The sequence below is a fragment of the Triturus cristatus genome, chromosome 6 (genome assembly GCF_964204655.1).
Source record: "Triturus cristatus chromosome 6, aTriCri1.1, whole genome shotgun sequence".
Classification (NCBI taxonomy): domain Eukaryota; kingdom Metazoa; phylum Chordata; class Amphibia; order Caudata; family Salamandridae; genus Triturus; species Triturus cristatus.
In genome coordinates, this window is record NC_140589.1 from 1,213,212,987 (window position 1) to 1,213,285,075 (window position 72,089).

The following is a 72,089-nucleotide window of genomic DNA, read 5'->3' on the forward strand; positions in this document are numbered from 1 at the left end:
TCCTGAGGGCAATTTCTGCCCCGGGATCCCCATCCCCCAGGGCTGGCCCTTTTCTTTTTTGGGGGGGAACGGGAGGGGGGCTATGTGGCCCCTCCTCCCCAGGCCAATTTCAGCCCTGGGGACCCAGGGGCCCGGCCTTTTTAAAATTATTTATTTATGTATAAGTAAGGGGGGCGTGTGCTCCCCCTTTCCCAAGCCTGCACTCTATTTTTTTTTTTTTTTGGAGAGGGGCCGCATTCCCCGGGACATGGCCACATCCTTTAATAAAAATGGGTAGGGGGGGCCTGTGCAGCCCCTTTAACTGGGCTATTTTCAGCCCCAAGGACCCAATCCCCGTGGCCCCCTCTAACAATTCTAAAGCCCTGGGTAGGTGGTGGTCCCTGGGGTTCAAGGGGTGGGGGATAGGCCCCCCAACACATCTTTTCAAATTAGCCCCAGGGAGGTGGCAGTCCCCGGGCTGCTGGGGGACTGCTGCCCCCCTCATATTTATCAAATTTAGCGCCGGGAGGTGGCGGTCCCTGGGTCTGTGGGGGACCCGCGTGGCCGCTTCACTTTTAGTGAACATAGCCCCGGGGAGGTGGTGGTCCCCTGGGCCGTGGGGACCAGGTTTGGCCCCTGGATTTATTTTGATCGTAGGCCTCGGAGCAGGCCCACCCGGTGGCCTAATTAAACAAAGCGCTGGAGCCCGCGCTTAATTTAAAAAATTTGCGAATCCCGTCGAACATTTTAAAAATAATGTTTGTTTGGGCCCTGAGCAGGCCTAGGGGGTCGTCGGTCAGGGTGTTTCTACCCTGCTCCCATTTCTTGATTTTTCACCTTTTTTGACATTTTTCTTGTGACTTGGTTCAACCGAGTCACTTCCTGGTTTGAAGTGTTGGCAGCCAACCAGATCTCAGGCACAAGATTGGGAGGGTTCACGGACCCTGCACAGCTATATTTGTATATCCGAGAAATGTTAAAATTTCTCAGAAACTATTGAACGGATTTACACCATTTAACAGAAAGAGTGCACTCTGGACGAAGAGCTACCTTTCTGCCAAATGTTGATGTAATTCCGTTCAGCAGTTCGGGCTGTGGCTGCATCAACATTTTCGTATGGAAATTCACATGGAGAAAAAGCATTTTGGGAACCCCCCCTTTTTCTCGGCCCCCGCAAGACGGATTACCCCAAAATTTTCAAGACAGCAGCTAAAGTGAATGGGACATTAGTTTTGAAAATTTCGCGAAGATTCGTCAAACGGCGCTAAAGTTATTGGTAAAAAAAAGAACACTTTTTGAATAGAAGCAAGGCCCTAACTATAAGTACCAACTGGCGACCGCTAGTAGGTAATACCTGATTCCACTATGTTATTTTCCCCAAAAAATCATTGGTTATTTCTGAGAAAGATATTTCATCAATATCACTTTACATGAAAATGGAGATTCGTCAGCCTGGTTTCATCAGACTTGTATTCTCCATTTTGGAACATTGTCATAATGAGTGAACGCCATTATTTACAAAGCACTTGTTTCTTCAAAGGTTCAAAGGAATCTGATCATATTATTCCCATTGTACCCCACGAGGAGAGGTTGTCATGTATAGAGTACAAAGCCATATGCTGTGGTTCGAACCACTCACCCAAGGAAAACATCTACACATTAAGAGAAGGATCAAGTGACAATAGGAGTAAATATAGCCGTCTACTTGAAGTTCTGAAAGCTGGAAAAACAATTTTTTTTTAATCAGGCCTCCTCTTGTCGAGCCTCAAGTATCTAGAACTTCATTTCTGAAGAACTTAGACACAATGCTTAAGGACATTAAAACTCCACTTTTCCGACTCTATATAAATAATTAATGCATCACCTCCCACTTACACCCTACCTCTATACTGTTAGTGATGTTTACTCTGATATTTTTATTTTCAAGTTATAAATGAAGTTCTATGCTGCCCAAATGGCAAGGTCAGTGCTAAACAAAAGACGTTTTTTAATAATATTTTTTATATTTGCTTGTCTGATCCAGCAGAACTCTCACTCTGGCTCCCACACGTGGCCCACAGGGTACTCATCAGCTTTGCTACCGACTAAACCCTATATGAAAAAGAGGAACTTGGATTTAGGCTTTAGAGTGATGGAGAACACCTTTGTACCAATCTCTAGCTGGTAAGGCTCAAATACTGAATCCCACAGAATCTCAAATGATATAGGACAAATGAAGGATAATGCATGTTAAACATACCCAGAGACATGGTATGCTTTCTACAGGTCTTTGACCCTCAGGTCACAAAGATACCTTCCAGATCAGCCGGACTTCAAGGTTCTTGTGACTCCTTTGTGATTCAGTTCCTGAAGACAATCTGCATATAGGCTCTAATCAACAGGTCTTTGCTCTTTGTCCTTCTGGTCGGGCAGCTGTTCTCTGCATTCTTCCAGAGCAGATCTCAACAGCACTGTCCTCCTGATCATAGGTTTGGTTGTGGCCTTGATAGGAACACACAAGTCGCCCTGGTAACATTTTCTTGACTGGTGAAGATCCTACCATTCAACGTTTTTTCCTACTGACTTAACCTTTTTTATGGAACTGGAAGTCCTCTAATGTGACAAAGCAAGAAGTTGTGAGGGTCCCACAAAGTTGGATACATTATGGTCGAAGTCCCACAGTAGCCTTCAGTTTTGGCACCAAAATCTGAGAGATAGACAAAGCAGAATTCTGTAGCTGCAGAAGTCGCTTCGTAACTAGTTTTGCTGGCTCATTCAGGTCCAAGATTTTTATCTTTAGACTCAGTCCCCTTTTTGGTTCTTGCAATCCAACAGTGGTACATGTTTGGAAGATGTAGGCGGAAGGGTTCAACAAAGCCAGGTACTTGCTGAAGCCTTTTGTCTTTGCTGCAACAAGCTCTGACTGGGAGGAACCGGGATTTCTTGCCCACCAAGCGAACTTCCACCCACAGCTGGACTGGGAACAGAAACCGGCCTTGGCAATTTGTCTCGACCGGCTCCGGGGAGGGGGGGGCGGGGCTACAGAGAAGTGCTGGCCCATGGTGGGGAGTGGGGGGTGCTAGTGTCAAGCACCCCTGCCGCTTTTGTCACAGGGGACCAATATTGCAGTCCCAAATTTCTCTAAACTGCTGGGAAAGATCTATCATGTCACTCCACTTGCCCTCAGGGCAGGACTAAAGGTACTAGGTCTCACTCCAGCCAGGGCTCTTATATGGTCTAGTCCCCAGTGGGACCAATTGAAGTCAGGTACCCTTCTGCTTTTTTGTCCCCGTAGTAGGTAACCAGAAGCCAAAAACTTCACGGTTGGACAGAAGTTCCAGTCCACTGAGTGCCAGCAGAAGTCAGTAGTCCTTGGATTGTCTTTCTAACAGCAGCCCAGCTGAGTCTTCTTTTTTCAAGACTTGTATTGCCATGATCAGAAATATTCTGAGAAATTGGTGCTGAGGTGCTCTCACCCAGTCACCAGTGACCGGATAGTTCCCTACACCAACTCCTGCTTACTTTCTTGCAGAATTCTCACTGCTTTTTTCAGCAGTTTCTTTCTCAGTTTACTTCAAACTTCCTCAAACCTGCTCAATCAAAATTACATTAACTTTTTTTCAGATACAGGAGACTAGTCTTACCTCTAGTCACTCCGATTGGTCTCTTTCCCTCTGTTGGAGCTAGAACAAATTCTCTTTCCTACTGGATAAAGAGACAAAGGTCTACAGTGACTCAGGGAATCAATGGTTGCAGGTTTTGACTGTGTTAAACAAAGTGGAGAGGGGAGATTGATGTGGTCCATCACACGTCCTCCCTAACCTTAATCCTACATCAAATGGTGTGACTTTCCAGATAGTTCCACGCCTACATTAAAGGGTTGAGAACATAATCATGCATTTTATTTCTTAATCCTATGGGACTGACAATACTTAATTCAGGATGCAAGGGTCTTTCCCAAACAAGGTGGCATGCTTCATCATTGAGCCCTGCTCCACACTAGGCAATTTGTGCCATGCCCAGCTGGGGGCATATGTATCAACATCACCATTTGCGATTCTCAAATAGCGATTGTTAAGGAATCGCTATTTGAGAATTGCAAAACGGGATGTATTTAAAAATTCGCAAACTTTTTGCGATTTCTTAAAATTCCTTAATTGCGATTAGCAAATTGCGAAATCGCAATTAAGGAATACCTGCCCATTCATTTCTATGGGCCAGGAGACCCATAGGAATGAATGGGAAGTAATTCTCAAATAGCGAATTCGCAATTTGCTAATCGCTATTTGAGAATAATTTCAAAGGTGCAAGGGTGTCATGATGACACCCTGATGCACCCCTGAAATGAGCATGTGTGTGCATATGGCGCGCATACATGCCCTAAGGGCATGTATGAGCGTCACGTGGCACTTTGCAAAATTAAAAATAGTGCATTTTGAAAGGAAATCGCAAATTACCACCAACTGGAAGTTGGTGGTAATTTGCGATTTCTTAAGGATAATTCGCACAACTTGGGTGCTTTTTACATATCATTTAAGAAATCGCAATGTGCGATTTCTTAAATGGTTAGGCAAAATTAAGAAATCGCTAAATTAGCAATTCCTTAATTTTGCGATGGGATTTTGCCTAATACATCCCGTTTTGCGAATTTTTACTCGCAAACGCTGTATTTTGCGATTCGCAGCGTTTGCGAGTAAAAATTAGCTTGATACATATGCCCCCTGGTCCCTTATAAGGGGAACTTTGGGGGAGATCATTTTTCTGCCCCTTTTGTGTGAAATTGAGATGGAGGTGATAGTTGGTGTGATAATAAATATAATTGCCAGTAGAAACAAGGTGACCCACACTTTTACTTACAGTATGGGGAACACTGGCAAGATTAAAGGCAAAGGGACCAATTGAACGTAGTTGTCCCTTGATCCTATACCCTGATCTACATGTTTCATGGCTATCTGCCTCTCCAGGTCAAGTAGTGTTTCTTCAGAACCAAAACTCGAGCACCCTACTATTTAGGCGAGTAACCTCAAATTAAGTTGTCCTCAATCTAATTATGAAAACATGGGTGCAAAAATCTCACTGAGTATCCTGCTCATAAGGGAACTCATGCAATTCAGCATCTGTGTACTTCTTGTATGACCTTACAGAGCCCCCATGGAATACGGGAACTCAGCATGCGTCCAGCCTAATAGCAGTATAGTGACAGTGTGACTCTGGTCCGAACCTGCCCCTGGTTCCCACTCCCTGTTCCTGTCTTCCTGATTTCATATCTCCAAATCAAATGAAGAGCTGTGAATACTGGCCTTTATTGCCAATTGTTCCTGGACCCATCCCAGCTAACTAAGCCCTGCCAGGTCGCCACTGTTAACATCACTATTCCTGACAGATGCCAGGATATTGTCTTCCATGAAGAGGGTTATTAACAGCCAAAAAGGGTTGTGCATTACGTCTCTAGAGCGGAACTGGGAGGTAAACCAGTTTTTAACTAATTTACTATCAAGCAGCTTAAAGTTTACTTTTCAAAAATTACTTTTCCACTAAAATGATTAAAAATCTATTTTAGCATTGAATTATGTTTGGAAAATAACTTTTAGTGACTGTTTTATCATTTCCCCAGGATGAAATAGGAAAAGGTTGCTCTGTTTATAACTAGGCCTGTTCATGGAACATGCAACCATGCCAACAAAGTGACAAGCAGTTTTTCCTAACTGTTCAATATGGGGGCTTATTTTCTTTCAAAATCTAGCATGCCCCACTTTTATATTAAGCAAACAGCCCTGTGGGCTTTTAAGTCATGCATAAGTGATGACTTAGCGAATAGATATGTTGTATGGAAACCTAAATAAAGAAAAAGAGACAAGTCTCCTCTTTGGCAAGGCAAGCACAGCTTTATACTGTCACGACAGGGAGAGTAGCTATCTTCACCCAGTTAACCAGCTGGCCTCAATCTGCTGCTTCACAGGCAGGCACTTTTATTCTTAGTCAGACAATGCTTGTTACAAATGATGAAACAATTAAACAATTAGCTATTTAATAATTACATGTAGGATACAGAAAAACATCATCACCTGTGTCCCTAAACATTAACCTAATTCTCCACAAATGCTTTATTGTAATTCCAACAATACTTGACAAACTATCAATTCTCTACCCTTTAATGGATGTATTTTCATGTGTGCTTCATCTCTCTGGCATCAGCATGGATGTTGGGCCTACACTGCTTTTTCACCACATTTACCTTTATATTGTTTTCCACTGGTGTCTGCTGTAGCGAACATTCTTCATATTTAATTTCCTCTATAACATTCACCCCTAAACCTTGGTCTGTACTTGGCAGTAGGTGATATGTGTTGCCCTGAGCATCTACTACTTGTGTTGGTGTCCTAACTGGTAAATTCCCTCCCACCTTTGTACTAATCCTCCTCCAACATGGTAAAATCGATTGAATATCAATATATATTAACAATAATGCCACAAGAGTTGGCAACAAGGATCCCAACTGTCCTGACATTCAGGATGGTAATAACGAAAACCACCTATTTAGCAAATTATCTGGTGAACCTCCTTCATCTACCATTTTTTTCTGTATGTTATACAAAGTTTGTATAGCCTCTGACCAAATATCATTGTCCACGTCATTTGCTGGGACATACGCACAACAAGCAGCTCCTTATTTGGCACATACCCCTCCTTCCATTGCTGTCATAAGGTCAAGCACATAATTGTGCTGCATTATCTTCATTCTCATGGAACGCAGCATGAATATATCCTTTGTAGTAGTGATGCATTTCAGCCGTTCCCATCGACTTATCTGTAGCCATCAAGCTGTTGTCTTAGCCTGAACAAACGGCAGAATGCTTCCAAAGAACAACTGTGCATCATTAAACAACCGGTACTCTCGGGGAATGTCATTCCAAGTGGTAGTACCATAATATTCTGCAGTTCTTTTCCTTCGATGATGATGTAACAAAGTCGTTGAACGGCTCATGGGGTGCTCATGAAGTATTGAAAAATTGACTCCAGGAATTATCAAAAAAGGGGCATACAAGGTGACCAATGTGCAGAGGACTTCCTAGTTTGGTGGTAACTGAGCAACCAGTAGCTCTCCACACTGCCAATAAGAATAGTATTAAAGAGCCTAGAGATGATCCTGGACAATCAGCTAACCATGGCCTCCCAAGCAAAGAAGGATCCACGTAGTTGTTTTGGCTTCTTGAGATCACTGAGAAAGGTCTTGAAATGCCTCCTGACAGAGTCACGTAGAATCGCGATTCTAGGTCTGATCCTGTTGCGCCTTGATTATGACAATTTGCTTTATTTAGGCAGTCCAAAGTGAGTGGCTAAAAAACTTCAGATTATTTAGAATGCTGCTGTCCTGATACTGTTAGACATTCCGGAAATACAATCAGCAGGTGCTGCACTCAAAACTCTTCACAGGCTGTCCATAAGTTGCAGGGTACAATTCAAGGCATTATGCATCACACATCGGGCAAAGCACAACTCAGGTCCATTTGTTCTTCAGCAATTGGTCACTCCCTACTATTCCAAAAGGGACCTGAGGTCAAACAACCATGAGCTGCTTCCTGTCCCTCGAATCAAGAGAGCTAGGAGTGGAGGTTGATCTTTAACTTACCTTGCACCCAGGCTCTGGAATGCTCTGCCTACCAACTTCAGAATGGAGGACAATTTCAAAACTTTCAGAAAAAAACTAAAGATGTGTATCCTCCCTTAATCCTTTTAGCTATTTTATTCACTTACTCCAACCACTCCGATTGCGCTGGGAAGCCAGATGTCCAGGTAGCCATGCGCTTTACAAAATCGTGAATAGAATAGAATAATCCATAAGGATGTCTGTGCCGGCATGCATGTCGGCGTTATCTATTGTGGCACTACAGTTGATATTTCTCCCTACATTCATGAGGCTGTTTTCTCTGAAACATAAAGAAACAGCAGTTAATCTCATGACTGAGGACTTACTGTACTATCTATCAGGTGTAAGGGTCAACATAATCATATCATATATATGCACACATTTTTACAACATTCTGACTAATATCAGTACCATTCCATAAAGATATAACCCTACAGGAAAATTCAATGTCATAATGCCATTGATTATGGACATAAACTGACCTTGCCAGGTAGGTCACTCCCCCCCCGCTGCAGCTCCACCTGCGTTCCTGCTGTCACCGCCGAAGTCAAGGCCCTCCTCCACCCGCAGGCTACCACCTGCGCCTCATCCCTGGTGGCCAGTGGTGGCCTTAGGTTTGTATGTTTCTCTGAGTGCCCTTGTTGCCCCATTGCTGTTTTCTTCTGCTCTGTGTGCCCTTTTGTTCCTTCTGTGCCCCGCTGCCCATCTTTGACTTCTGTTCCCCGTGCTTTTGTATGCCATTTTGTTCCTTCTGTGCCCCGCTGCCCGTTTTTGCCTTCTGTTCCCCGTGCTCTTGTGTGCCCTTTTGCTCCTTCTGTGCCCCGCTGCCTGTTTTTGCCTTCTGTACCCTGTGCCCCCTGTTGTGCCTGCTCGCCCCCTCACCGCTTCCGTTCCCGCCGCTGCATCCCCTGCGGCCCCGCCCCCCTCCGTGCCCATTCGCTGCCCCCGCCACCTGCCTCCCGCCTCCCAGCTGCTCCTCCCTCCCACCTCCCCTTAAATGGCGGCCGCTGTGCGGTGAGGAGAGCGACCCTTGACCTTGCCAGGTAGGTCGCTGCCCCCCCACTGCAGCTCCACCTGCATACCTGCTGTCACCGCCGAAGTCGAGGCCCTCCTCCACCAACAGGCTACCACCTGCGCCTCATCCCTGGTGGCCAGTGGTGGCCTTAGGTTTGTATGTTTCTCTGAGTGCCCTTGTTTCCCCATTGCCATTTTGCTCTGCTCTGTGTGCCCTTTTGTTCCTTCTGTGCCCCGCTGCCCATCTTTGGCTTCTGTTCCCCGTGCTCTTGTGTGCCCTTTTGTTCCTTCTGTGCACCGCTGCCCGTTTTTGCCTTCTGTTTCCCGTGCTCTTGTGTGCCCTGTTGCTCCTTCTGTGCCTCGCTCCCCATTTTTGCCTTCTGTACCCCGTGCACCCTGTTGTGCCTGCTCGCCCCCCTCGCCTCTCCCATACCCGCCGCTGCATACCCAGCGGCCCGCCCCCCTCCGTGCACATTTGCTGCCCCCTGCCACCCGTCTCCCGCCTTCCAGCTGCTCCTCCCTCCCACCTCCCCTTAAAGGTGGCCGCTGTGCGACAGCACGCAGAGGGCGCGCCGCTGGCACGCCAAAGACGCACCTAAGGCAAGCCCGTCTGTGCCCGTCCGTGCCTGGATTGCGCCCGGCTCGCGCCCAGCGCCAGAACCCCTGGCCCCCGCACCAGCCATGAAGAACGCCTCCGATACGACGCCAGCACCCTCAATGCTCTCAACTCAGGAGAGACCCTCACCTGCTGCAGGGCCACCCCGAAGCGCACCCACGGTCCCTTCGCCTGCAAGAACTGCAGCTTCTCCTGCATCGAAGACGCCGAGACACCCACCACGACAGAACACAACCAGCTCCGATGCATCCTGATCAACACCCTCTGCGCACGCAAACACGCCGTCAAGCTCTGGGACCTACTCGACACCGCATCACCAGATGTCGCCTTCCTGACTGAGACCTGGATGAACGAAGCCTCCTCTCCAGACATCGCCATAGCCATCCCCGACGGATACAAGATCACCCGCAGAGACAGCACCAACGGAGTCGGAGGAGGAATTGCCATCGTCCACAAGTAGACCATCAGGGTCTCAACAAACACCGACGACACTCTTAGCACCGCCGAACACATGCACTTCCTGATCCACACAGACCCCAAGACCACCCTAAGAGGCACCCTCGTCTACAGACCAACCGGACCCCGACCACAATTCTGCAACGCCATCGCCGACTTCATCAGCATGCACGCACTGACCTCCATCCTCCTCGGAGACCTGAACTTCTATCTGGAGAACAACAACGACAGCAACTCCTCCACCCTGATAGACAACCTCGCCAACCTCGGACTGGAACAGCTCGTCACGACGCCGACCCACATCGCCGGACACATGCTCAACGCCATCTTCTTCTCAAGCCCCCACATCTCCTTCAGCCACGTCTCCGAACCCACCTGGACCGACCACCACTGCATCCACTTCACCTTCCGGAAACCCGTCGCACATCACAGCACCCTACAGATCCCCCATCGCTGCTGGGGCAAAATCACCGAAGTACAACTACAGACAAACCTCGTACTCAACCCACCGACCAACCCCTCCAACCCCGACAATGGTGCGCGCACCCTCAGACGATGGATGGACGACTGCGCCAACACCTTAGCCCCCCTGAAAAAACAAACCCTCAAAGACACCAGCAAGAGAGCCAACTGGCGCACCCCGGAACTCCTAGCATCAAAGCGCACCTGCCGGAAGTTGGAGAACATATGGCACAGCGAGAAGTCGCTGGGCAGCCGCGCAGTCCACAAAGACGCCATCCGCAACCACCACCAGCTCATCAGGACCGCCAAGAGGACCTCCTTCAAAGACCGCCTCGACAACAATGCACACAACAGCAAGGAGCTCTTCAACATCGTGAAGGAACTCTCCAACCCCAGCTCCAATGTCAACGACATCACGCCATCGCAAGCCCTGTGCGACTCCCTCGCCACCTTCTTCCACCCCAAGATCGCCGACATCCATGACAGCTTCAACCCCCGGATGACCCTAACAGGCCCCAACACGCCGGACCCACCACACCCTACCGACCACGACCCCCTGACAACCTGGGCCAACGTGAGCATCAAAGACACAATCAAGACCATGGGCACAATCCACTCCGGCTCGCTGTCTGACCCTTTTCCACACCACATCTTCAACAAAGCTGGCAGCTCCATCGCAACCTCATCAATCTCTCCTTCGAGACCGCGACCTTCCATGAGAGCTGGAAACACGCCGAGATCAACGCCCTACTGAAGAAACCCAAGGCGGACCTGAGCGAACTCAAAAACTTCCGTCCGGCCCATCTCCCTGCTTCCGTTCCCAGCTAAGGTCATCAAGAAGATAGTCAACATCCAGCTCACCCGCTACCTCGAAGACAACAGCATCCTGGACCCCTCCCAGTCAGGATTCCGCAGCAACCACAACACTGAGACCGCCCTCATCGCCGCCACAGATTACATCAGGATCCTACTGGACAACGGCGAGACGGCGACCCTCATCCTTCTGGACCTCTCCGCCGCCTTCAACACCGTCTGCCACCGCACACTACGCACACGACTCCACGACGCAGGGATCAGAGACAAGGCCCTGCACTGGACCTCCTCCTTCCTCTCCGGCAGAACCCAGAGAGTCCGCCTCCCCCCATTCAGATCCGAAGCCTCCGAGATCATCTGAGGCGTCCCGCAGGGATCCCCCCTCAGCCCGACGCTGTTCAAAGTCTACATGGCGCCTCTCGCACGCATCGCCCGACATCACGACCACAACTTAATCTCCTATGCCGACGACACGCAACTGATTCTCTCCCTCACCAAGGACCCCCTCACCGCCAAATCCAACTTCCACCAGGGAATGAAGGCCGTCGCCGACTGGATGGAGGATAGCCACCTTAAGCTGAACACAGACAAGACGGAGATCCTCATCCTCGGGCCCAACCCCTCAGCATGGGACGACTCCTGGTGGCCCGCATCGCTGGGGACATCCCCCGCACCTACCAACCACGCACGCAACCTGGGAGTCATCCTCGACTCGAAACTCACCATGACCAAACAAGTCAACGCTGTCTCCTCCACCTGCTTCAACACCCTCCGTATGCTCCGCAAGATCTACAGATGGATCCCGACAGACACAAGGAAAACAGTCACTCAGGCCCTAGTCAGCAGCAGACTCGACTACGGAAACGCCCTCTACGCTGGAGCCCCGACCAAGCTCATCAACAGACTGCAAAGAATCCAGAATGCCTCTGCACGCCTGATCCTCAACGTCCCGCGCCGCGACCACATCACCCCCCACCTGAGGAACCTGCACTGGCTCCCCGTCGACAAAAGAATCTCCTTCAAGCTCCTGATCCACGCACACAAGGCACTCCACAAGACCGGCCCAGCCTATCTCAACAGTCGACTCTCCTTCTCCTTCTACGTACCCAACAGGAATCTCCGCTCCACAGACCTCTCCCTGGCTACCATCCCACGCATCCGTAGAACCACAGCTGGAGGCAGATCCTTCTGCCACCGCACCGCCAAGACCTGGAACACCTTCCCCCTCAACCTACGACAAACCGAAGACCTTCTAACCTTCAGGAGACGACTCAAGACCTGGCTGTTCGACCGGTAGCAACAGCACCCCCCCTCTCCCCACCCTCAGCGCCTTGAAACCCTTGCGGGTAAGTAGTGCGCTTTACAAATTATTTGATTGATTGATTGATTGATTGATTGATTGATTGATTGATCCAGTACCTCTGAAACCTGGCTGTGGTCAGGAGGAGGGCTTCCAGCCCCAATGCATTAGCCCTTCCATTCTGACCCTGAATCAAAAGACGTGTTTTTTGTCCATTCACAGAGTAATCCAGAGACCTGTGCCTTTAACCCGTACGCCACAGAACAGGAGCAGGCAGGACTTGACCATTGGCCCTGGAGGGAGGATTCTTACTTGAGTCTGTAGTCCACTTTGAGAGATGTGCATACACTGCGAGAGGGACACTGAGAACACCTAGACCACGATGGAGCCTCAGAGAACGTCACACCACAGCATCAAGGAGTGAAGCCGCCTGACGTGCAGAGACCAGAGCTGGAGGACGCCAGACTTCTCCAACAAGGACAAGACACCAATATAGATCACTGCTAGTCTGCCAACAGTTCCAGCCACGCACCTGGAGGTGTGTGGCTAATGCAGGTGCGTGCCTGAATCCGGGTGTGGGGTTGGTGGGAGGGTACAGCACGGGGCCTCAAGAGTACTGCTAAGGAGGGTACCCTGACCTTACCACATCATCCATAATCACCCTGGGTATCTATTCACTGGACTAAAGACCTCGCTATAAGAGAATCATTTTCTTGTGAGCATTACCAAGTGCCTGTTCACTAGGGAGAAGACGGTGGAGGTGTATTAAAGTACTTAATAGGATAGGTGACTTACCTGCATTGTTTTCTTGTCTCAAGGATAATGGTGGGAGGATTCCTGCTTTCTGACCTGGGAACAAAGAAAAAAGGAAGACGGTTATTACTTGAAAAGGACTGTATAACTGTACTTAGACAATAAAAACGTACACCCTTGCAATCTCGCCCTGTCTTGCCCCAAATCTATTATATCTACAAATGACACTGGCCTACAAACACAATCTGGGGATACAAGATTCACTAAATAACTATTACAATTGGTGGATGGGTTTTTTACTACTAAAAGCCCTAAACCTAAGACCATGCGCATCTATTCTGGAGCAGTAGGATGACCTGTTCTTTTCATTCGTGCAATCTCATCCTTAATATCCTGTCTATCTGTAAGAAAGCACTTTCTAGAAAATGTGCTACTTTAACATGTGTAAGTTGCATTTGGGCCTTAATCCTAAACAAGTAGAGATGCAGAAGGCATAGATCTGTGCTTGGAGGTACTCCTTTGGTTGAATGTAGCCTATCTGATCCTGTGACATAGGGAATTAAAGAGCAGACAAAACATGATTCATTGGTACTTTCTTAATCTATATCTGACATATGTTGGTACCACACTTTATTTAATAGTCTGGTATGAATACTATTGGACACATTAGCATGAATAAAGAGTTCTCTTCGCAGGTGTGTGATATTAAAGCTAGAAAATACATTGCTATAGAAGAGCAACAATAGAAAAGATAGAGACAAAAAAGGGAAAAGAAAGCAAAAATATATAACTTTCATTCTGTTGACACAAAAAATTGTCTGAAGGCAGAGGTGTAAGGGGGTATTTTTATGATGACAATCTTCTTCCCCCCTATTGTTCCATTTACATTGTTGGCAATGCTTGGCTTGGTGCTGGGTTCAGATGACTATTTTCAAGGCGAATCCAAGGTTTTCTGCTGTCTACCTTGAGTGCAGTGGGGGTTACCTTTGTCACAGTGAACAGCCCGTCAAACCTGGGCTGTCTCCATTTCCAGACAAAATGTTGGACAAAAACTTTTTCGCCTATGTGCACAACTGAAAGGTCAACCTCAGGGGTGGCATGCTTCTCCAGCGCTTTGGTTACCTGTTCAAAGATTAACTTTGCAACTTTGGGTTAATTAAGAAAGATAAGAGGAGATCTATTCTTTGAATGAGACCCTAAAACTGACTGTTCAATGGCTCCCCTGCAACCAGCTCAAACTAAATGCACAAAAATTGGAGTTCCTTCTTATCTCCCCCCCCCCCCCCTAAAAGTAACACTGACATCTGGGAATGGACCAAGTCGATCACATCACTAAACTGCACACCAACCATAGTGGAATCTGCCAAATCTCTCTGAATAATCCTAACAGCAACCTGAATATGCGAGACCACATCAACTCGATGGCTAAAACTGCCAGGTTTCACCTGAGCTACCTGAGGAAACTAAAACCTTTCCTTGATGCCTAGGACCTAAAAATGGCAGTCCAGGCATTAGTTATCTCCAGAATTGAATACGGATCCTCAACCCTTTCAGGCCTGCCCAAGATCTCCACGGCCCCCTTAAATGCTTGCCTCAATGCCGCCGCCAGACTCTTAACAGGCTCCAAAAAATTCAACCACATCTCACTGTATCTGAAGGCGCTTCACTGGCGTCCTCTTGAAGCCAGAATCCAACTCAAACTGGCCTGTATCACCCACAAAACACTACACACGAAATCCCCTGCATATCTCGCCCGGAAAATCATGGTTTCTGGAGGAGCCAGAAACTTCAGGTCTGCCAGAGACTTTGGGCTCCAGCCACCCGCTTCCGAAAGGAAAAAACGTACAATTGTGCTTTCTCTGGGGCCGCACCAAAATTCTGGAACGCGCTGTAGTCTGTCATAGGAAAAATTCCCTCTCTGTCAATATTTAAAAAGGAAGCCAAAACCTTCCTAATGGGCAAGTTTCTCCCATAAATCATGCATTGCAAACTCCACTCAATGGCTTTGCTTTCTTTTCTTGCCGCTAGAGTTTGGACTGACTGGCTGCTATCCATCTTGTACTGGCCTTGTACTCCCACAAGTATATTTGCTGGATTTCTCTGCATTATGATCTGAACATTGTATACACCCTGTTATTCCCAAAATGTTTCACTTCCTTCTACTCCTACTTATGTTTTTCTTTATTTGACTATTTCATACTTGTATACAAAGTGTTATCCCTGTAAAGCGCTATGATGCCCTGACGGGTCACGTTTGCGCTCTATCAAACACTAAATAAATAAATAATCATGCATTTCATCGTTCAAAATTTCTGCTCTACTTTATCTCTGTACATTGCTTTTAGTGGCAGGTACTTGTACATTTATAGGTGATGGTAAACAGAAGATAGTTTATGTTTTATCCCTAATATTTTCGTAAGATGTGTGAAGATTCCGTTAGCAAAGTGTTTGCTGTTGTCACATCTTACCCCTTCTGGAACTCCCAAGCATGGAATCACCTCACAAATCAGAAATGGAGCAGCTGACTCAGCATCACAATAGATTCACGGTCCTGCCTAAATCCATTGAGAAAAAGGAACAAACTACAACTATAAGATGCCGACAGTTGTTGCACCTGTCTAATATATCCACCAAGTCAGTATGGAGAGCTTTAAAAGGAACTTGTGGTTGTGGAATGGTAGAATTTATCACTTTCAATGTGGGGCTGGGAGAGAAATTGTTGTCAGACTGTAACGTTACGAAGGTACATGGTAAGCATATCATGCAAATTGCAAATGAACCATTGCATAGACAAATTGGTCTCTTAAAATGTGGGCTGGCAAATGCAACTGATCAAGAGCTATAATAAGTAAGGTCCGAGGCATCACTGGTTCACCTGTAAACATTTGTCTATATATTAGGTCAATCCCTGACCGGGAGCATCCTCCAGCCTCCCATAACTGTTTCTCGTGGGGTGGAGCAGCTTCCTGCAACTCTCGAAGATGTAAACATACTGCTTCAGTGTAATGAGGCATGACATTATCTATGGTAGTGTCAAATTCAGATTCAGATGGCGAGGCAGTCTGGGACACCAAAACAGAGAAATGTGAATCTGATGGCTCAGGCAGGGGTATGCGACTAGCTGCATCTTTAGTTGGGCAATCTGCTAGTGCATTTCACCGTGACCCAAAATCCTGTCCTTTTGTATGTGCTGCACATTTCACAACTGCCACTGCCTGTGGTAGTGCAAGCGCCTCTATTAAAGCCTCAAGGATATTCCTATGCATAACAGGGCTTCTGCCTGACCCGAGGAAACTTCTTGTGCCCCATCTCATAATGCTGGAATGTGCAGTGGAAGTCACATAAGCTGAATCAGAATTTATTGTGATGGCTTTTCCTGCTCCTTGCTTAAGAGCTGATACCAAGGCTATCAGTTTTGCTGCTTGTGCAGAATATTGTGCTAGTGGTGTTTACTGCTGTACTATGTGGAGTGTGTGTGATGAATCATGCTGCTGTGCTCTAACTACTGCTGCTCCCTTGTGTCCTACTCCTGTATCCTGGTCAATAGTAGAAGAACCGTCAACAAAATAGGCAATGCTACCTAGAATGGGATCCTCTGTTGCTTGACTAGATTCATTGGGAATGTAGGTTCCACAGTCATGCGATTCATCCTCAGAGTCTAATATAGGATGAGCAAAGAAAGTCACAGGATTTACCATATGACACTTCACTACCCCAAAGATGGTAGTAACAGTAACAACTCATATACTGACATTCTCTGTGTAGTTAGAGTAGTCTAAGCCTTCTGAATGATAGCAAACACTACATCCTCTGCATAGAGTGTCAAAGGTGCCCCCATAACAATGTGGGTGCTCGTCTGTAATGCAAATGCTGCAGTGGGAAGAGCTTGCTCTCTCATCACTGAATCCAACTGTCCACTAAAATATGCAATGGATTTGTGTCTGAAATTATATTTTTTAGTAAGAACATCTGTCATCCCTTGACCATTCCAATGACACAAGAGATAAAACTCCTTGATATCATCAGGAGTTCCCAAAACTGGAACATTTGTTATCCCAGTCTTCAAATTCTGGAGAGTTTCAATAATTTCTGGTGTCCACATTATCATTTCTGTTTGCTTGTTTAATAGAAAACAACAAAAGCGCTATTAAAGTTCTGTAATCAACTACCCATTATATCAAATAATTTCTGAGACCAAGAAACTTCTGCATTCCTTTAACGATTTCTGGCTTAGTTATTTGACTTATGGCCGCTGCTCTGTGAGGGTTACTCTTCGATCAGAAGCTGACAGTAATTGTCCTAAATAATGGACTTCCTCTTGACAATAATGAACTTTGTCTATCTCTCTACTTTGAAACGTCTCTCTGCAAAAGTAACTAGAAGAGATATGGTATCTTTCCTATACTGCTGAACTGTAGGACTGTAAACTATGATGTCGTCAACATACTGTAATAAGGTTCACTGACAGAATATCGACCTAAAAAATACAGATGAAAAAAATATTGAGGTAAAAATATAGAATGCAAAAATATCGACTCCCTATACTAAACAGGTAAGTAAAAAAATATTAATGTCAGAAATATAGTTGTACAAAATATCGATTTTTATATATAAAATATAATATTAAATATAAAATATGTTAAATAATAAAATTAATATAAATAAATAAAGTAGATTTAATATACATTTACAAATATAACAAATACACCTTATTAAAAAAGTTCAACACACATACATGAAAATAAAGATATATATTTACTTCAAAATAATGAATAAACTATTAATTTTAATGTATTTAATAATTTTAAAATTACACAAACATTTACAAATATATATACATCCAAGAAAGTGCCATAGCCCAAATCCAGAAATAGTACCATTTATTATAATTGCGCACAGACTGCAGTAGCTCGTTGTTACCCTGATGCGTTTAGGGGAAAATGCCTTGTTTTCAGGAACATTACAACTCAGCCAAGTCCCAGGTGTTTAAATACTAGTCATGTCACGTGCCTGAGTACTCTGGTACTACATTTCTCAACATGCATTTCATTGTAGCAATGTAATGTTGTTTATGCTCCAATAGCGTTATGCGCTGCTTTGATGATCTCAATAACGAAATTCGTACCCAGGCAAAATCTGTGGAATGTTAAAAGGTACTTCTGCATATATTTTAATTACTGCTGCTGCCACAATTTTAAAATGAACACAGTCCAGATCTTACCAAGCAGAGGAGATCACCTCGCTTGTCACCCTTCCTCGTCTCCGAAGTGGCGATAACTGGTGATCCTTAGGTTCCCTCAAAGGCAAGTGGGTCATGCCCCCCTATTCAAATTATGGGAATCTCTGTCTTCGGCAGCCACGGCCACCCTGTACTTCCATAATTAATCTAGTTAATTACCATTTAAAGTAATGTTATTAATTAATAAACAAATTAAAGCTTCCCACAACCCACTACTAAAAGTAAACTGAAAAAAATGAATTACACAGTTAAAACGTATTTACAGTTGAAAACTAATAGTATTTAACAACTAATTATAAAGTAAGTAAAATGAATTTACCCCAACCCTTTACCCCAGGAAAAGGAAAACCCACACACAAAAAATATAAACAATTACCCTAATTAAATATCAACTAATTAATTAATTAATTATTAGGAATGATCAACTAATTAAGTAATTAAACATAAATTACTTCCCACCCTTTACCCCTATAAACTCCACAACCCACACCTAAAATTAATTACACAATTTCCATAATTACCACTCAATCAATTAAATATAAATTAACAACTAATTATTGATTGATCAAACAGTAATGACTTCCCAACCATTACTCCTATAAACCTCACAACCTGCACCCACAAAAAAACCAACAATTACCATAACTAATTACCAATTAATTAATTAATATTAATTAACAACAAATTAATAATTAGTGACAAATAAATTACATCCCACACTTTACCCCTATAAACCCCACAACCTGCACCTAAAAGAAAATGACACAATTACCATAATTAATTACCAATTAATTTACTAACACCAATTAATATTTAATTACAAATAAATTACTTCCCACAATTAACACTATAAAATCTCAAATAAATATCAATAAATAAAAAATACTACTTCATTTATTACAATTATATTACTTCCCACTCTATTCCGCTATAAAACCACAACCCGCTAAGGAACTAAAAAATGCAAAATGAAATTAAAATTAAAATGATAACTACTAAGAATTTAACATATATATTAAAAGACATAAACAATAATTATGCAAAAAACATATTTCACATACATTTAAAATACAAACTAAAATACATAACACTAATTAAAAAATCGATATTTTAAACAACTATATGTTTGCAAATGATATAATAGTTTTGAAAAAGATATTTCATACCTAAATTCGATTTGCTTGACCACGATATTCTTGCTGTGGACATTTCTGTGTTACAATATTTCCAACTCTATGTTTGTGTAAGTCGACATTTCCAAATCGATATTCTGTCTGAATGCCCAGATGTGGGTCCCACGCACACCGTTTCACTGGAACCAACTATACCTGGCTGATGAGCTTTAAATAGGGCAAAACTGGTCCTGGGTTGCCTGTGTTCGGCAGTGGATTGGAAGTTCGGGCTGGACTGTTCCCATTGGAGCAGGGCCAAGATTGATCTGCATATGGCTGGTTCCAAACTGAGATGTCATGGTGTGCAAAATAATGGTGGACTGGGATGCGGGCCTGAGTAATTGCCAATGCCTGACATTAAGTCAAGCTATTCATCTATCACTTTTTTGTATACTTTAATGTGTCATCCTAAGTGGAACGGTTATGCCCAGATGTGCCCGGGCAATCTGTGTCAATAGAACTAAGCTATACCTGGCTGATGAGCTCTAGCTAGGGTGAAACAGCCCTGGGTTGTTTGTGTTCTCGTTCAGGGAAGACCTGGCTTGGCAGTTTGGGCTGGGCCATTCCCATTGGAGCAGGGTCTAGAGACTGATCTGAATATAGCTGGGTTCAAACTGAGGTGGCATGGTGTGCAACATACCAATGGATTGGGATGCAGCCCGGGTAATTACCAGTGGTTCAGATCAATTCAAACATTTCATCAATCATTTTTTGGCATACTTTAGTATAAATTGGCATCTCACAATACCATGGAAAATTCATCTTATTCTATTAAACTCCACAGAATCTTTACAGGCAATACCCAGTGATATACTGGTCGTGTTAATCCTAATATTAGTTTGGCAAGTAGTTTTAGGAGTGTATTGGAGTGGATCTTTTCTGGAGCGAAGTCATGGGGGGATTGTAGGGAATGTCTCTAAGAGTCTGATCATTTGAGGTTATGACAATGAGGATACATTCAATGATCCACAGAGGCAATTCATTTTGAAAGGATTACTGACTGCTAAACGTGGTATTTTAAAAAGCTGGAAAAGCAGCAAAGTCCCAAACACGGATGATTAGACCTTGAATATGTACTCTCAACCTGCACTTGTGAAAAATGTGTATAAAGAGAGAGGCATTGATTACGTTTATGAGTATGTGTGGAATGACTTTCTTGTACTGTATATAGAATAATTGTGTTCTGTGCAAACTGTGTGTCTTGAATAAAATGTGCACTAATGTTATCACCCTTTCCCTTATGTACTTACGTTACCTACCCATAAAATAGGGATTTGTTAACTGTGACATACATATTGGAGTTTTGTGAAAGCTTGTGTAGTCTTTGTATGCGTATTACCACTTCACATCCAGCTTTCTATGGGGTGAACTTTGTCCAGTTTGCATTACACTTAATTTTCCAAGAACCACAGGATGTTGAGCCACTAGGATTCAAAGCGGGTTCCCCAAATTTCCAAGGTGGCAGCAGTAGACATTAGGCCACATCTCTTCACCATTACAGTAAGTAATCATTTTTGTAATTTGCTTATTCCTAGATTTCAGCAATTATAGAGCTATGTCTAGTTTCCTTCTTCTATGTTTGCTTCCTCTGATGGCCTGATAGAGTAGGGTCCATCGGAGGAAGGACTTTACACCGCCCGTCTCTTTAGAATGGACGATGTAAAGGAAAAACCTTAAGGTATGGGACAGTAACAAAACAATTACCTACACACCCTGGGAGTAAAGGTCCATGGTGTGGGGGTCATTTTTTTTTTTTTTCAGAAAAAACTCCTACTTTTGGGTTTTGAAAAACAAAAAACTATTGAAATGCTTGAAGAATGTCTGCCAAGGCTGACTATACTATCTAGTAAATGTTTTATACATTGAAAAGAACCGCCATGATGGTAGTTCCTTTCAAAGTAGAAAGTAGTCTGCATGGCTGGCGAACATCTCTAAATTTGGCAGGAACACCTCCTCAGGATGGTGGTGGTACTGTCCCCCAAACTCCATCTGCCAAACTCTATCAGGCTCCTAATTTTTACCTGGCAGGAATGAATGTATCTTCTCTTGTTCACCCAGATACCCTTGAGGTCTATGAGACTAGTCAGCAGACGCAGCAGCGTGGAAGATGCCCAATCCACAGAAAGCCCAAACGGAACCTGAAGGGTTGCTTTGGACACAATTCATGGTCTTAAGGTCACACAATACACCTATAACATGCCACACTCTCTGCTCACACACTTATTGGGGACTGATCAGATTTTGCTGGAAGTGTTGACATATTCCTGTTCTTCTATGCTAGAAGGACGTCCTAAAGGGCCTGTACCTCTGCGCGCATACATGCTGCAATTAGCCAACTGTTTGGAAGTCTTGGTATGTGGAAGTACCTATTTTAACGTGCCTAAAAGCACGTTTGCACCGCTATATGTAATTTCATTGCCCAGATTTAGGGCCATATTATCAAGGATGGCGTTAAAAATTATCGCCGCTAATGCGGCGAGAATGGGCTTGATAATATGCCCTTGAGAGTTCCAATAGAAGCCCATGTTCTGGTGTGAACCTGGGCTTCTATTGGAATTCTCCATAATTTTAACGCCGTCCTTGATAATATGCCCCCAAATTCCTTCTGCTCAGGTTTTGCTACGTAAAGATCCCTGAGCATCAACGTGAAACTAAAATCAAAACCTTGTTTCAATATCTTTAAACTGCATTGCATATTACATTAAATGCTTGTTAATTTATTGTATGTAGGTTGCTTTATTGTCCATCAAATTTAAAAGCAAATTTAAAACCAAATGGCATTTGAACCTCCTTGAATGTCACCCAAAGGATGACATAAAACAGTGAAGCACGTGGCAGTCATTTCCAGACCAGTTCAGCAAGAAAATTCATAAACGGTGTCATTTTTCTGCAGAACTGCACTTGGAGTGGCATCTGCTGACCTTGCAAGCTTGTTGCCATTGCTTATGCCAGCGCCGTGTGAATATGATTCATTGAGAAAGGACCACCGCAAACCACTTTTTGTCGAGGACTAAAATGCAGTGGCCTATGAACGACTGCCTCGCGGCCGTGCACCAGTTCCGCGGCACAAAAAGCCCATTGAAATCCGGCCTCAGGTAGAAAATGCCAACCTTTCTTCAGATTTACATCTCAGACTCGCCTCCGAGTTTACCGAACATGATTGATCGTCTCCTAGAGGCCCTGTCTACTCTGTGGTCGGGGCCCAGCTCAAGAAATCGATCCCAGGGCACAGCATCGTTTCATTTGACTTGCTTTTACCGCGTGCAGACGGGAAAGCCCAGCAAACCGTACTATAGAGAAGAAGGGACGCCAGTCTTGGCTGAAGCCTGGCCCAGGCAGACTTCCTGGTTCCTGCTCTCCTCTCACCGTCATGGTACAGGCGAGCCACAATGGAGGAAGGTCAAGCATGCCAGACACTGACCCTTGCAGTTCTTAACAGATACAAAATGCTAATTGCTTGCCTGTTTCAGATGACCTTTATCTCTGCGTTTGCATTCCCAAAGGGCAAACATTTTCTTAAAGTAACCCATGTCCATTAAGGGCATAGGTACTGCTTACAAATTGCAGTTTTTAAAAGATACAAACTGTTAATTGCTTGCCTGCTTCAGCTTTTTTAAATGAATGGTACTCCATGAACTGAAATGATCTCATGTACTAAACTGAAACACGAAGGTTAAAGAAACCACTTTTTAAAAAAAAATCTGAAAGGTTCTTATCATATTTTTAGATGGCATTTATTACACGATTTATTCATGTTTTAATGGTTTGGCTTGATCTGTGGCTAACATCTAAACCCAATTTCTGACCTGGCTCTGGCTCGCACTTTGAATTTGGTTGCTTGAAAACCTCTACCATGTGAATTAAAAAGGCCTTTATTCAGGGGCGGCACCTCTGCAATGGCGAAGGAGCATCGCCACACTGGCTTAGAGCTACCAGCAAAAAAAATTAAACGATATTTCAGTAACGTTTTATTTTTAAACCGCTGGGTCAGCCACCAAGTGCAGAGAGGGCGGGCTGAGGTATGGGACGGGGGAGGAGGAGTGCTAGTGCACTCCCTAAGGGGGAACAGCCACTACAACGTGGGCATCACATAGCGATGCCCTTACAACGCGGGTGTTACAAAGACCGCGTTGTTACCACGCACTGCCATTACTACGCAAGTCATTACATCGACTTGCAGTAGATGGCGTGCTAACATTAGAAATAGTACAGTTTACTATTCCAACACCTTCCCTACTGTTACGTAGGCTGGAGTTGGAATAGTAAATTATACATTTCTAATGTCAGCACGCCATCTACTGCAAGTCGATGTAATGACTTGCGTAGTAATGGCTTTGCGTGGTAACAACGTGGTCGTTGTAATGACCACGTTGTTATGACATGCGTTGTGATAACTCACATTGTAACGAGTAATATTCTCCCTAAGTGCTCAAGTGTGTTTGGCCAGCCGTCTCAGGCCGATTAAACCTCACATGCGCACTTAGGTTTCTCTAACCTGGCTGTAGCCGGGTAGCCAGGTTAGTGACACCCCACAGACTCCCTGACCTGAGCATAGCGTCTTTCTAGCCCACTCAGGGGAAACCCTGCACAGCTCTGCAACGTGGGGATTGGACAGGGAGTCTCTGACGTAGTCACAGTGTCTGCTGGGACAAGGAAGTCCCAGCACCAAGGTGCGATGCGGGAGACGGCCAGCAGCAAGTTAAGTTTAACATTTTTAAAAATGTTTTATTATTATTATGGTTCCCCGTCCCCGCATCCCCTCCTGCGCTCCGTCTTGCTCTCCCTCCCTGCACTCCCGCCGCACCACTTTTTGTATGTGGCGGCCGCCACTGCCTTATTATAAGTTACCCTGGAAATGGGATGGTACTTCCGCACCCAGGGAGTTTCAAGATTTCCAGCAACTCATTGAGTGAGGAAAAACGGACCCATCAAGAGTTGGTACGCGAAGGTTCACTAAGAAATTAGGATTACAAGGAGAATCAGTAATTTGATTTGATATTACCAGTATTTCCTCATGTTGGCCCAAGCTTTCATCTTGAGGTTTAGTCTGCTAATAGTAGACAACACCTCTGGGTGACTGTAAACAGATTTGTGGTGTTTCCGTGGGTTTTTTAATTCCAATGGGGCCAGCAACCGCTGTTACTGGCCCCATTGTGAGCTACAATCTCTCTATCTGCCTGCATTCATCTCCTCATTCTGTGCAGTAGTCAAACTCCCTCAGGCAACTAATATAACTGCACGGCCTGGTGTGCAGTTCCCTTTCACAAGCTAAGGATGTGTAATTGGACACCATCTGGTTTGTGAAAGAGAATCTAATTTGCAATGCCACTTATATATTAATAGGTTGCATCACAAACTGTACGTTTACAGTGGGTAGCAAAATGAATACATATTTTTATTAGGTATGTCACAATTTGTTACCCTCTGTGAATGGCTTCAAATACAGGAATGATGGGCTGCAAGGGACAGTAGACCTTTAGCACTGCATTTGGATTTCCAAACGGCAAACATTTTTAGGTCAGGCCTGGGCAGCGCATGCACTGCAAGGCATGCTGTATTCAGGTAGGGACTTGAAGCCCCGCCCACTCTGCGCCTATATTTTCCATTGGCCTATGTCATTGTCCACTGTAAACTGTGGCTGTTCATTGGTCAATTGGCTTAGTAGTCCCTCCTTAGTACCACCCTGTTACCTGTGTTGTTACTCGGAAGGCTTTAATTATAGCCTCCGAGCACTATTTTCTCAAATAGCAGGCAGGACACGGTCTCACCTAACGCTTTAAAAAAAACATTTATGGCACAAACACATTTTCAATGCAATAGGTCTCGTAATTGTGAGAGTTTAAGCTATTGGCATTGTAAATGACAATGCCTTTTATTTATCTGTTTTAAAAACAGCACATAAACAAAAGGCATTGTCCTCTACAATGCCAATAGGTCAAACTCTCGTAAATTCGAGACCTATTGCATTACAAATACTTGTTTTTAAGGCAGCCTATGTCATTAAGGGGCAAGGTACTGCTTACAAAAATACTCCCATTTTGGAAGCCATCTGAAGGAGCAGATAGTTGCCCATAGGACCACTGCCTGTACCCACCCCACCCAAATGCCCACGGCCACCTGACATAATTCCCAAAAGGGAATCTGTTGCATGGCGACAGCTTGCCCTTTGCGGGTCAGTTACCATCCCAAATCATAAGCTGGTAAATGATAAATGATTTCCAACCACAACATTCGTCATAAACCCCTGCTACATCCCACTGTGAATCCCAAATAGCAGATGGACACCTCTTTCAAGTCCCCTTCTGTTTGCAATTCGTAATGCATTGCAACAAATCTCTTATGACTAGTAAAAGGGATTTGGTAAATTTTAAAAGGTTGTTTTGCCATTGGAATGCTGTTCCTATGAATCACAGACTTTTGCAACAGCAAAACAGGTTTGTACACGAGACACTAGTTACCATAAATATATCTCTCCTTCTTCATGCATCCTTTGCACAGAGCCTAAAACTCCAACTTTCTGACAGAGACATTCCCACAGCACAGCATGCGGACCCCTTCTGACAGATCAGTTCTGCCCATTTAAGAATCTTGTGGTTCGTCGTTTGTGTCGACACCACGTATGAACATTATGTCATAAGCACGTGTCTCAACAGGATCTTAAATAAACAAGCATACAACTGTCCAGAAGCAAAATATATTCTCAAAGGCTGAAAATGATCTGTGTTTTGGGTGAATGGTTGCCATATGTTTTCTACTTCAGGCTCCTGCCCTGGAACAGAGATCAGTTCCGAAATGGAGCTCAGACTTCCCGATGGGCCATTATCTAATGCTGGCAGGGTGGTCAGGAATGGCGGGTGATTCATAATTTGACCAGAGCGGCTGGAAGATGCTCACAATTTTGTGCATGAAGGCAGGGTGATGCTGTACCTCCCTTATTTACTCTCCATTACATTTCGAAAGCTCAGACAAATTATCCAGCGATGATTGAGTTTTATCGAGGGACTTTTTAAGGGTTGAGCAATGTGTGGACAGACTGTGTGGACCAGAGGCCACCGCCTTTCAGGGGTCCCCATATTCAGAGTGCCCAGACACCGCTTCTATCTTTGCTGTGAATGATCTAAGTGCAGGGCTTTAAGTGGGATGGAAACATTTGGGGGTCTCTCAAAGGGGCGTGGCCGATGTATTTGAGGGGGGTGGCTTAAAAACACGTAGGCTAAAAATCTGTGCTTAGTAGAGTGTCCCGCCAACTGGAATTTTGCTGCTTCTGTCATTGCACCCTAATATACAATATAAGTAACATCACACATACAACAAGCCAGAACTATTTGCTTTGTCAATGGTTGTTAGTTCAGTAAGATAAATAGCAATACGTGTGGCTTCGTTGTATATAATATTGAAAAGGCTTCAGTTCTGGAATGATGAGACTGTGAAAGAACTATGATGAGCCTCTTTGAAGTTCCTTCAATGACAGAGAAGGGTGGCACTGCTGCAGAGTTAAGATTAATTTTCACCCTGATGGCGAGGGCAAAAATGGAGAGCCCGGTAGCGGCCCGTCTCAGCACCTGCTTTTTAGGTCTCGGCTAGCGAAGGCTGCGCTTGCGCAGTCTCGCTCGCGAGATTTAATGACTTGGAGAAGAGGGGCTTGAGCCCGCCCCTCTTCTCTCCTCTTCTCCATTGGCTGGCCTCTTAAATGCTGGCCAGCCATTGGAGAAGAGGTTTGTCTCGCAAAACAAGCCCCGTCCTTTTCGGATTCGGGGGCGTGTTTTTTCCGATGTTTTCTCTGGGCATGTTTTTCTCTCCTCCAGCCAATGGCAAGAGGAGAGAAAAAGAAAAACACGCCCCCGAACCCGAAAACGCCACTGCGTTTCTCCGAGGCATTTCTGCTTGACCTCGGAGAAAGGCGGTGGTTTTCATGGCGACTCCCTTGAATGATTGTTGCGCCCCCGACGACTATATGTGGATATGCATAGAAGTACGTGCATTATTCCCCTGTATGGGGAACCAGGTTGGAGTCTTTGCTCAACATCGTGTGATTCTGCGCAAATTACTTAATCTCCCCGCGCCTACCAATACCATAGGGTCGAGTTCGCATAACAAATGCAGAAAGAAAAAAACGCCCATTTCAGCCAGTCACTCAATTTAGGTCAGCTTCCCATATTTGGATGAAAAAAATCTTCGTAATTTGCATAAGCTGCGTCACGAACGCGGAGCCGTTGATGTCATTTATTTTGACCCGCAAAGTCGCTCATTCGGTGTCACCCACTGGAGCCGGTTACGTAACTCACTTAATAGCGATGTCGTAATGTAGGCCGCTGATGACAGATTCCTCTGGACAGACGTCACTCATTAAAAACGGAAAAACATTTATTTTGTTTATAGCTACTCATCTAGACATTAGTGTAATACCACTCGTTTGGATCAGTGATGTCACTCACCTGGACGTCGACGCCACTCATTTCAAACAGTGATGTCACCAGGCCCTTGGACCAGAGGTGCCTGTTACTTCTATGGACAATAAACGACACTTATGTGGACAAGTGATGCGCACTCATTTTAATTAGTTGCACGAGGCGTTTCAGTCATTTTGCAAGTGGCATTACGCTCAATCGCACATTTCGCCATGCATACCTCAGTGAGTTAATGTTCCTGCTGCATAAATCAGCTTGCGGAAGGAAAGCAGGACGTGGAGACCTCAACATTGAGGAAGCAGAGATCACACATGGCGTGGCGTCCAAGGTGACTAGGAGGCGTGGTGGCAAAAAAACAGCGCCTCAGGCCACGCCTCTCGATGGATTGCAGAAGCGGTGTGTGTCAGCTCCGTATCACTCTTCTATGCAGGGTTAAACCTTGGCTGAGCCACGTTACCTGCCGTCTCACGCCGACACGAGCCCACGTAGCTGGAGGAGGACTCGCTTTTCATTTGGTAATTGCTTATTCGTTCGTGCATTTGTGCTTTTCAGTCACGCTATCTCCTTATTCTGTGCGTGTTTAACTACGGCTCATTTTACCACCCAAAACGGGGGTGAGGGGTCTCATGCCCCTGCTTGTTCCAGGGTCCATGGCACCGCTTCCACCCAGTGCACGTCTTCATCATGTGGCAGGCGAGGCCCAGTGGCGGGGTTATGCGTCTGCCACCAGGGCTCTGCGTTCTGGTTCTCGGTTGACACTCGCAATGTGTGATCGTCTGCTGCCTTCGCTTCCTTTCCTGCCAATTTTTGAGCGTTTAGAAACAAGCTGCCTTCATTGACCCCAGAGACCTGAAACCCTAATTTCTTAGGAATTGACAATGTTCAGAGAAGAAGCAGAAACGACGCCCAAGATGTGTCCAAAGGAACATTTTCAGGGATTATCCCGACTTTAATCATATATGCGATGCGTTAACACACAACAAAGGGTCATTTTCTCAAAGCGATTTTTTGGGGGGTTATATTGATTTTTCAATAATTTTGGTTATTTAGTTACCATGTTTGTAATATTTGAATGGACACAATACCATCTACACATGCCTGCACGAGTAGAATCGATTGTTTATTTAATTTGATGAGCTTTCAAATCCTATGGGGTTCTTAATTTGTGACCGCATAGGAAGTATCATAAAACGGTATTATCTTTATTTTAAATGTTTTTCCTTTTTTCCACCACATCCTACCGATCAAAATACAATTTCAAGATTGCGCATACGAATAGTAAAATATTTATATTCTATTTTTACCTTTTAATGTTGGCGCTTTTATTTTTTGGGAACAGAAGAAAACACAACAAAGTTACAAGAAAAAAATGTTTTAAAACCGTTTACTATGTATGTGTGTGTGTGTGTGTGGCTGTGTGTGTGTATGTGTATGTGGCTCTGTGTATGTATGTGTGGCTCTGTGTGTGTGGCTTTGTGTGTGTGGCTCTGTGTAAGTGTGGGTGGCTCTGTTGTGTGTGTGGGAGGCTCTATATGTGTGTGCCTCTGTGTGTGGCTCTGTGTGGGTGGCTTTTTTTGTAGGTGGCTCTATGCGTGGGTGGCTGTCTGTGTGTGGGTTGCTCTGTGTAGGTGGCTCTGTGTAGGTGGCTCTGTGTAGGTGGCTCTGTGTGGGTGGCTTGCTCTGTGTGTGTGGGTGGCTCGCTCTGTGTGTGTGGGTGGCTCTGGGTGTGTAGGTGGCTCTGTGTGTGTGGGTGGCTCTATTTCTGTGTGGGTGGCTCTGTGTGTGGGTGCAAATGCAATAGGTCTCGCATTTGAGAGTGATTAAGCTATTGACATTGTAAATAACAATGCCGCTTCTTTAAATGCTTTAAAAACAAAAACATAAACAAAAATAATGTAATGAGCAATGCCAATAGCTCTAACTTTAATAATGCCGAGACCGTTGCATTGCAAATGCTTGTTAGAATTGCCGGCGCTGACAACTGGCAGGACCCGGCCCACTCAAAGCCCTGTCTAAGTGTGAATTAAGTTTCATTAGCTGCTTTCTGTGCTCATCCTTTTCACAGTAAGAGAAATGTGCACTCTTGGGCCTGAACCTATAGACACTTGATCTTATTACTAGGTCCCCGAAGTGGGGATGCTAATTCTGCACCCCATAGTTAATGATGCCAATCCAGGGGGGCAGAATTAATATGCATACCATGTTGATCCCTGAGAATCCCGTGAGAAATTTTTGGCTGACAGTAATTTGAGGTCTGATAACTCCTCATTCTCCCCTGCATTTTCCCCCGGATACTACACTTGCCTTCATCAGGTGAAATTGCTTGGGGTAAAATTTGAGGCATGCTGTAACTCAGCCAATTTCACAGTTAATGATGGGGCTGCTAACAGGGTTACTGACTCCATCTGGAATTATGAGCAGTTTGCAATGAGTGCCAATGTGTTTGTTGAGAAGGGATTGTCCACTGCATGAATTGCAGCTGTGGCCCTCTGCCCAGAATGAACCCTCCAATTTTGCATTTTGGTTTTGGATCTCAACACACACAACAATCATGCTTGGGTGTTGAGAGCCACTGTACTTAGGTTCTGTGAAGTCATGTAGCCCGCTATGGAGCTCTGTGATCTTTCAAGACAAAACTGGCAGTGTCCTTCTTAGTTGTAGGGCATACCTTTTTTTCTGATACCTGCAGAGGGGATTGGGGCTTGGCAAGTATATTGTCTATTTAGTTTTGTACAAATAGGACCTAAACTACATCCCGGTGTTCATGGGTGATGTGCATGAGTGGTGTAAGTGTGTATGTATATGAGTGTGTGTGTGTGTGTGTGTGCGTGTGTGTGTGTGTGTGTGTGTGTGTGTGTGTGCTTGCATGCATGCTTGTGATGGAGCGTGGATAGCTGAACCTCAAACTCTTAGTGAAATCTTAAAAAATGTCCCCATTGATCATACGGACCTTTGATAGTTGACTTGAAGCATTGTAGGGGAGCTAACATCAAAAATGCATTTCCAATTCCGTGAAGCCAATAGGACTCCATGAAGAACCCCAAGAACCAGTTATTTCAACCATAAAGGTTTAGTTTAAAACATTAATCCAACCAGAATATATGCAAAGCAGGAATAGATTAAAAAGATATAACAGTACTGTCTGGAGACTAAAGTGTGCTAATAAGTTACACTGCAATAAAATGAGATACACAATAGTAACAGCCACAATGCAGAGGAAACAGATTGATGCAATCAGGTGTTCCATAAATAAACTTTCCTTTTCAAATCTAAGCATGTGTTGGGATGAAACTCTCTAAAGGGGATTTCCAAAGAGATGCATAGAAGGTGTCAGCATGAGTTTGAACTTCAGTAGAAGTCCGAAAGGAATTGGAAAGAGTGTTCAGCATAAAGCTTTACACTCAGAGGAGCCCAGCAGAGAAAGAGATCTGTTTCCTCTCGAAGACAGGATGAAGTTTGTCTAACTAACTATGAAACACCAATTAAAAGTGAAACTCACAGTTGCCAGAGCAACCATACCTCCTTCCCACCACTGAGAGCCAATCACGAAACCACATTTGAGGGGAGTCGACATACTCCTTAAGTTCCCATCTTCACGCAGTCCGGTGCACATCTGTTGGCCTTGGAAGTTGCATCCTCCTGGTACACCGTGAATAGGAGGCTTTCTCTCACCATCAATGCTCCACGTTCACTGCCACCTTTCTTCTCCCAGGCCTCACTATCTGTAGTCTAATACATAACAATAAGCCTTTCTCTAACTAACAAGAAACAGAATATCACACCTGCAGAGTAAAGAAAACAGCATCCTGGCATCGATTAAGCAAACATTTACCAGCTAAGCCCTAAGGTCTAGCTAAGTTAACTCGAAAATCAAAATGAATACACATTACAGTATTATAAATCAGTGGAAAGCAAATAATCATTATTAAACATGAATATGCAATGAATATGATTACATCAGTCCATTGATAAACCTAATACACTTATATGTAAATTCTTAGTAATTGCAAAGATTGCATACTATTCATTTAATAATACATTAATATTAATAAAGTTAAACCACACATTGAGTATGTGTCGTATATAAGTATATAAATGACGTATACAGGGTGGAGCCTAAATTACGCTGCTTCACATGCATGCCTTCAGTTTTTGGCAGAAGTGTGCAAGAAATATGTGTAGCCTAGGAACCCTCTGGATTTCATTTTGTGGTCTCCGAGTGGGTACCGTATGCAAAATGGAGGACGGAGGTCATCTTCCAGACTGATTATGTGAATTGCAGAACCGTGGCTCAGACCTAGCCTTTCGGTAGTAAATGAAATCACTGAATGTGAGAGGACAAAAGACAACAAATGTTTTTTAAGTGCAATGTTGTTTCCTGGGCATGTCCAAACGTTTTTCCACACAGGTGCTACAGAAAAAAACTTCCTGATTGGCAAGTGTGAAGGTTCAACCCTCCTTTGTTTACCAATGTGTTTTGGGAAGTCCTGAGAGAGAGCTTCCCAGAGCCACTCTCTTCTCTGCTATCATCTGAAAAATAAAGTCTGTGTGGTTGAACTCTCTAGATATCTTTTGTAGGCAGAGACCAGGAATTATCAAAGGATGTCTGGAAGTGATGTATTGAGAGTGGCTAGATCTTCCACTCATTCTTGGATGACTTCTCATGATGAAGGGGTGCTGTACCCACAAGGGTGTAGGAGAAGGTCAGTGATCTAGGGCTTGAGTTTATGACTTCCAGCCACCCAGTGGGGTGAGGAAGAACAATACCTCCTGGAAAGTACTGCTATGGAAATGGGACTGCTAGGCTGAGAGAGGGGAACTGGAGATCGCTAAGCAAAGCAGTAGAGAACCCCAAAGAGGTCTGATTTATGTGGGCCCTGTCTATGAGCTGTGTGATGGAGTCATGAAGTCACCACCCCATAGGGAGACTGCCCAGCGTAGATGAGCACCGGTTGCGAGTTTGTCAGCTGCTGAATAACTTTGCCAGTGAAGTTGTGCCCCATGACGTTGTGTACCATGTAAGAACAGAGTCTTAAATAAGTGTGACCACGTTTAGCATTAGTGTGCTACTGACATCATTGTGCCTCAGTGTGACTGTGCTGTTTCATCATTTTACCTACCCATGCTGTTGACAGTGTTGTGTCCCAGTGCAGCTGTGCTGCTTCATGGTGTGCTTTCCTGTGCAAATGACATTTTTGAGATCCAGCACGGCGGGCCATTTCATCGTGTGAGTGCTCATGGGGGAAGCCTGATCTCACTGTGACCTAGTGCTGAGAGCCAACACTGAGAAGAACATGCACGGAGGTGCACAATTCTGCGTACCCATGCCAACATGCTCACCGACCCAGCCAGTGACATCCACTGCTAGCATGGACTGACCAATCTACTATCAGCTCTGTCAAGGGCACCTAGCAGAAGGGCCCATGCCGGGAATGATGCCTGTGTAGATCAGCAGACTAAAATGCATCTGTAGCCTAGGTAAAGCTGTAACTGCTCGCCCGGTAGAGACGATTATTTACATAATGGAAGACAAGGAAAGAACTTTTTGAATATTGGAAGTAGAGATGTACCTAATGGTGACAAACCTGGGGGGGGGGCAGAGAAATAGCCTTTTGTACTGTTAAATCACTATAAGCCATACAAATCCTGTGTAGTATTGAGGTATTGTAGGAGCAAAATACGTATCCTAACTAAAATCAAGTATTGTCTGGACATTGTCATTATTGTTGGTTATTGTGTGCATTGTTCAGTTCTGAGTCTCTAACCCCAGGAAGGTGTCCTGCACATAAACAATCACAAATGGTGATTTGTAACTTCTATGTGTGCTGCAATGTGCAGCACAAATCTAAGTTGCAAATCGTTATCTTTTTTAATGATTGTTTATTTGCAGGAAGGACACCTTTCTTCACATAAACAATCATTCATGGTGTTTTGTTGTTTCTATGTGTGTTGCCCAATGCAAAAACAAGAAGAAATAAGGCGTTTTTTCTCATTTCACCATGTTAAGGCTAGGTTTTCCCTGGTCTTAATTTTAGCGCTGCCTCCTTTTTACGCTGAAGAAGCCAGGTTCCACGTTCTAGATCATATCTGGAACCCCCAGGTCGACTTCACTTTTTGTTTGCAGAGAGTGTAAGGAGGAGAAAACATACCCAATCAAAGAGTTCCAATTGCCATGGCTCCTAAGAATCATAGATTCCAAATAAGATTAGTGAATTTATTACAAAGCCAAAAATATTTGGACATACAAACACCTCAAGATGAGGGTGTAAAGATACATTGGAACTAATACAAAGCCAAATCTACTGGTAAAGTTGATTCGGTGCAACAAGCGCAAGATGATCAATTCAAGCATCAAAATACAGAAAATAACTCCACAGGCGCTTAGATCTCCCTTCATTGTAGGTTCGTCAGTGTAAAGCATTTGTCTATTCCTACGCTACTCCTAACATGACATCCCTACTTTGCATTTCCCAAGGAAAGGTTCTTCAATGTGTCAGTGTGTTAAGTCTTTCTAGGAAGCCTCTTCATCTTCAATGGGTCAAGTAGCATAAAGCTACGGAGCACGTTCTAAGATGCTCCCTCTCTCAAGGCAAGGTAAGAAGACGTTCCTGGGGCACTGTCCCTACTACAACACATAATTTCACAAAAAGATCCAGAATGCAATTCGGCATCATGCCACTCGTCCTAGACACCTCCTTGTAGGTAGGTTTCCACTGGGTATGATAATTCCAAGTCTCGGCAAGATGACCTTGATTCCCAGGCTTGCTCCGCTGAGAAAGCACAGCTGTACATGTTATCAGCTCAATGTATCCTCTCCTCCCTAAACCTAACTCCTAAAACAAAGACATCATTCTAGTTAATGAGGACAAATTCTCCACCTGCAATAGCAATGTGAGAAAGAGCAACTTTAACATGCACACAAAATCTAAGCTTTATTTATTATGCAAGAGCCTCCAGGGGAAGATACAATCTAGGCCTACAAAAATTGGCCAACATAAGAAACGGCACCAGGGCCTCATTGGATTACATACAATGAACACTTTACAAGCATTTTCATGTTAATACATCACATGGGCATTTTGAATATACTAATGATTATTGGCAACTCGTACAACTCTAGGCATTATTATTTTAGCTAATCACATGTTATCCAGCAATGTTTTTCTCTTGTTTACCCTAAATCTCTATCACACCACTTTTCACGTTATTACAGTCATGTCTACTGTCCTAAAATAACACAATAAATGGTTATATATGTAGGAGCTGTCTAACCTTAATTATAATGCACCCCTACAATTTTAGGAAATAAAACTAAGCTCTATCAACGCCACCCTTGTAAATAGGGGGCAGCGTTAAAATCAATGGGTGTTGTGGCAGAACACTCACCGCAATACAAATTGCCCACCCCTTTCAAGCTAAGTATAGTGTGAAAGGTTGCCTTACGTTAAGTGGCTTAACGCCACCTTGTAAAAAAGGCAAAGCCCCTATTGCCACAGAAATGTAATTAATAGTGATGTTCCTGTGGTGATAATGGCTTGTAAATATGCCACAGAGTTTGTAAAGTCTTTATAGTCAAATGGATAGTTATTATATCTGAGACAATAACCTGTTAGATCTCGCAAACTAACACATAACAAAGCTGTCAGAAACCGATGCCTGACAGTTTTCTCTGCCATGAGAGATATCTCTGCTATCTGAACCCGAACCTACAGAATCCCTATAGTTCAGCTGTTAGGGGCCAGAGCCTGCCAAATCTATGTAAATTGAGGGATGACTGTGCTGCCAGATGCCTCAACCTGTAAGATCTGTGTCCCTGATGTCATAAATCAGAGGCTGTAATATCAGTATAAAATGAAGGACTGCTCTGCTGTCCGATAGGGCTGACTAGGGCACATGTAGGGCGGTGGATTTTCCTGATGGCTGCTACAACATGGACCTGTTTTACTGCTTCACAAAAAAAAATGTTAAGCAGGTAAGTCCTTCAGTAAACATGCAGTGTTTGGCCCAATTTTTCAAAGTATGCATGTGGATAAAAGCTCATTTCCCGGCCACCCAGAAGGTCAGACCTGCTCACTTTTCTGTGATATGGAGCGGGTATTACAAAATGTCAGTGTCCTGCTCAGTCTCATCCTAACAGTCCTTAAATTGCCTCATCTTGCCTGATATTATATTTGATTTGGCAGCTTTGCAACCCAAAGTCAGAACATGTAATTTCACTGATAATTATCTTGCATGAGACCTTAGTTTGTGAGAAGTTTTCACACTGGCAGGTTTGATGTTCATAGTTCTGCCTGTAAGAACTGAGTAAACTGAAGGGTAGTTGTCTCCAACCAGTCCATCGTGACTACCAATATCTCCCAGACACCTTCAGAGTAGCTGACAGCCTTGAGTTAATGTTTAAATAAGCACAAGTTCATATTTTCCTTTTGAAGTTAAAATAAGTCTGTATTCAGTTCACATTATCATCATCAGCCTGCAGGTAGCAGGGCCTGATAATGAGCAGTGCTCAGTCATATTTTTGACCCAAGCTGGGGCTTGGGCACATTGGTGAACAGCTGAAGTACTGAGGTATTTAACTCTTAAATAATAGTCCTTGTTAACTCAATGTGGAGCTGTGAACAAGATTATGTTTCTGAATGCTTTTAAATGGAAGAAAATTGAAATGGAAAGTTACCTTAATGATTACCTTAACTCGTCCTTTCAATTGTCCCCCATTTCAAAGTGTCTCATTTACAAACAGCAGGCCCTTACTACCATTGGTCAGTAGACACTGTGCCATTAGTATAACAGAAAAATACAGCCCTTTGTTTTAAATGAGAGAAATTTAAAGTGCAGACAAATGTTCCATAGTATGAGAAGTGTAGCTCACTGGTTAGAGGAGGCATACCCTGAAGCAGAGATCAGACCCGGGACCTGGGTTTGATTCCCAACGCGGCAGGGTCCAGAGCCCAATCGTCCACGGACTCGATAATTCTCGCTTCGTTGCCCATTCTAAGCACGAGTTCACACTATGCAGCTCTGGGCAACAAGCCTGCTTAATCTCCACAACGGCCCCCCGCGGCGGGATGCCTGGCTTTCACCTTGGGGATGCCCAGTACGGGTTATCTTACAGGGAAAAACCAGGACGGGTTCCCAATGCAAGCGCCAAGATGCCCGTAGGGTGATAGCTGCGCTCTATAAGTACATCAATCAATCAATCAATGAACCTTTTTTCAGATTATTTTTTCGCACTTTATATTTCTCCCACTTATAAAAAGAAAGATTGCATATTTGTACAATGCATGTAACTGTGCCACATGTGGCTAAAGGTATGTCCTGTGCTGCAAGTACATACGACGCAGGCCCTCAGTCATCCATACCAATATATCCCATTCATACGCACACATGTTCATACATCCCCACAGGCAACATTCTCATTGACGCACATGGCAGTCCTTTCATAGTGCACTTAGTCATAATATTTAATTCAAACCATAGAGTATGGATCCATGGACATTAGACTTGAAGTCAATGAAGCTGGGCATGGGGGTGTCTGGTAACAATGTGTAAGTTGTGTAGCCTTCAGTAGCTCACAATGATTTTCACTGATCAGAAGTAGCTCTCACTACAGAAAATGTTGGAGACCCCTGAGGGATAGCTATTGTCATAAGGCCGTACTCGTAAGTTCTGTGTAACTTGATTTAGTTACAGGTGCCTGAGTCTGTAAGATCTGTGTAACCAGAATGTTTACTTTGATCTTAGATGACTTTTCCCTTTAAGAGTTCTAGAAAATGAGGGAGAGCTCTGCAATCCAGTATGTTTACTTGTGAGATAGATGTTAAATTTGCTGTTTGATAGCTGAGTCTTAAGAGATCCGTGGTACAAGGAAAATCCCTGCTCTAAGAGGTATTAACTAGGGTAAACTATGTAACCTGACAGATAGGTTTTCCCTCTCAGACTTTAGCTTGTATTTTTAATTGCCTTTAGAGCTGCTTTCCAAACCCCTAGAAATCTGTGTAACATGTGGACAAGCACTCCTGCTTGAATTTGAATGCATAACATTCTCTGTAACCCGAGCACCAATTCTGATGGCTAAGCATACATTATCCAGATGGATAGTTTCCTGAGCAACTGAGATAGATGAGTGTAACCACAGAGCTATATTTTTTGTAGTAAACTAGAGCCTGTATTAGGGTCTATGCAACCTTAGGAGTTTTTTTGCTGTCTAAAAATTAATGGTTTGATTCCAAAAAACACAGCAATGCGACTAATTTGAACTGAATGAAAAAATGCCTTGATTCAAAGTGCAAATTCACATGATTTCGTAAGACATGATATTAACCCAGAATGGTGTTACATTTTTATAAATCTCCTCACAGAGGCAGAGAGTGGGTGTTTTTGGGTGTGGTATTATGCAAATTAGGTGACCACTCACAAATTCACAAGTGTGTCTGTATTCACATGTGTCTGCAGGCAGTTTCCCCTGCCAAACACAGTCCTACATTTACAATTATAAAGGTGCATTTGGTTTATCGAAGTGCAGGGAGCACTCCCAGATTGGTGAGGTCTAGAGAAATGGATTTCTCCGCTCAGAAAAACATTTTACAGTGGAGACAAAAAAAGGTTTCAAGGTGCAAGTTGATTTGGTATTACCTTTCCTTATGTAATTGTACACTATAGGCATATATACATGCATAAATGATAACATATGTTTGGTATGGCATTTCCACATGCATAAATGTACACCATACACATTTACACATATGTAAATGATCCCATATGCCTAACAGTGTTTTAAAGACAATCCATGTGCATACCAAATGAAGTATGAGAAAGTTTATAAACAAAAAGAAAAGGTCAATATCTGTGAACCATAGATTCATTCAGATAGAGCCTCCATCTAAACAATATAACAGAATCTGTGCTAAGTAAGGGCTAGACACATATTCATAATATTTTACAAACATGCTTTCAATGAGGCTCACATGACCTTGAAAAATTTGGGGGCATATTTACTAGGACGGTGATAAATAAACGCAAAGCGCGCTTAGTGCTTGTTTATTTATCGCCGTCTATCGCAGGAATTTATCGCCTTGATAATGCGTTATTAACAACGCGTTACTCCAGGGCAATAATATTCCAGGGAAATGGGACAACATTGCTGGAAAACCAGCGATGTTGCACCCAAAACGGAGATAGCCTTGGTGATACGATCCTGTGGTCGTATCACCATAATCCACCTCCCATGTTAGCTATGCCTTAGTCAGGAATTTAACAGACGTTAAATTCCTGCGTTAAGGCATAGTTAACGGGATTTAAAATATCGCTACCCCTCGTTGATGATATCACGAAGCTGGGGTAGCGATATTTTCCCATGGTGTTTTGTTAGGCACACCTCCTTTGCATCTCATTAGAGATGCAAAGCGAGGCGTGAACAAAACGGGAGATGAAACAAGGAAACACTCGCTAGCATGTCCTTGCAAATTATGCGATATAATTATCGCCGCTTTTCGGCAGTTTTTTGGCCGAAAATGGCCGCAAAAGCGGCGATAATTATGTCACCAGCCCTTGATGATATGCCCCAAAGGGAGTACTGCAGCTGCAGAAGTCTAAGATCATGAGAAAAGGAGAGGGAGATGTCCTTCAAATGTAATAAGACCATAACTTTTTGGACCAGTAAGGTAATTACCAATTTGTCATCTCGAAAGCAAGTATATGATAAGAGCTCTAAATCATCAGCATATCCGCTTAGACACACCGTGAGCAAGACAATATGGCTAGAGTGGCAACAGCTAGACTAGTATGCAATTTTCATTTACAAAGGAATTAAGTAAGAACTTCCACAACTACTCCTGGGAATCTACAACTGTTGCAAATTCCTGGGAGCAAATATGGAGTCCTTTGTAAATCTCGTGAAAGTCAGAAATTTACATGACCAATAGGCATTAGCCTATAAGTGCAAAGTTCAGCCTCTCTTTTGTTAATTGTGCCCTAACCCCTTCTGTCTTGCATAACCTAGGCAATAAATCTGTTCTCAGAGCCATCATCATCAGTCTTTATTCGATTTAAAATGAATCATAAAAGACACAAACATAAAAGCAAGAGCACAATTATTGTGCCCACAATGATACCGAACACCAATAAATACATTAAAAAGACTATTAAGAAAAACATTAAATAAGTAATATGCTGATGAATAGATCAGGAAAAAGTAAGAAAAACACACTATCAGTTACACATTCTAAATCACTAGGCTGGAAGACCAGGCTCAACACACATTGTTAACCCAGTTCCCATGTTCCCTGACAGAGCTCCTGGGGTATTCCTGATCGCTTTTCTCCGTAAAGACCATGCCCAACCCAGATATTTAGCTAGAGCCACTGAGACAATTGTTAGAGAGCTAGTGCGCAGAATTCGAAATGCCACAGCACTGCTCCTGGTACCAAGTGACTTACACAAAGGAGAAAGCCAGACTCGTCTTGGGGTAATAAGTGTCGGACAAGCAAACAGGAAATGGGCAATTGATTCTGATTTAGCCCCACATGCAGGGCACGATTCCTCCAGTTTCCTATCCCATCTCCCTGTCAGGGATCTAAGGGGTAAAGACCCAGCTCTAAACTGAAAATAGAGTTTCCTGTCCCCCGTATTGGTGACCAGGTCCCAGTATGACTCTAGAGCAGGGACAATTTGGGCCTCTAGGAAGTTAGCAGACATCCCTGAGGCTCTATTCAATACCTGGAGGTCTACCTTATCCCAGTATGCCTTTTTGAGGGAGTTCTTTGATGGAAACAGGGCTGTCGACGGGTCATGCCATAACACCTCCATACCCATTCCTTTCAGTGTCTCTTGTAAACTCTTTAACCATACAATTTTATGGAAAACATCAGTTTTTATAATGTCCATAAGACCATTGGTGTAGTGGGAGAGCTCGGGAGTAGTCCAGAGCCTCCGCCAGTATAGAACCGGCCGAAGCTTTGCAATGTCCAAGATGGACCTCCTGCCTAAATCGTGTCTAAGTGGAATCAGTGGAGTACTCTGGGGGAGACCAGTTATACTCCGAAGAAATTTATTTTCAACACTAGATAAAGGGGATAACTGGTCAAAGCCCCAAAGCTCCGCCCCATATAGCGCAGAACTTAAAGCCTTGGCTTCATAAACTTGTAGTACTGGGCTTATTGGTTTTGTAAATGACTTGCTGAATTCCCTACTTAGAGCACCGGTCAGTTGTTTAAATCGCAGGGTGGCAAGTTCAATATGTTTACGCCATTTGTTATCATTTGATATTTGGATACCAAGGTACGTGAAATTAGTTACCATCTCCAAAGGTTGCCCATTCATAAATACCTTTTTTCCTCGAAAACTCGCGTGGGGGTTAAAGGCCATAAATTTTGTTTTTGTCACGTTAACCTCCAAACCGTAGTCAAGGCAAAAGTTGTCAAACAAGCACAGGGCTTTTTGCAGACCACTTGACGTTTTGGATACGATAAGCGTATCGTCTGCAAACATTAGTATAGGGATGGGGACTCCAGCCAACCTTGGGGCGTCAATATTTGCAGAAAGCATGAGATCGACTATTCCATTGATATATAATGAGAAGAGCGTGGGTGCCATAGTGCAACCTTGGCGCACACCACGCTCAACCGGGAACTCAGGGGTAACCTGACCTGGCCCGCCCCATTGGATCCTAGCGTAGTTGGACTCATGCAATCGCATAACCAAAGTCAGGATTTCCCTAGGGAGACCAAGCTCTTCCAGAACTGCCCACAACCGAATACGAGGCACGAGGTCAAAGGCAGCTCTCAGATCCACAAAAGCTGCGTAGAGGCTGCCTTTGCCCAGCGTCACCACCCGCCAGTGGAGTTGGACAAAGCGGGAGACCTGGTCCACTGTGCTGATTGATTTTCGAAAACCTGCTTGGAAGGGTGACAAAATATTGTTGTCATCAATCCACTCCTGGATCTGGTTCAGAACCATCCTCCCAATCACCTTCTGTATAGAGTCTATCAAGCTGATCGGCCTGTAGTTGCATGGAAGGGCCTTCTCGCCCTTCTTGAATACAGGAATTATGACAGCCCCCCTCCAAGATTTTGGGACAGGCGCGCCCTTGGCCACAGCATTGGCCAAGAAAGTAACATACTTGCTCCAACTGTCTTTATCATGTAGGAAGACGTCGGGAGGAACCCTATCTGGCCCAGAGGCACGGCCACTGGTGACAGAGCCCAGAGCCTTCAAGGCATCTTGGATACAAAAGGGATCTAGGGAGAAGGGAACGTAAATTGGGACCCAAGCAAAATTAAACAGGGGATTACAGGCGTATTGGGGTTTGAAGTATTTGACCCACTCCTCCTGGGAAACATAGTTCGAGGGGCTATCAGGCCGCGCACCACTACCCCACTTGATGATGTTCCAAAATGTCCGGGAGTTTTTGATGCTGCATGCGCCTTTTAGATCAAGCCAGTGTTGTTTGTCCCAGTTCCTTTTGGCCGTTCTTACAGCTTTTTTATATAGTGATCTAGCTAGGCGAACAGAATCATTAGATCCACTAGAGAGAGCGGTAGCCAAATTGGCCCTAGATAGCCTGCAAGCATCGTCGTACCACCCAAGGCTCTTGGGTGGGATCTTGTTAGGTTTCCTCCTAGGCTTCGTAAAATACGAGCCTATGACATCAAACAGCTTGTCATGGAGTTCTATGATTGCTATGTAATATGGCTCATGGGGCGACATACCCTCAAGCACCAGTATAGCATCAGCTAATTTGTTGTCTATGTCGGCAGTGGCCAAGTGGTTTAGCTTAAGCTTGCGCCACTTGAGTCTGTGCATATCGTTTGTAAGGACAACTTCCGGCGTCCATAGGTCCGTATCCTCAACTACTGGGCGATTACGAGTCCACCATTGATGGGTGACACAAATAGGGTTGTGGTCACTCTCAACTCTACCCTCGACCATCATATCTAGGACAAAACGCCATAGTTTCAGGCTGCATAGAACATAGTCTATCCTACTGGACTGGACTCTATAATTGGAGAGTCTGATGTCTGTGTTCACCCTCAACTAACTAAACCCCACCGACTCAGAGGTGGGAACAATGAACTTAACGGTCTGCAGTCTAGAACACTAACTTCTGGTGATAAAGACCTTCAAACTCAATGATATTTGTATGCTCCAAAACCACCACTTTGTACATTACATTTCAAGGACTGTGTAATCATAGGTAATCTATCCAATTGTCTGCATTAACAAACTGATTGCTGAAACAGTGGACCAACACACTGCCTCGTACCATCTCAATCAACAGTATTCCTCTGTTGTGGTATAAAGAAGAAATCAATCTCTTACCTGAACAGTACTCTGTATGTTTATATGTATGGATAAAATAAAATCAGTGGTAGTTTTAGATATTTAAGAGTTGAGGTGTAAATGAGTTAATTTAGCGATTCTTAGTGGATAGCTAGCACACTTCTCCAATTCTCAGTCCAATCCTCTTTGATCAGATGATTCCAATATCTGTTGCATCTCTCCTTCCATTCTTGCTGGAGCAGACAAAGAGGCAAAAAGCAAACCACGATCAGGGTAGTCAGTGAAGTTTCATCAGGGCACAGGAGAGGCAAGACAGAAGAACTGCACAGAGTCAAAGGAAGGCAGGCAGAGAGAATGCTCCAAGACACATGGAGAGCAGGCGTAAGACCTGCATAAAGACTCAATTAGAGCATGCAGAAAGGTTGCAACAAGATGGCACCACTGAGCCGATACAAACCACAGACCACCTTCAACACCACCGCTCACAGTAATTCTATGTCAGGACCGGAGGCTCCGATTATGCTTCTCATTTCTTTACTAGAAGCTCACAGCAGCCAATGAAAACACTGATAGAAAAACCATGTGATGAACCATCGAGTCCCAGGGTATATAATGTCCCTGCATGAACATAGAGTCCTCTTTCTTTGCTGCTCCGCAGCCAGTTAAGTGCCCTTTACTTTACTTGTACTGTGAAAGAGTTGTATGATACTGTGAAGAGTCGTTTTGATATATGGCTATTATTTAGCTGTTAAACGCTTGCGTGGGCGATCTCTGTGTTGAATCTTTAATGCCTATTGTGTCTGCCGACTACTTTTGCCCTGCGTACTCCATGAATGTTAAATTTGCCTTGGAGGTCTTTGAGTCGCTTCTTTGCGCTCACCTTGCTTGTGCAGCGCGCTTGGTAGCTCCGTTTGCTGTTTCATAACTCTGGGTGTCTTCTGGCGCTGGAGTTCGCAGCTTTGTTGTGGAGCGGGAGGTCCCGGGGAGCGAGGACGCGCATCTGAAGGATGCGCGGTCCTCTTTCTATTTCCACGAGCCTCTGCCAGCGCGCATGCGCGGAAGCCATTTTTATGCCCTTTGATTCATTATCGGGCATTTAGTGAACGCCGAAGCAGCATTCTGTCCTTCAGACCCTTGTGTTTTAATAATTTAGGCGTAAAAAAGGCTTGGTTTGCTTCCCTGACGCCCTATATGTTTTCACAAACTGTGGGGCTGCACAATAACGCATAGGCTTTGCCTATAGTGGACATTCAGCAAGCTCTTCCTCCCTACACGTCCTAATTTGAGATTTTGCTCACCCTTGGTGAATTGTCTGGGCTTGCTTGGGGTTACCACTCCCCTGACCTCTTCTGCATACCTTCTACCAACCTGGTTTGACTTCTTACAATCGCCAACAGTTCTCCAGGGTCGGTGACTCCACACTTGGTGTGTTACGATGGCTGAATACTACGAGGAGGACTACTATTACTATGAAGAGGAACCCTCAGGGTTTATAGAACAAGACCTCGTAGAGGCACTAGACGCGGGTGTCCAACACTCCGTAAATTCGGCACTGGTAAGGGCAATTGCACTCTTGAAACATCACCTTTGCTCCTATGCCAAGCAACAGGGCTGGCTTCCCCCTTCGGGATCTCGAGCTAGATCTGGGGGTCAAGGAAGGGCGAATCCCCATACTGCAGACTTTGCTAGATTGGCTAAATCATTGGCGACCAGGAACGCACTGCTTCTAGCACAGAAGCCACGATCACTGAAATATCTCAGGACGATGATCAGGGGACCTCCTCGGACCCTTCCACTGACCAGGAGGAGGCTCCTCGCCTTTCCAAAAAGGCATGAAAGGAGAAACATTCGCAACCAACCCCGTCTCCTAGAGTCCTCAATTTTGAGCCTGCAGACATCATCCATCCTAATTCTACTGCTTGGCTCCCACCCCAAGAGGTGGCAGATTATATCCAGTCCCAACAGCGCCAACCGTTCGATAAAGAGGTGCGGGCAAGACTTCGGTCTGAGTGCCCTAGGCTTGATCTGGCAGATAAAGTGGCAGAGACGCCAGAGGTGGACCCCTCCATGTTAACCTACCTAAAGAAATATTCTAAGGACCCCAAGAAGGGCCTTGACAGATCTTGGAGGTCCTGTCAGGACAAACTATTGGATATAGCTGGTCCCCTGACCAAAATTCTTGAGCTTTGCTTTGGGGCCAAAGAGTCGTCTCTCGCCATTGATCCCGACGAGCTAATTGGCTGGGCCCAGAGGGCGGTGTGCCAACTTGGCAATGCCAACTGTGCACTTTCAACGGAGCCCCGCCGTTCCATTCTCCTGAAATTGGATCCCAAATTGGCCAAACTATCCACATCTGAATCGGGGCCTCTGGCCCAAGGTCTTTTGTTTGGGCAACCTTTCTTAAAAGAATTGACCAAATTTGTGGCCACATTCAGCGGGCTAGATAAGGGCCAAGGCTCGCTCAGACGGGTGTTCCGCCCGGTTTTTGGCAGGGCCGGACGCTTTCGTGGGCGCTCGTTCGACCGAGGGTACAATTAAGGCACCCAGCGTGGCCAGCAAAGAGGAGGATATCAAGACAATTCCAATACCTCCTCCTTCTACCCCAGTGAAGGCCCGTGTAGGGTGTTTTACCGGGGCCGTGACGTGGCGCAGAGGAGGGGTAGGGTGGGGGGGTTGCAAAATGTGGGATACGGCCGAGTGCAGGTAAGTTATGAAAAAAATTAATAAAACGAATTTCGTTGCGCGCGCTGCATCGCCAAATGCGATGCAGCGCGCGCAACGAAATTAGTTTTATTAATTTTTTTTGTAACTTACCTGAAATCGGCCGTTTGCCGCATTTTGCAACCCCCCACCCTGCCCCTCCTCTGCGCCACGTCACCGCCCCAGTAAAACGCCCTACACGGACCGTCACTGTTCTACCCTACTCGACAATCCCAGAACAGGTTCCGCAAAGGTGGCAGATTTGGTGACAACTCCAATAATCAACAAGATGCCAGAAGCTCAGGTGAGCCTGATCCCTTGTTCCGAGGTGATATTGGGGGGCAGAGTAGCTTGTTTTCTCGACAACTGGCGCGAGATCTCTCAGGATGCTTTGGTGTTGGAAACAGTAAAGGGGTAAAAGCTAGTACTGTACGATTCCCCATCACAGAATGTTCACCCTCATCCCCTGTCTTTTTCCCACCGAGATCAGACCTTTATCTCAACAGAAATCGAGTCCTTACTACGGAAAGGCGCAATAGTGGTTTCCACTCTTCTCCCTCATGGTTTTCTAAGCCATGTCTTCCTAGTGGAGAAGAAAGGGGGTGGGTCCAGACTGGTGTTAAATTTCAGAGACTTCAATTCATGGATTATTTACAGACACTTCAAGATGGAGGGTATCCATCTATTACGCGACCTCCTCCAAGAAGGAGAGTGGATGGTCCGGCTGGACCTGAAAGATGCGTATTTGTCCATTCCCCCCATTTGTTCTTTCCCCCTAATCGCCAGTTTCTTCAGTTTTTGTGGAAAGGGGTTTGCTACGAGTACAAAGTTCTCCCGTTCGGCCTGTCGTCGGGACCATGGTGCTTCACAATGCTTCTGAGACCAGTGGTAGAGTCACTCAGGGCCCTGGGAGTCCGTCTCATAATATATCATAATATATCTAGACGACATTATCATTTTGGCAACATCCCCCCAACTTGTTCAAATACACCTCAATTGGGCAATTAGTCTGTTGCAAAATTTGGGGTTCATTGTGAATCCACAAAAATCGGTACTGACCCCGACTCAATCAATCGAATTTCTGGGTTTCCTAGTCAACTCCTTGACTTACCAGCTCCTGCTTCCGATGCCAAAGATCAGGGCTATCAAACGGGAACTGAAGACTACACTTCACAAGCAGACGATCTCCCTGAGATCATTAGCCCGAATAGTGGGTTTATTGGCCTCTTCCATTCAGGCGATCTTCCCGGGTCCCCTTCACTACCGGGCCCTTCAGCGGCTCAAGGTCCGCCATCTCCAAAAAGGCCTCAATTACTCAGAACAGATTCCTCTCTCAGAGGAGGCGAGGCTGGAGATGAACTGGTGGTTAAACCACATGGAGGCCTGGAACGGCCGAGCGCTATTCTGATCAGCCCCGGATGTGATAATCGAATCCGATGCCAGCCGGTGGGGTTGGGGAGCCCGTTGCGGCCAATTGTCCACGGGTGGTCGTTGGTCGTCGGAAGAATTACATTTACATATCAACTGCCTGGAACTGTTAGCTGGTTCCTTTGCGATCCGATGTCTATCTCCCCAGAAGACAGATTGTTGTAACCTTCTTAGGATGGACAACATATCGGCGGTTCGGTATGTCAACAAACTGGGCGGGACCAAGTCCTGGATGTTAGCAGAGATTGCCAAAGACTTTTGGCACTGCTGTCTTCAGAACGAAATCTCCGTAGTAGCGGAATATCTTCCGGGCTACAACAAGGTGGCAGATTGGCACTCCCGCCACCTGCAGGACTTCAGCGACTGGATGCTGTCTCCCCGAGTATTTAAGAACCTGATCCATCTATTGGGTCCCTGTCAGATAGACTTGTTTGCATCCCGCCTCAACAGACAGGTTCCCCAGTTTTTCAGTTGGAGGCCGGACCCAGAAGCTCTGGCCACGGATGTATTCCTGCAGGAATGGCCAACCTCCCTGTGTTATGCATTTACCCCGTTTATGATGGTCCCCAAGGTTCTAGCGCGAACCAGGGCTTATCAGGCAGAACTCATCTTGATCACTCCGTTATGGAGGGCACAGGCATGGTTCCCGGTCATCTTGGGAATGTGTTGTGTAGTCCCAGTTCTTCTCCCTCGGATAGAGAACCTACTGCTTAACCCTCTTCAGAATCCTCATCCATTGGTGATATCGGGCTAACTTCCTCTAGTGGCCTGGCGGGTTTCAGGGACAGATGGAAAGTCCGGGCCTTTCACGCGAGGCTGACAGATTTATCAACGAGGCCTGGTCGGCCGACACCCATAAGAGATATGCTTCCTCTTGGAAGAGATAGTGTGATTGGTGCTCTCAACGGGACGTGGATCCCTCTACAGCACATGTCTCTTTAGTTGTCAATTTTCTGGCCTCTATTGCATCCTCAGGTTTGGCATACAGAACAGTCAACAACTTTCGGTCCGCCATATCAGCAGGTCATTTACCTTTAGATGGCAAACCCATAGGTGAACACCCGTTAGTGTGTAAGCTGCTTACAGGCGTACGGATGGTTAAACCTCCATGTCCTAAATATTCTCAGTTGTGGGATGTTTCCATTGTCCTTAAATTTCTGGAAGCATGGCCTTCCAATAAGTATCTATCCCGTAAACAACTCTCAGCGATGCTACTATGTCTAGTTTCTTGCAAACGAGTCTCTGACGTACGTGCATTGGACTTAGCGGGGCGTAGGTTTTCCCCAGAAGGAGTGACCTTTTTCTTATCTAGAAGAACTAAGTGTAACACTGCATCTGTCACCTATCCAGCTTTTCCAAAATAATCCCAAGTTGTGTGTGGTACAATGCGTTAAAGATTACAAGGTGAGTACTGCAGAATTTCGAACTGATATGCAAGGTCAATTGTTGTTTGCTCTGCAGAAACCCTTTCGTCCGGTGGCTCCGGCTGCCTTGTCTCGATGGATGCGTTGGCTCATGGGCGAAGCAGGAATTGATATTTCCAAGTTTGGGGCTCATTCAGCCCGTGGAGCGATGGCTTCCAAAGCATATTCATCAGGTGTCAGCCTGTCAGAAATCATGAACGCAGCTGACTGGTCAAATGAACATACCTTTATAGCATGTTATTACAAACCTATTATGGATGTAGCTTCTGTTGTGGTGGCTAAGCTTTGAACAAGCATAATCGGAGCCTCCGGTCCTGACATAGAATAAAACATTTGCGAACATTAGTGACAAGAATTTTCAATTCTATTAAGGACAAAGGAGGCGAGGATTATACCACCCAGAGGACATTGTGTATTATATCACATATTATCTGCTTGATCATGCTAATTTATTGCATACGTTTGAATGTTTTCCCACCCTTCTCTTGTACTGGTTATGTACTGTTGACATTTACCAAACGGTTTTGAATGGCTTTTACGGGGTATTCTTCTTTTATTTCAGGTGCTGATAGCAAATAAAGCCTGAATATGGTTCAGCTGTGGCCAGCTGGTATGCAGTTCTTTGTTCGACACAAGAGTGAGCTATCTGGACCGGGATCCAGTTCGAGCATGCAGCCCCGTTGGGCCTTCAGTTCTTGGTTGGAGAAGTCCTAGTCTGCCGGTGATCCTTCAGGAGCAGGTTGTGAATGGAGGTAACTGTTATGTTTATAAAGAAAGAGGACTCTATGTTCATGTAGGGACCTTATATGCCCTGGGACTCTAGGGTTCATCACATGGTGTTTCTATCTGTGTTTTCATTGGCTGCTGTGAGCTTCTAGTGAAGAAATGAGAAGCATAATCCCCGCCTCCGTTGTCCTTAATAGAATTGAAAATTCTTGTCACGAATGTTCGCACATTTTTAATTCTATTTTACTCCACAGCAGTACAAACACTGATGTGAGTAGGAAGATAAACCTGAACTTCCAGGTGAAGGAGCCAGATGGAAGCCCTCATGTTATCTTGAATCTGCATAGAAAGTCTGAACTTATATAAAACAAATAATTTCTGCAACCCACCTCGGAACTTTATTAAATGGAATACTTTTCTGGCTACAGTTATTGTTATCGTGTTCCTCCATAATTTCGAAATGCAAATATCATGAGATTCAAATATTGTGTCAAACAAATGATTATATAAAAAATAATGTGAGGCAGGAGTTAGAAGGAAAGAGTATATTTTTTAGGTTCTCTATGTCATTTTTTAATATACTTGTATGTAATATCATTTTTTAAATCATTTTCTTGTATTGTATTCGTTTTCCCTTCATAAATTAATATTTTAGTGTTGTGTGCAATTTAATGTACATATATAGTGCATTTTATTTTTGAGACAGTAATATATATAAAGAAAATTGTATTTGTATCCATTTGTCGGCAGGTTGTTGGACTTGTAGTGTATTTTGGTTGGGAGGTTTCTTAATATTTATTTTTTTAATTGTTTATACTTTTTGTATTTCTAATTTGCTAATCTGATCTTTAATTATGCATATTATTTTATTTGTATATTTTTTAATAGATACATTCAAATAAAGTGATATTTCGTGTTATTTTTAATTATTTAACCAGATTATTGATTTTGTGAATGACTTGAGTTTAATCATTTCTATATTATTGAATTGTTTGGATTTCTATAATAATGATATTTTAGCATTATGTATTTGCTTCATATGTGTTGTTAATTAGTATTATTTTATTTTGTTTTTGTGGGTATTGGATTGTTGGGGTTGTAGTTGGGGAAATATAAATATTTTGTAATGTTTTTAATTAGCAAAATAATGTTAAGATTTGTGTTTTTTTATTGTTAGTGCATTAACTTTAACTGTAATTGGTTTCAAAATTGTATAATGTAAAGCATAATTCTTTTTTATATAAGGGTAAAGTATTCCTGCCGTACATTATAAGGACATTGCAAGTCACCGAGGAGTTCCATAACCATATAGAGGAACAAGGCCGAATGCCGAGTTCCTTTATAAGGTTATGGAATTCCGAGGTGACTTGCAATATGTGTATTATGTACGCCAGAGGTACTTTATCCCATATAACACATGGTCCCACTGTCATCTTTCCCACAAACCACTTAAAGCCATGGTGTGTAGCTCTTTCATATGGAACAACGAGCATGTGTGCAAACATGAAGAATAAAACCTCTAGTGCAAAATTAAACACATCAAAACCTTGTGAATTATAATGGAAAGGAGCGGAGTAATATTACATAATATAAACAAATAAATGTTGTAGTACAACAAGTGAATTTATATTATTTGTTTTTATTTCTCATTCTTTATATTTCTTAATATTGTTCTTTCCTGATTTTTTCAATTATTCAATCATTAAATAGTACTCCAATCAGCTAATACATTGGTTTTCATCTAAACCTATACATGTACAACTGTTACATTAATTCCAACTAACAATATTCAAAATTTCAAACAATATAATAAATCCGTTGAGTGAATATTGCTCAATGTACATAGCCATAAATGAATGTAACTATACTGATTTGGAGATAGACCTATTCAAATTTTCACGATTATTGAAATTGAAAAGTTTTTTTTCTATACTTGAAAGGAATGTTATTGTCAAATCAGACATTAAAGGATCAGAAATGACTACTGCAGAGCTGTGTAATGTTCAATTGCTTTTGTCACTGACTGAGGGTGAGAGTTTTGGAATAGATGATGTCGCCTCAATGTTGAATATACAAACGGATTACAGTTGTACCAGTGGACTGAAAACGAAATCTAAATTAATTCCACAGGGTACCCAATTTGCTGCTATTGATATGTATGTTAAACTAACAAAAGAAGAATTTCATAAATTGGAGGATCAGAAACAAAGGGATGGTTGGCATTTTCAAATTAAGGACAACTTAACATGGGAACAACGAGTAGCACTTAAAAGTTTGAAAAGTGATAAGAATATTGTTATTCGGGAGGCCGATAAGGGCGGAAACATTGTGGTGATGGATAGAATGGATTACTGTGCGGAAATCAATAGGCAATTAAATGATTCCAGCTGTTATGTGAAATTACAAATGAATCCCTTGGCATTAGCAAATAAACATATTTTAGAGAGACTATCTGTGTGGAAAGAGGAGGGATTAATAGATGATGCAGAATTTAGATATTTATATGTAGAACGTCCAACACACCCCTTTATTTACACTTTGCCTAAAGTGCATAAGTCTAGACTCAACCCACCTGGGAGACCAATAGTCTCTGGTATAGGCAGTATGACAGAACATATGTCAGAATTTGTTGATATATTTCTGAAACCCTTAGTCACTAATTTGCCTTCTTACATAAGAGACACCATGGATGTACTCAATAAACTACAATACTTGAAATGGGAATCAAATATGAGTTTAGTAACACTAGATGTGGTAGGCTTATATACATGTATTGAACATGATAAGGGTGAGCAGGCATTGAATCATTTTTTGAGTAGTCGCAGTGCAAGTTTGAGAGAACATGCTAAGATGTTAGTAGAAATGAGTCAATTGATTTTGAAGAACAATTTTTTTCTTTTTGAGGATACGTGGTTCCATCAGATCAGGGGGACCGCGATGGGCTCCAGGTTTGCTCCCTCTTATGCCAATCTATTTATGGGATGGTATGAGAGGAAGCATGCCTGGGGTAGGAATGCGGCACAATGGACAGATCATATTTTATTCTGGGTTCGTTTTATTGATGACGTTTTAATGATTTGGAGAGGTAATTCAGGTGAATTGAATGAATACTTGCAGTATTTGAACTCAAACAATTTCAATATTAATTTCACTATGAAACATGATTTTGAAAAATTAGAGTTCTTGGATGTGGAACTGTTTGTTGATGGGGACACCATTAACAGCAGATTATTTAGAAAAAATACAGCTACTAATTCGATATTGAGAGCAGAAAGTGCACATGCGGGCTCAGTGACAAGGGGAATTCCTTATGGTGAAATGGTAAGGATTCGGAGGAATTGTAGCACCGAAGTGGACTTTATTAAGGAATTAGAGAATCTTGAGAAACGCCTAATAAACAGAGGATATCAGCAAAAGAATTTGGTAAAGGCTAGACAGAGAATTTTGTAGGTAGACAGAATGAATACTTTGAAACAGAAAAAGAAAATTCAGTCTACTGGGAGAATTGCATTTGTGACCACGTACTGTTCCCAACAAAATCAAATTTACAGGGCTCTAGGAAAGAATTGGGGTCTCTTAAAAGGAGTGACAGGCTTGATGAATGTAATTGGAAACATGCCGGGGATTGTATTTAAACGCAGTCCTACCATTAAGGAAATGGTGACTAGAAATTATATAGAACCAATTACTGGTGGGGGTAGGACGTGGCTACCACCACCTCCAAATGGTTTCTACACTTGTGGCACCTGCAATGTATGCAATATGGGTATTAATAAGATTAAGGAGTTTTCATATAACACAAAGAGGAAATATCCCATCAGGGAATTTATAAACTGTAACAGTATGGGGGTCATTTATGTTATAATTTGTGCATGCGGAAAAGTGCATATTGGTAGTACAAAGCGCAATTTAAAATTGCGAATACAGGAACATAAACGGTCAATTAATAATGAGGATATCAGGTCACCACTGTTTCAGCATATTAAGGAGGTACATCCACTGAGTAAAGATGTAAGATTCCATGGTATACGGAAAATAGAACAAGGACGTAGAGGAGGTAACTGGGAACTAAAGATCAGACAGGAGGAGGCACAATGGATTAGTAGGTGTAGAACAGTGGAGCTGGGTTTAAACAGCGATTCTGAGCTCCACTATTTTTTGGAATAAAATAATTCCAGTGGTATCCTCTGCAGTATTGCTAATGTAGATGGGTTGTGATTGGATTATGAGTTGGAATTTCTAGCAGGAATCGCAATAGATTGCGGCCGGTATTGGTGACAGAGGGCGTTTGCCAGGTATGATTCTTCAGTGTTAACCAATTTTGTACAATTAGGGATCTGTCCAGGAATACACAATACTAATTGTTGTAAGGATCCTTTCTAGATACTGGTCTGTTGATGTATTGAATAGGTGTTCCCTTATCTTTGTCCTTCATGGATGTTGGGTGAGGCTAAATGGGTCGGATAGGGAACTATCTGAGCCCAAATGTGAATGAGGCGTAGTAACTAGGAACAATAATTAGCTTGACATTGTCAATAACGGTATTAGCGAACAGGAATAGGCGTCCTTATATATTTTTATTTTTATTTATTTTTATTTTTGTTCTTCACGGACGTTGGGTGAGGGTAATCGGACCAGAGAGAGAGTTACTTGAGCCCTTGTGTAAATGAGGCTTTGAAACCAGAAATAATAATTGATCGGTAACGTTTAGAAAGATATGCAGATATTGCTAGAAATTTGATGTGGTTAAACGTGATTTGATTGGAGGTTTAAACTGGTGGACTAGAATGGCAACACCCAAATGGGACATGGTAACGGGACTTAGAAATTGGAGATAATGATTGGTCGGTAATGTTTGGAACGATACTTAGACATGGCTTGAAATTTGATGTAGTTGACGTGATTTGATTGGAAGTTCACACTGGTGGACCAGAATGGAAACACCCTGGTTACGTGGTTTGGAAAAACTGAGAAAATGATTGGTCGGCAATGTTTGAAAGACATTCAGACATTGCTTGGAATTTGATGTAGTTAAACGTGATTTGATTGGAGGTTCAAAGGCTGTATGGCTATGTACATTGAGCAATATTCACTCAACGGATTTATTATATTGTTTGAAATTTTGAATATTGTTAGTTGGAATTAATGTAACAGTTGTACATGTATAGGTTTAGATGAAAACCAATGTATTAGTTGATTGGAATACTATTTAATGATTGAATAATTGAAAAAATCAGGAAGGAACAATATTAAGAAATATAAAGAATGAGAAATAAAAACAAATAATATAAATTCATTTGTTGTACTACAACATTTATTTGTTTATATTATGTAATATTACTCCGCTCCTTTCCATTATAATTCAAAAGTTTTGTATTCAGGTGGCTTTAACGGTGGGCCACTAGGAAGTGAGCAGGAGACTATTAATTGCAAGTTAATAACTATCTACTAGATATTACTCTCTGGTGCACACATAGTTGTAACCCTCATCGTTACATTCATTATATCATATTTATAGGGGTTGTAGCACAGGAGTAGAGTGGGGAATTTAAAAATGGAAGATGATCGGGAGAAACTAGCTGCAGAAGTATTCCAACAGGGCAAGTTATTAAAGTCAACTATGAGGAAGGATGTATCCAAGATCAGTTTAAGGGATAAGTTTCTAAAATTGGAAAAATTAAAAAAATTAGAACTATCCAAATGGTGGGATGGGTTGACACTCAAAAATTATCTGGACCAAAAAAGAATTCCTAGAGGGCTTAGGATTTTAATTTTTCCTACTTTTGACAACCTTGAGGATGACCATTTGAAGGAGTGGGAGGAGAATCTATATGCATCATCCTTTACAATGATGGGCATATTGGTTAAAAATGCAGAGAGAAAAGTTGAGAAATTGAAACAGCAAATTATTGATTTGGAAAAAGAAATTAAGGAAATTAATTTACCGGAACTAACTGACAAAAATTATGTTATTCTGAAAGATGTTATTAATAGACATCAACTTCAAATTAAAGATCAGAAACTGAGCAAATTACGCAGAGACGACAGAGACTATAATCAGGGTAGAGTTTTTACATTTGCTAAGGGCTATGATGAAGCTCCAAAACCAAAGCAAACTAAAGACAATTTAGATCAAGGCGAATTGAGCTCGGTTCATTATAGCAGTTCGAGTATCTCATCTACTGATGAACCCTTATTAGGAGGAGCAGTGGGGGGTATACCCACCACAAATTCTTCTTTTTCCGAGGAAATCATGAGGATAAAAAGGGGAAAAACAAAAGCCATTATAGATAAAGAAGGGGGAGGAAACACAGGAAATACAAGAATTGGGACCCGCAGTCAGGACAAGAACAGGAAGTAGGTATGGCATTAAATGAAGATTTAATTAACATCAATAAGGAAGTTGAGGAATTGGAGGTTATCAATCTTTCCACAAGAAACTTGAAATCAGATGAGTTGAGTGTACTTAAGAAGGGTCTGTCATTTTGTCCCAAAAATGAATGTAACTATACTGATTTGGAGATAGACCTATTCAAATTTTCACGATTATTGAAATTGAAAAGTTTTTTTTCAATACTTGAAAGGAATGTTATTGTCAAATCAGACATTAAAGGATCAGAAATGACTACTGCAGAGCTGTGTAATGTTCAATTGCTTTTGTCACTGACTGAGGGTGAGAGGTTTGGAATAGATGATGTCGCCTCAATGTTGAATATACAAACGGATTACAGTTGTACCAGTGGACTGAAAACGAAATCTAAATTCATTCCACAGGGTACCCAATTTGCTGCTATTGATATGTATGTTAAACTAACAAAAGAAGAATTTCATAAATTGGAGGATCAGAAACAAAGGGATGGTTGGCATTTTCAAATTAAGGACAACTTAACATGGGAACAACGAGTAGCACTTAAAAGTTTGAAAAGTGATAAGAATATTGTTATTCGGGAGGCCGATAAGGGCGGAAACATTGTGGTGATGGATAGAATGGATTACTGTGCGGAAATCAATAGGCAATTAAATGATTCCAGCTGTTATGTGAAATTACAAATGAATTCCTTGGCATTAGCAAATAAACATATTTTAGAGAGACTATCTGTGTGGAAAGAGGAGGGATTAATAGATGATGCAGAATTTAGATATTTATATGTAGAACATCCAACACACCCCTTTATTTACACTTTGCCTAAAGTGCATAAGTCCAGACTCAACCCACCTGGGAGACCAATAGTCTCTGGTATAGGCAGTATGACAGAACATATGTCAGAATTTGTTGATATATTTCTGAAACCCTTAGTCGCTAATTTGCCTTCTTACATAAGAGACACCATGGATGTACTCAATAAACTACAGGACTTGAAATGGTAATCAAATATGAGTTTAGTAACACTAGATGTGGTAGGCTTATATACATGTATTGATCATGATAAGGGTGTGCAGGCATTGAATCATTTTTTGAGTAGTCGCAGTGCAAGTTTGAGAGAACATTCTAAGATGTTAGTAGAAATGAGTCAATTGATTGTGAAGAACAATTTTTTTCTTTTTGACGATACGTGGTTCCATCAGATCAGGGGGACCGCGATGGGCTCCAGGTTTGCTCCCTCTTATGCCAATCTATTTATGGGATGGTATGAGAGGGAGCATGCCTGGGGTAGGAATGCGGCACAATGGACAGATCATATTTTATTCTGGGTTCATTTTATTGATGACGTTTTAATGATTTGGAGAGGAAATTCAGGTGAATTGAATGAATACTTGCAGTATTTGAACTCAAACAATTTCATTATTAATTTCACTATGAAACATGATTTTGAAAAATTAGTGTTCTTGGATGTGGAACTGTTTGTTGATGGGGACACCATTAACAGCAGATTATTTAGAAAAAATACAGCTACTAATTCGATATTGAGAGCAGAAAGTGCACATGCGGGCTCAGTGACAAGGGGAATTCCTTAAGGTGAAATGGTAAGGATTCGAAGGAATTGTAGCACCGAAGTGGACTTTATTAAGGAATGAGAGAATCTTGAGAAACGCCTAATAAACAGAGGAAATCAGCAAAAGAATTTGGTAAAGGCTAGACAGAGAATTTTGAGGGTAGACAGAATGAATACTTTGAAACAGAAAAAGAAAATTCAGTCTACTGGGAGAATTGCATTTGTGACCACGTACTGTTCCCAACAAAATCAAATTTACAGGGCTCTACGAAATAATTGGGGTCTCTTAAAAGGAGTGACAGGCTTGATGAATGTAATTGGAGACAAGCCGGGGATTGTATTTAAATGCAGTCCTACCATTAAAGAAATGGTGACTAGAAATTATATAGAACCAATTACTGGTGGGGGTAGGACGTGGCTACCACCACCTCCGAATGGTTTCTACACTTGTGGCACCTGCAATGTATGCAATATGGGTATTAATAAGATTAAGGAGTTTTCATATAACACAAAGAGGAAATATCCCATCAGGGAATTTATAAACTGTAACAGTACGGGGGTCATTTATGTTATAATTTGTGCATGCGGAGAAGTGTATATTGGTAGAACAAAGCGCAATTTAAAATTTCGAATACAGGAACATAAACGGTCAATTAATAATGAGGATTTCAGGTCACCACTGTTTCAGCATATTAAGGAGGTACATCCACTGAGTAAAGATGTAAGGTTCCATGGTATACGGAAAATAGAACAAGGACGTAGAGGAGGTAACTGGGAACTAAAGTTCAGACAGGAGGAGGCACGATGGATTAGTAAGTGTAGAACAGTGGAGCTGGGTTTAAACAGCGATTCTGAGCTCCACTATTTTTTGGAATAAAATAATTCCAGTGGTATCCTCTGCAGTATTGCTAATGTAGATGGGTTGTGATTGGATTATGAGGTGGAATTTCTAGCAGGAATCGCAATAGATTGCGGCCGGTATTGGTGAAAGAGGGCGTTTGCCAGGTATGATTCTTCAGTGTTAACCAATTTTGTAAAATTAGGGATCTGTCCAGGAATACACAATACTAATTGTTGTAAGGATCCTTTCTAGATACTGGTCTGTTGATATATTGAATAGGTGTTCCCTTATCTTTGTCCTTCATGGATGGTGGGTGAGGCTAAATGGGTCCGATAGGGAACTATCTGAGCCCAAATGTGAATGAGGCGTAGTAACTAGGAACAATAATTAGCTTGACATTGTCAAGAACGGTATTAGCGAACAGGAATAGGCGTCCTTATATATTTTTATTTTTATTTATTTTTATTTTTGTTCTTCACGGACGTTGGGTGAGGGTAATCGGACCAGAGAGAGAGTTACTTGAGCCCATGTGTAAATGAGGCTTTGAAACCAGAAATAATAATTGATCGGTAACGTTTAGAAAGATATGCAGATATTGCTAGAAATTTGATGTGGTTAAACGTGATTTGATTGGAGGTTTAAACTGGTGGACTAGAATGGCAACACCCAAATGGGACATGGTAACGGGACTTAGAAATTGGAGATAATGATTGGTCGGTAATGTTTGGAACGATACTTAGACATGGCTTGAAATTTGATGTAGTTGACGTGATTTGATTGGAAGTTCACACTGGTGGACCAGAATGGAAACACCCTGGTTACGTGGTTTGGAAAAACTGAGAAAATGATTGCTTGGCAATGTTTGAAAGACATTCAGACATTGCTTGGAATTTGATGTAGTTAAACGTGATTTGATTGGAGGTTCAAAGGCTGTATGGCTATGTACATTGAGCAATATTCACTCAACGGATTTATTATATTGTTTGAAATTTTGAATATTGTTAGTTGGAATTAATGTAACAGTTGTACATGTATAGGTTTAGATGAAAACCAATGTATTAGTTGATTGGAATACTATTTACTGATTGAATAATTGAAAAAATCAGGATAGAACAATATTAAGAAATTTAAAGAATGAGAAATAAAAACAAATAATATAAATTCATTTGTTGTACTACAACATTTATTTGTTTATATTATGTAATATTACTCCGCTCCTTTCCATTATAATTCAAAAGTTTTCTATTCAGGTGGCTTTAACGGTGGGCCACTAGGAAGTGAGCAGGAGACTATTAATTGCAAGTTAATAACTATCTACTAGATATTACTCTCTGGTGCACACATAGTTGTAACCCTCATCGTTACATTCATTATATCTCATCAAAACCTTGTTCGATATTTGTTGCAAAGAGATATTAAACACAGCTCAATAAAAGTCAGTTTAAATAAAAATAGCTGCAGTTGCTCAGAATGTGCAGACACATGCAGAAAGATTCTACTGTTTTCTCTAATTAAGGAGTGCAAAAAATAAACAAGTTCTCTCTGCTTGTCATTGAAAGGTAAAGAATAGAGCAGAAGAAGACAAGCAGCATTCTGTTTTTGTTGCTTTAACAGCTGCTTCCATTATGCTCCATGACCTGACCTGCCTTTCACCTCGGCTACTGGCAGCAGGAATTGTGATGTCAGAACTTGACTGTAATAACTTATAATAGTTGAGGTCTGGCATATTTTCTTTATAATCGGTGACTGGGTGTGTCGCAAGTTGCTGATTATAAAGAAATGAGAGACAGGGGAATAAACAGGGATGACAGAACCACATATCTAATAAAGAAATTAGAAAATGGAATTTATACAGGATTACAGTATCTCAGGTATTATATATTTAATCACATGTATTTTATGTTAGATATATATATTCATAGATATATATATATATATAAATATGAATGAATAACTTTATTGATGTGATTATTTAAAATAGTTACACTAATTACATACCCGACAATAAGTCTGATTCTTATCATTAATAAAAGGTAAATGGTAATAATAAAATGTTGTTAAAAGTTTGAAATTTCAACAGCACTTAAATACAAAAAGTCAGTGATAAGTTATTTTTTGCCAGATAGTCATAAGTTATGGTATTCACAGTTGCAATAATTGTTAGCTTTCCTTCACTCTGATGCTGTTTGATTTTGTAAAATCTTTCTTTTCGTTGCTATGTTTAGAAATTTCCCAAAACAAGCAACTTCCATTGTTTCCGGAGCATGGTCGGCTCCTCCGCAATGGTGGAGGAGCATCGTCCCACTGCCTTAGCCAGCAGCCAAAAAATAAAACAATATTGTTTTATTTTTCGGCTGCTGGCTGGGCCAGCATGTGTGGGGATGGGCGGGGTCGGGCGATGGCAGGGGGGTGGAGTGATGTGCACTACTAATTGTGCATGTCCTTCTTAGGCCGGCCAAACAAACATGGCCAGTCAGGTTTCTCCAACAAGGCTGTATTGTACAGCCAGGTTTGAGAAACAGCACTGGCTCCCTGACCTGAGCGGAGTGTCAAAGCAGCCCGCTCAGGCCAATCCCCGGGCTGCTCTGATGCAGCATGAGAGCAGCGAGGGATTGGATGGGGAGTCTGCTGCTGTCCCAGTGTGTGCTGGGACCCGTAAGCAGAGGAGCTCCGAGGCACAAGGAGGCACAAGGAGGCAGAAGCAGCATGTGGTAAGTTTTTTAAAATTCTTTTTTCTTCCCTCCGCTCATCCCCCATGTGCCCCCCACGCACCCCCATTCACCCCCAAGCCCTACCTCCACCTGCTTCACCACTGTCCATATGTATCAGCCGCCACTGGTCCTGGGTAGTGAAACAAAATGGGCAACTTCATAAACCTAGCACAAAGAATTTGATTTTTGCAAGTTCTATTTAATGCCTTTTTAATTAAGGCTGCATTTGATTAGTTTCATATGATTTGCAAATGAATTCCAATCGTGCCATTTTTATATATATATTTCACTGAAAAAACCATAGGTTTCAGGGGCGTTTTAGTTAGCTGGACATTTCCCTCGTACAAAACCACTGCTGATGACGTCACATATTACATCACTCATGACATGGTCAGTGATATCACTCATGACATCACTGATGAAATCTCAAATGACATCACTGATGACATCATCCAGTGAATGTGTGTTTTTCTGAAAATTAAATATGTTTTATATATGTATATCTCAAGGTCGATGGAAGAATAAATGGGTATATAAGTGTCTAAATGGATGTTTTTGTTCTGAAAGATTGATTGTATAGCTGACTGATTAAGTGTATCTTAGTGCATACATGGGTTAGTGAGTAATGTTTAAATATTTCAATACCTGTAATAGTCTCTCACTTTGTGTATAATTGGGTGCATGGGTTGGTGATTAGCTACATGAGTGTCTATACAGGTTATTAGTTGGTTTTTTGAGTATTATTATGAGTGTCTGAGTGTCTGTGTGGTTCGGGGGTATTATGTATTGCATAGATGCATGAATGAGTGACTCACTGTTTGTATGTGTTGAAGACAGCATGTGTGCAGGACTGTATGGGTGGATGAGTGTATTTATGGGTGCGTTAGTGAGTGAATGACTGTTTCAATAGTGTTTATATTAGTAACAACATATATTTTAAACTATTATATGTGAGTATTGGTGTATATAAGTGAGTGTATGTGAGAGTTAGAGATTGGAAGAGGTCCTGTATGAATAACTATGTGTTCCTATTAGTGAATGTTTAAAATTGTAAGTATGTGTAATTTTCTGTATAAGTAAGTGTGGTGGTGTGTGTATTACTGTATATGCAAGTAAATGGTTGTTTGATTCTTTATTAGCATGAGTGACTATATGTGTGAGTAACTCTATGGATGAGTGGCGGTGTGTAACAGGATGTATAGGTGTATGAGTACATATTATGTGTGAGTACATATATGAGTGACTATATAGGACTGTTGGTGAATGAGTGCATGTGTATGTACATCTCAGAGCTACTGAATTGGTTGTTGTAACTGGTTTCGGTATGTCCATTGTTTTGAAGATTTTAGTTTCTATTTCTGTATGTGTGTATCAAAGGTTATATTAGGGTAAGAGGAGGTCTGCCACTCTATCACAAGGATGATGTTGTCAGTGATGTCATCAGTGATGTCATTTGAGATGTCATGAGTGATGTCATGAGTGATGTCACTGACCATGTCATGAGTGATGTAATATGTGACGTCATCAGCAGTGGATTGTGGGCGCGAGAGTTATAGTTAGCTGAACTAAGGAGAATTTCTATGGTTTTGTACGAGGGAAATGTCCAGCTAACTAAAACGCCCCTGAAACCTATGGTTTTTTCAGTGAATTTCTAAGGTTTTTTAAATGCTAATTCCTAACTATAACATATCTCAAAGCTATGGTTTTTTAAGTGAATTTCAAAGGTTTTTTAAAATGTTAATTCCTATTTATTACTTATCTCTAACCTATGGTATTTTACTGAATATCATAGGATTTCTAAATCTGTATTTTTCAGTGTATCAATTGCTTTATTAATGTATTTTATGCTGTTTTTCTTCATTTTTTTAAGTACTTTTTTTATATTATGTTTTTAATGAAAACATTTTTTTTAAAATATTTGTAAACATCTTGTAACTCTGATTTAAAAATTTTGTAAACTATATTGTTAATATATATATATATATATATATATATATATATATATATATATAATATATATATATATTTTTTTTATTTGGGAAGTCGCTCACCCAATACGTACCGTTCCCGAACAATACTCGGAACCTAGCAGCCAATTTACCACTATTGTGCACGATCCGCATAGGGTGTGCGATGAATACGTATTTACCTGCGCGATTGCAAGATCCATATGCGACTTCAAGCACCTACGCGACGCACACGTTGTACGTTACGCGACACTCGCGCGCTTCCACGTGACGTCATTTACGTCTTTGACACGGTGGGTGGGCGATTCCCACGAAATATTTTAAATCCCAAAAATGATATATATATGTATTTCATATAAATATTAAGGCAAGACCTAATCTAAGCTACTCATAAAATTTATATATTTTTACTTTTAATTAACCTATATTACTTTTAAATGCAATTTCGCGAATTCATGCTCGGTGCGTGCTGCCTATGTGCAGGGTGCGAGGATCCCATGTGACCTGAAAAAAAAAGATTTGATTGGTTCATTAGACTTCCTATTCTAACTATTGAAAGACCCCACCCATTTCAATCATTCTTCTTAGACCTTCTTTGGAGGAGCATCTCTCTGCTTAGAAGAACTTTTTTTGGCTAAGTTGACACTTAGGGGCCGATTCCGATTCCGGCCGCAAAACGAACGAACCTACACGGACCCGGACCGAATACCGACCGACACGGACCAGCGCCGTACGACCCGTGCGAGTGAATTACAACCGACACGTACGGAATACAAGCCGTACGACTGAGCCGGAGGGAAAATAGTGATCCGGCCGGAAAACAGACGCGATTTTCACCAACCAACATGAACCCGGAATGAACCCGACTGACCCGTACCCATGATGTACGATTAGCGCAGTATGATGCAATGCGTCTAAAACCAGACCGACTCGCAAGGAGACCAAGCCGCACGACCGACACGCACAGACAACCCGGCACACAAGCAATAGAGACTGCCACGAACGACGCATACCAAACACAGAAGACAGGCAGCGTGAACGAGGCAGAGAAGCCCGCACGAGACAACAGCAGTGTCCGTTTCCATCACATGAACGTCTCCTTCATGCCTACCAAACACAAAGGAAAACTGACAAAAAAAGGACCAAGCAAGCAATAACTAAGCCAATAAATACCCCCCAAAAAAATTTGACAAAGACACACCCACAACTCCAACTATATAAAGGACTACAATCACTACCATCATCCCTTGCAAACAGGAGGCACAGCCAGCAGCAAACACCAGTACACAGCAACCACAGACACACTCACAACTCCCCCATCACACAACTCACACACCATCAGCACCTCATACAAAAGCACACACACATACACACAGCAAAACCAACACCAAACCAACATCACTTGCACCCGCACACACACATCCCCCACCACCCATCAGCATGCCTCCAAAGAAGAATCCAAAGTTCACAGATAGTGAGTTAGAAGTGCTGGTAGACGAGATCATCAGAATAGAGACACATTTGTTTGGTACATTGGTTCAAAGGACCCCCATCTCACAGAAAACCAAGATGTGGGCGAGGATTGTGGACAAGGTGAACACACAAGCACCAACGTTGCGCACATAGGACGATATCCAGAACCGGTGGTATGACGTGCGCAGGAGGGTTAAGAAACTCATTGAGAAAGATCACGCCTTGAGTCAGCGCACCGGCGGTGAGCCTCCTGCCAAACCAGTCTACTTCAGGACCTGGGAGGCGAAGGTGCGGGACTTCCTACCACCAGAGAGCGTCCATGGCCTAACAGACATCCCAGAGCCTGGTGAGTACTCAAACAACATACCCAAGATTGTGTGGCAAGGGGACAGTGAAACCATGCACCGCAAGCAAAGCTACACTAACCAATAGATAATCAACCCAAGATGTGTATGCCAGTCACACAAACACAATACATGCCATCTCATAGTGACTGGGGACTGTGTCATGACATGCACCAACCTACAAACAAATAGAGCAAGCCAGTGGCACTAAGCCAAATACACCCAGCCAGACAGTTTGACACCACAAACACACTACCTCACAGTGCAGCTGACTGTCAGGAAGGAATAGTGGGGATGCAGGTGAAGTGAGTGTAGCCAAAAGCATGATGGGGCCTGCAGTCACAGATAATGCCCCTCTCCTGATTGGCCCATCAAGACCCCTCTGAAACATGCCCATATCACAGGGAGTGGAAAATGACTGACAAGATGGCTGACACTGGGTCCTGCTGTGGGGAGCACAAGGCCCTGCTAGGGCTTGTGTGCAAATCAGAAGTAGGACACCACTGACTGACATCCTGAAAGACAACTTGCACGCCCTACAATGGAAGCACGTTTCATGATGGGAAGGAGGACTGACAGCCCTGACCATACTACTCAGTATGGGGAGACACCCCCCCAACACAAACTCCACACAACTCACCGGGTATAATGCATTGACACACACCTCATTGAAATATCAGCAAAATATACCCCGTACTGGGTGCTGCTGTGTGAAGCACAGGGGCTCACTTGGGACTTGTAGCCAAACAAACACCAGGATTTCACAGTCAGCCATCTTGCCATTGCTGTCACACCCCCTCACAGGGAAGCAGAGTCAAGAGGGAGGAAGTATGGGCATGCTGGGAAGGGAGGTGTAGCCAAGAGTATGATGGGAGTCACAGTCACAGACAACCTACACCCACCCACATGGCCCAGCAAGATCAAACTGAACCATACTCGCCTCACAGGGAGTGGGAAGGGACTGACAAGATGTCTGACACTGGGCTCTGTTGTGGGGAGCACAAGGCCATGCTGGCAAATGGACCACAACAATATCAAACTCTGTCTGTGACAAGCTGGGAAAAAGCAGTGTACAGGCAGGCATCTGTTTGAAAAGTAGAAAATGTCATGGTTGTGAACCAACGATGCATGTAGAAACATAAATCACATTGTGTGTCTCTTCCAAACACAGGTCGTGCTGGGCACCCAGCTCCAAATGACGAGGATACCCAGTCCCAGACTCTGGTGGACACTGACCTCTCTCCTCTTCGGATGACGACAACCAACCTGGCCCCTCCGGTGTGATCCATCATGCAGCACCAGCAGCAGCAACATCTGCCCCCCCCTGTACCCACTCCTCCAGCATCTGGACACCGACAGGGCACCCCCGCCAACACGGACAGACCAAGGACAATCAACACCCACAGCACAGGGACACAGGACCCCCCGGAAGCTACAGCCAACACCACCAGCAACACCACCCAAGGGGTCCCAGTGTGAGGATTTGGCCAGGTAGTGGGGATCCTCAAGGACATGCAACACAAGCAGGTCGCCCACCATGCCCGCATAGAGGCCAAGTGGGATGACATCACTGCGGTGCATCGGGACATACTACAATGCCTCCGCCAGATCAACACAAACCTGTCCACACCCCCCTGTGTGCCCACAACATCTGTCGAAACACCATCTGCCAGCGCCACAGGGATGGCGGAGGACTCTGGCGGAGAGTCCCCTGCACCGCAGAGGCCTGCATATGAGGATCCCCCCCCCGGAAGAAGAGGGGTCGTCCGAAGAAGGACATGTGAGAGGCGGATGTCCCAGCCATCCCCCAGGGCCTCCAAACCTGTTCTGGACAATGTTCTTTGTGCGCAACCCGTTCACCTTATCCAATCGCACACAACTCGCCCACATTTCATGGAGAGTTCATGTTGGGCCAATGTAGCAGACGACTGTGGACTTTACTCTGGACATTTCATCTACCAGCACTTCCAACTTTGGATTCCCAAACCACTGAACAGCACCCACCATCCTGTGCACTTCACTCACACATGTTTGTAAATAAACTCACCAGTACACCATACTTGCCTCTGTTGTGATTCCAACTTGTCATGTTCAGGGAGATGTCGATCTGCTACACAACACAGTGCATGCCAAATACTGCAACAATGTGACCAACGTAAGGTGAGTCATGGGGATGTGACACATGTGAGGGAGACACACCACTATGGCAACACAAAACATACTCACCATGGCCATGTTACTCATCACACACAATGATGTTGACCTGAAACACATTGGCATGCACAGACACAACACCAAGCACAGTCAGTGGTAACAAGTCCACAGGTGAGGTAAGCAGATGTCACTCAGATGTGGGAAGACAGACAACGCACATAACAAAGCGTAGCACAGGTTCATTATACATCAGTAACACGTTTATTCCACACTAGTTGCACAGTAATTCTACGTAACAGTGGACACAGGCTCACAATGTGTTGGAGAATGGAAGTCCAGGGATGTGTGGTACATCAGTTGATGGGAATTGTCAACTTCCACACTGGTGTTGGCTTCTGGGTGTTGGGGGTCAGTGTTGACCACACAACAGGCAAAGGACCCTGGGAAGGACAGACAAGATACAGTCAAAAGCACAGAAGAACAGGAGAGATATGCAATACACATGCACAAAACATGTTACAAAACAACTACACAAACACTACTTATCAGTACTACCCTATTGTGGAGTACACACCACCTGAATGGACACATCACAGCACGCATCCATTCAAGTGACACACAGACACACTCAGACAGCAACAGAGTTGTCTCAACACATTCCAGGCTACCTCCATACATACACATAACAACACTGGAAACTCACATTCAGGTGAAGAAGTTGTTGAGGAGCTGGGAGCGGACGTCACCATCATCTTCATCATCATTGGCATCTTGGCCCAGGCCAGGATCCTCCACAGGTGCCGGACGTTGGTCGTCATCATCGTCATCCTGGATGAGAGGCACCTCCTTCCGCACCGCCATATTCTGTAGCATGCCACAGACCAGTATAAACTTGCACACCTTTGCAGGCTCATATGGGAGGGCCCCTCCGGTCTTGTCCAGGCAGCGAAAGCGGCTTTTCAGGAGGCCGAATGTCCGCTCAATCACCCTCCTGCTCCGACCATGTGCCTCATTGTAGCGCAACTCGGCTGGAGTCACAGGGTTCCTGAGGGGTGTCAGCAACCACGGCATGTTGGGGTATCCAGGGTGACCTACACACACAAAAATGAACAAGTAGCTGAGTTTTGTAGGAGTGCGGAATACAACACTGACAAACACACACAATGAGAAACAGTCAGTACACACCAACAAGCCAGACACGCTGAGCTGTCATCTGTGACATCAGCTTTGCAATGTGACTACTCCTCATAATGTAGGCATCGTGCGCCGAACCGGGGAACTGTGCACACACATGTGTGATCAACATGTCAGCAAGACAGACCACCAGAGCATTGATCGAATGGTAGTGCTTCCTGTTCCGGTATGCCTGCTCATGTGCCTGTGGTGGTATCAGGGCAACATGTGTCCCGTCAATGGATCCAATTACGTTTGGCATCCTCCCCAGTGTATAAAAGGCATCCTTAATTTCAGGGAGTTCATCTTGGCTCGGGAACTTGATATACAGGTCGAGGAATTGCAACATCCCCTCCAAGACATCGCGTAGCACCCGACTAAACATCATTTGCGACATACCACCAGCAGTAGCCACAGTGTACTGGAAGGTACCAGTAGCAAAGAAGTGCAGGGCTGCCATCACCTTCACCTCTGGGGTCAGTGCTGTAGGGTATGTCCGGCCTGGTAGCAGATGTGGCGCCAACTGCTCCGCCAACTCCTCAATCAGTGGGCTGGTGAAGCAGTACCGTCTGATGCTGTTGCGTTCCTGCATGGTTGCAAGGTCTGGGAACGGACGATGGACAGCTGGTGCCCTGCAGTACAGAGATACACAAAGGAAGATTGTCAGTGCATCCACCCATGTGGCCATGACAACGATCACTATCACATGCTAGTTCATGACATTACACAATGTACTGAGGTGTGTGCTGTTGGTCATGGGCACATATGTCACCTACGAGACCACCACCTCACATCTCAATTCCACATGTCCACATGAGTGCCATGTAGTGCAATGGGCTAATCATCTGGCTGTGTCACCCAACCTATGTGCTGATACAACGTTCAAAAAACACACCCCAGTGACAAATGAGGACTCATGTCTCACAGGCATCACAGATCTTTGCCATGCAGAAACCCAGGCTCCCTGTATTGCCACATCAACACAGCAATGGACATGGCGTAGCACGTACACACCACAAGGCAAGCGTAAGTCCCACAGGTAGTGGCCACTGTTGTTCCTGCCGGCCCTACATGTACGTCTCTTAGACACACACCCCATCAAGGTTGATGCATATACCACATGGATGTGGAGACTGTGACCCATTGGTAACATGTGATCAGACACATCTGAGACACAACATGCACACAGACTGTGGGTGCACATCAGTATTGGGGCTACAGGTCTCACTGTGACATACATGCCATCACCCCCAGGACTCAGGGTGTATGTGACATGTCTTAAACATATCCAACCTGACACTGTGGCCTTCACTCATGCCCATTACTGTCAAATTGCACATCACACTGGTAATGTGCACAACACACAAAGGACTCTGCCCCATGTACAAGATAACAGACTGGGAGTGGCTGCACAAAGTGCCAGACAAAAAAACAGCTGTGGCCCCCTCAAACACCCAGGGAATGCAGCCTTACATGCCATGGGACACTGTGTGGCCAATGCTTTAGTGTGGCAGGTGTGCACAGGTGTCCATGGCCAGTATATGTGTATCCGTATAATAATCACAATAATGAGGTCCGACGCGGGTGACAATGCGTACGCATTGCACAGTTCATGACCGAGCCGTGCGTACGCTTTGTCATTGAATTCAATGAGGTCCGATGCGGGTGACAATGCATACGCATTGCACGGTTCATGACCGAGCCGCGCGTACGCTCTGTCATTGAATCCAATGAGGTTCGACGCGGGTGACTATCATGCATACGCGTCGGACAGGCATGGTCCGAGACCAGCGTATGCCTTGGCCATTGAATCGTATGGAGACGGGTGCAAGTGTATGTTCAAAATACGAGTTGTACAGTCAGTTGAACGAGCTGGGTGCACCCATTGGCTCAGGACTATCATGGAGACGGATGCGGATTCAAAACTTGTACGAGTCGTGCACTGCAAATTCAGTTGGATGCCTACAACAATGTTGCAATTTCAAGTGTTCCATGAAGGTGAAGATTTGAACGATGCGGAAGGCGTGTACGAGTCGTACGTATGGTTTCACTACCTGTGTAATTTATTTCCCTTTGTGATGATGACATGTATATCCAATAGTGTGCTGCACAAATCTGGGGCATGGGTGTTAATGTACTTTTCACTTTGTCCTCCTCACAGGTTGATGCCCACCAGAAGCAGGAGATCTGGCTGACCATCGCCCAGGCTGTTCGTTCTGTGGGGGTCTACAAGCGCCGCATCCGCAACTGCCACAAGAGGTGGCAGGACCTTCGGGGCTGGACCCGACGGATAGCTAGAGTTCAGCTGAAGCTGTCACCTCCACGCAGGAGGGGCGGACACCGGACCCTGACTCCCCACATGCTCCGGATACTGGCGGTGGTCTTCCCAGACCTGGATAGGCAGCTGAAGGCCAGACAGCAGCAGGAAGGGGGTAAGTCCATGCCTGATCTGTGTACTATGTCTGACATGCAAATAGCAGTCTTTTGTCCTGGTCACACTTCCACATTACGTAGGTCTTGTAGTCCCAAAATCAGGTCCCTCATTTGTGTGATGCACCCTCCTCATCTGTTCCACAGGTGTGGCCCCTACAGTCTGTTGCTTGGGTCACTAGGGCACTGTGTCCCTGCAGTCAGCTATGCTTCAGGTACCAGACAGCATCAGTTCCCGTGACTCTGTTGTGTGTTTCATGGGTGGGTTAATTGTTTACACAATGCCTGAGATCTGACATGTGAACTGTGTGTGCCCTTAAGATGTGTACCAATTTCTGGTCTGACTCGCAACATGTTTCTGGGGTATTCAAAACAAAACCATGCAGCAGGGGACTCCAATTTTTGGGCATCAGGAGTATGTATATCAAGTATGTCACAATTCCTTAGCCACCTGACTACTGTCCGGGGCAAAACACTGTTTCACTTAGTCCTGCCCATTCATGCCCCCTCAAGGGCATTCAGAAACACTCTGTAATCCCACTCCTGTGTATGAAATTGCAGGTTGTGCTTAGTGACATGTGCCCTCAGGTGTGTGCTTCTCTGTCATTAGGGTGTGGCTTGTTGCTACGTACAACTGGGGTGTCCATGATTCAGAGGGTCAGCATGAAATATGCAATGTGACTGTGGGAGACAAGACCTGTGTGACATATAGGTGTGTGATCATCTGACAGCGCACAATGGTGTATGCAACTGTGTCCCTCATGCAGCAGGGTTATATGCATGGCAGACTGTGATGTGTTAATGTGCATGGATTTGTGTTTGCTGAGACGCCTCTGAATGATTTTCATGATGTGGGGTCTTCTGGGCCCTGGATATGTTGTTTGCATGGGATGGGCAAGTGCGCTGGTCATCTGCAGAGTCAGATTTACCCCTGAGCTAGGATTGTGAGTCAGTGCATATTGTTGTTGTGTAGATGCCCTGCCCCTGTGACAGGAGACAGTGTTGACTGACTTTCAGGGCATCCCAGTGCCATGGCATTGAACTTGCTATGAGTGAGCCTGCGTTGTGTTCAAGTGTGCACCGTGCACCCCATTGTGGCCTTGCCCATCAGGACATGAGTACATCATAGTGTGTGTTGCTGGCATGCATCCCAAGGATGTGAAATGTGTCTCTGCCCATCCCTTCATCCGGACACCTGTACTGAGTGAGTCGCAAGAGATGTGCTGTGTGTCTAGTGATATACTCCTACATGTTCACTTGCATGTACCACTAAAGTGTGGGTGGTGCATGTTGGCACATTGGTGTGTTAGCATCCAACATGCAACGGACATATGTGTGAAAGTCAAGGAGGGATATGTGTGCCATGGTTGATGTTGAGAATGACATTTGTCTCATCCTAAACAGTGGTGGCACTTTGAGCTGTGTTCAGCTGATGATGCCAGGGCTTGCCCTGTGATGTGATGTACTCCCTGTGGTGTGTGCAGTTGGTGCAGGTGTCTGATGTTGTTCTGTTTCTTCCTATTCCTATCCAGATACATCCACGGCCACAGGAGAGGACAGCTCCACGGACCAGGAGGAGCCACAGAGCCTTACAGGGACAGAAGGAGAGGAGTCAGGTGGACCCAGTGGCACGGAGGGCGAGTTGAGCCACACAGAGGAGTCGTCAGCA